The following is a 72,089-nucleotide window of genomic DNA, read 5'->3' as shown; positions in this document are numbered from 1 at the left end:
AAGTACGAAGTTAAGTATTAGTATGTTTTTTTTGTGAATGTTCTCTAATAAATGTTACCTACATACTTCAAAATAGTTTTTTACAAAATTATTAAAATTTTAAGCAAATGTTAATAAACTATTATTTAAGAAAAATTAATAAAGATTTTATACAAAAATGCTTTTAAAGCCAAAGAAAAACTGCAAGGTACATTTACGAAAAAATATAATTTAAATTAAGCTAAATAATTCATTTTAAATATTTGAAGCGGTTTGTAAACTGAATAGTAATTAAGTGTTTTTTTGTTTTAAACTGTAGATAAATATAAGTATTTTACTTTTGTCATATGAAATCTTAAATTTTGCAGGAACTTATACAAAAAGTATTATTTGGTGAGTGATTTGCTCTGTAAGTAAAATAAAAAGTTATTTAAGCTAAATTAGGCATGACTTTAAGTAAAATTACAGATGTTAAATTTGTGGTCTGAGAAATTAAATTTATAAGCATGTCATATTATTAACAGAAAATTAAATAAGAACTTAAAGTTGTTAATTTTTTTGTGAATTAACTAGTATTCCACTACAAGTTTAAGTTTTCAAAAGTATGATACTTTAAATTATTATAGTAACCATTTAAATATTTTATAATTTATTATCAGTAAAATTTTAAAATTTACAAGTACATTTTATAAGTTTTCAATGTCTATAGACCAACATAGAGATGAGTTGGAATAAATTATCATAGAATTGTTTTAAAAAAAAATTGAGCCACGATAACCCTTAAAAACATTTATTAAATTATCATAACCTGTAAACGCTTAGTAGGTTACCTACTTAGTTAGGGTTTTATAAAAAATTTAATGTTGTCCAATGTAGAAAAATCTCAACTTACAACTTATTTTACGTTTAGTATAATCTGAAAAAATAAGCATAATAACCTGGAGACTTAGAAATTTTATCTTGTTCTAAAAAATGTTAACAATTAAAATTTTTTGAATTTTTAAAGAAAACTAACTTACATTAAGTGGTTCGTACAAACTTAAAACTTGCCTAAACTAAAGATAAAGTTGAGAATTTTGTAAGTAAGTTTGGAAATGCACTGGTCTTATGCCAAACATGTAAACATGTGTTTTTAAACGTGATTTCAGTCGGCTTGTGGAATACTAAATCGGACCCTGGGGCGACCATGCTACATAGTTAATTAACAGAAGATGATAAAAAATTGACCTTGTCTGTCCTGTTAAAACGACAGTAAAACTCTTAATTCGAAACTGTAACGTTTAAATTGGTTTGATTTGCCTTGCTGTAGTTTTCAGTTTTTACAGAGTTTTACAAACGTAAATAAAGCCTTACCGAAAAACTTTTAATTTTAAGGTTACACAAAATTTGGAAAAGATTAAGTCTAGAAAATATATAAGTCTAAGTTTTAACATACTTTAGTTACGTTCAAACTTGTTTATGCTTTCGCTATTTGCCACAAACACACATAACTTTCTACAAAACTCTTAGTAGTTTATTTTACGCGTTTTTTAGTTCAAAACAAAAATAATGTAGAACTTAATATGAAACTGAATAATTTCTATTTTAAAAATTATGAATATGTAGACTTTGTAAATAATCTTACATTCTCTACTTATTTTTCTATAAATTATGAACGTTATACTGTTTAATCACTAAAAAGTCAAGAGTAGACTAAAAGTTTATGTTAGCTTTTTTGTAGAAGTTATGTTTTTAGTTTATTTTGTTATCTATATTCTAACCAACTTTTTTGTATTAGATTGCAAAGACAGTTTTGACCAGTGAAAATAACTTAAATTTTAAACATAACACTTTTTTTTGGAAAAAGGCTTCCGTGTTTTATTTACGTATACGTTAACTACAATCTGCTAGTTTTTTTTTTCAGTTTTATACTGCTCTGCGCTCATATTAACAATTTTCAGCCACAAAAATGCAAACAGAACATTTAAAAGGCAGATAAAATTTCAAGCAATAAAACTCGCCGAACACTGATAAGAGATCATAACGATCGAATTGTGCGCGCTCGAGCGTGACGTTAGCCTCATGTATTAGAGTTGCCTAGCATTTAAATATCCGTTATTGCTCGGCGAATTGTAAATAAATTCGGCTTGTTTAAATCTCTTTCACATTTGCCAGAACGAAAGTTAAAATTTAATGAAGTTCTAATTTGTTAAGTTAACACGACAAACTAGAAGTTTGTAATTACATTTGAAAACTGAACTTTTAATTAACTACATTAACATTAGCCACAGTGTATTAATTTCAAGTGGTTGTAATTAAGTTAAAGTAGTCTTTTAGTATTAACTTTTATTTTAAGTAGATTAATTATGTTACAGTTTTTAAAGTGATTAGATAATTTGAGAGCTGGGTTTTCAAAGTTAAGTTTAGATGCAGTTCAACGAATGAAAAAGAGTATATGAAATAATCTACCTTGTATTAGTAACTTAAGATTTCATAGAAGTTTATGTTAAAAAGTCAGCTTATAATAAACTATAATACTTAGAAATTTAACATCTTTGTTGGATTTACGTACAAAATATAATTTATTGTAGTTTAACAATATCATTACTAAAAAAAGTTTTTTTAGAAAAACAATTATTGAGTTTTTTAATGATTCGTAAAAAGAGAAATTTAAAGTTGATTGAAGTAAACGTTTTTTTTTTATTTACAAAAATTTTTAAATTACCTTAAACGTATAGAAAATATTAAAGTTTATTGATCAGTTTTATTTTGTTTTTTTATTCTTGAAATCTTTCTAACGCAATTTGAGTTGAAAAGTGTTTAAACCTTTTAAGTTAGTTTACTTGTTTTTTAAAATTCAGTTTTACTGTTCAGAATCAGTTTTTCAATGTCTTCTGGTCTACGTGATAACCTGTGAAACCCACGTATATAATTTAATTTATGTTTAATCGTTAATTTCATTTTTGGATCTCAATTTTTTCAATCAAATTTTGTTTTCATTTATTTTTTGGAATACTTAAAGAGCTTGCATATTCACATAGTTGACCTGCATTTAATAGTTATAACATATAAAAATTTTAAATTGCAACTTTTAGTTTGAGCAAAATTGAATTCATTTAAATAATAAAGCTTAACCGCTAGTTTAGAAAATAAAATGTAAGTTTTTAGTTTGTTAATGAACAATTTTTTTAATTCGGTTTAATTTTGTTTTAGAAATATTAATAGTCAAATTTTAGTCGAAAAAATGCGAAATAAAGGTTGAATTGAAATTTTGTTAAAATAGATATCGGTTTTGATTCAAAAAAATTTTCACGGAAAATTCTAGAATGAACAAAACTTTTCTAGAAAAGGCCTGTAAGCTATTTTTGTATTTATTAGCAAAAAGAAAGAAAAGAAAGTAAGTTTAATGTAATTTGATCATCTCAAATGTGATTGGTCGATTAACTTTTTTACATCAGTTGAAAATGATTGCGCATTAAAAACTGTTTACAACAAAAAACTAGAAGCTTGTGAAAACTTGAGTTTTTAACATTTTAATGTTTAGTATTATGCTTTATGTGCATAAAACTTAGTAATTTTTTCAGCACTTTTGATTTAGTTTTTTTGTTTGTTATGTTTCCAGTTTTTTTTATAGATTCTTTAACAAAAAAATCTAACAAAGTTAAAAAACATATTGATTTCTACTTTTTATTTATTTTGATGTTATAAGTTAATAATACTTTCAAAAAAAAGTACAATACAAACAAGGTTTTTTAATTAAAACTAGATAAATTTTATTTTGCAGAAATTTCATAACAAATAATTGGGTTTTATTTTAGTTTTATTACAAAGGTTATTTTAATTTTTAGTTGTACAATTTTTCATTGTATCTACTCACAATATATCCTGAAAAAAACACAGTAAAATCAAATGCTACTAATTTAATTGAGACTAAATTTATAATTTAAATTTTACAATTTAGTATTAACATACAAAGTGGTTTTTTATTAATATAGCTTCATAAATAGTTTTCATTTTAAATCTATTTTTTTTATGTTTTTTTTTAAGATAAACTTTATGATTGAAGTAGAATTCAAAAGAAAGCTTTTTTAAATGATTATACTGTTTAGTTGAAAGTTTGTTCAAAAACCACACTTTTAAAATTTTTTCCCAGGAAATAATAAATAAATATTATTTTTTCTTATAACCTTTATCTTAATAATGTAGTGTTTATTTGAATAAAAAAACAGTAAAAAGTTAAATACGTTTCACTATTTTGATGGCACAATAGTTTAATGAAATAATAACTACCAAAATGATATTGCTTTTATGTGATAAGTTCTTTGTAAAAAAACCAATAAATTAATCCTAAAAAAGTTTTAAACTGTTGAAGTAATATGATACGTGTTTAATTAAAAAGGTTTAGAACAGTATTTAGTACTTAATATCTTATGAAATATAAAATATAAAAGCTTAACTATTAATTCGGAAACTATGCTAATGACAATTTTAATATTAAAAAATTTTAAATTAAAAAATTTTAAAAGTTAAAACATTATAAAAGTTCAAATTACCAATAAGTTAATTTACCAAAATGACTATAATATTAAACTAAAAATTTTTCAAAGTTTTAAACACTTTTATTATCGTTTCAGGCTCATAATTCGACATAAAACTTAAAAGGTCACCCCTCGAAAGGCTTCATCAAAAGCAGAGCTTCGAAACGACGTGTTAAACACCTCTGTGCCACAAGCAGCGTTGAAACTGCGAAATCCCAAGCCGCGACGGCTCGCGAAATGTTTAGAGCGAGCGCAAATAATAGGCAGAAGAATTAGCCATCCAACGCGCGCAGCCATCATACAAGTGCCCGAATGGAAACGCGCACCACATATTACACGCGCTCACAAAAAAAAAACGACTTTGTTTCAAGCGCACACACGCGCGGCAGAAAAAGCGCGCGCAAATTTTGAGCATGCGCGCGCGTGTGCACGGCGCATGCGCGCTGGAGCGGCCTATTAGCTGTGTTTTGTGCCTGATAAAGCGACTTGTGATGAATTTGAAAAAAAAACTGCTTGCTTCTCTGCCTCGCTGTTTGCGCTCGCCGAGTTTTGAACGTTGAGCTTCTCAAAGGTTGTACAATCCGCATATCGTTGGAAAGGTCTCGGCTTCTACTGCGAGATGGTCGGGTCTGTTCGGGCGTACCAGGAACTTCAAGTGAGTTTTTGTTGCTGTTTGTTTTTACGTGTAAATCGGAAGTTATACCGAAAAATGCTAGTTTCTGAAAGTGGATTTTTTTTATATTTTATAATATTTTAATAGTGCTGTTTTTTCTGTAAAAAGAACATTTGCTAGTAAATTAATCTAAACAAGAAAAATTAAACTTAGTATAAAACTCTGCAATTTCATTAGTTTTTAGTTTTGCGATTTTGGTAGCACTGATTTGGTTTATTTGGAGTTATTATTTTTGTTATAATATTCATAACTTTTTAGAATAATTTAAAGGCATATTTTTCACGAACTAGTTTTACCTAAATTATTTGAAACAACATGTATTTGTACAACAAATTTTAAGTAGTTTTTATATAATATACAATATTTTAAACAACTTGCTGTTTATCTATGTGACTTTTAATTGGTTGTGTTTTATTTTGTGCTTAAGATATTTTATTAACACGTAAGCAGAAATTTTAACTCAAAAACTAATTTATCTTAATTTACCATATCCTTTTTACTTTAATTAAGTGTTTCGTTAGACGATAGCTTGTCAAATTATAAATGTTATATGCATAAATATATGATTTATGAGCGTTAATTTTTGTTGGGTTTCAAGTAAACTTGTCTAACAATACTGCTTACTGCTTTTTCCTGTTTTATGTTTAAAATCATGTTTGATCAATTTTATTAGTCAGTTTTTCAATTTAGAAATTTAAAAGCTTTAAAGCAGAATTTTTTTTAAAAAATATGGTATTAAAACCTTACCAAAGTGACAAGTTTCGTTAAAACTTAAAGCAGTTGGAAGCATTTGATAAAGTTAGAAAATATCCAGTAAAAACTTTTCCAGTATTTTAAAAGTTAAGGTAAAAAAAGGTAGTAACAAAGATGTATAGGATGTAAAAAACCAAAAGTAGTTTAAACCTTCTTTAAGCTAACTTAAAAGCTAGTGAATGAATACCACATACTTGTTAAAAGCTAAATTAGCTTTCTACTGTACTTTAGTTGCTTTTAAATTTTTTATATAGGGCTTGGAATGTTACATGTAAAAAATTGTTAGTGGTATATCTGTATACCCATGTTAAAAGAAATGTCTGAAATCCCATTAGAAAACTTATACAGTTTACAAAAAGAAATTAAAAGTATGTAAAGCTTATAAAAATTAGTAACAAGTAGTATAAATTAGAAAAAAAAAATCCTTGATAAAAATGAAATAAAAAGTACACAAAATATTAAAACAATAAAAAAACGGTTTAGTTTGATTAAGAAAACTATTTTGAAATAGATAAATTGAAATTGACAGAAAATTTACACCAACGAATTTAAAAGCATAAACCCAATTTAAAAACACAAGTAGAAATTTTGGAACATAAAAACAGTAAATTTTAATTTAATCTAGTGTAAAAACACTCAGATAGAAAAAAGTTGAACAACAGATTTAACTTATTTAGAAAATAAACTCAAACAGCAACTCTCTTTTAATTTGGAAACTCAAACGCTTCAGCTTAAAACTTCACTGCATGGAAAAGCAAACGAGAAACAATTTTAAGCTTGCAAAAGTGTGTTTTGAAAAGCCAAATATCGGGCTGGCTTATTTGCTTTGTGAGCTGCTAGTGTTTATTTCACGGCTGTTCCTGCTTGCTGCTGTCTTGTGATGAGCGGTTGGAAACGTGTTGAGCTAGTTGCCATCTACTGTGATTTTGTTGGGTTTTATTGCAAGTTTATGTGGAAATGATGTTTTAAACTGAGAATAAGCGTTTTCGGTATAGCAGTTTTGTTAGTAGTGTTGCGTATGTTTGAGATACAAAAACTTTGCTTGTTTTTTTATCAACTTTTAAAATCTATTTATGAGGTTTTTTTACAACATCATACCGTCTTGTATTAGTATAAATTGTTTAAGGTTTTAAGTTTGTGGATGAAATTATTAAACATTATTTTAGAGACATATTCATAATCAGTTGCAATATTTACAGTGTAATAATAGGTTAGTAAATAGTTGTAATAAAATTCTTTTATTTAATACTCTAAATTTTTTATTAGATAAATTGTAAATTTTAGTTATGATACTGGAATTTGAAACTACATGAATTTCACTGTATTTTCTACTTGTTTGAGTGTTTTTGGGATAAAAATAGTCAAGCCGTTTAAATAATGCAAATATTTGAAAAACTGTTTGTTTAGTTCTTTTGGGAAAACTACTTTACTTTACAAGTAGCTTCAATAAAGACCTACAATTTTGTTTTGTGAAAATGCTACAAAAGTTTTTGTGTTTAAAATTAGTTAGCTGTTTTTATCAAACTGGGTTCAAGCAAAAGAATAAACTTTAAAATACATAAAAAAACTAAGATATCTTGCTGCCTAAATATTTAAAAATGGAAAAGTTTAATATTTCTTTTTAAAACTGGGTTAACCTTTATAAAAGTGTTTTTCTACTTTAGTTTAAGTGTTAAGTTGCTTTTTATTTAATCAAATTACTGAACACTAAAAAATTGTGAGTTATTATACAGTCATTAAAGTTAGCACAAATGTGTTCAAAAATAGCTGTAAGATGTAAAATTGCTAAAGTTTTAGAAATTAACTTGCATATGTGATTAATTTTGGTTACTAAAGTTTATTTGTTGCCTAAATTCAGTGCTTTTATTGAAGTTTAATTGTGGTAAAAGTGATTGATTAAATTGTACTGTAAATTTTGATTGCATACTTAACTTTATAATAATCAGCAGTTCTACTACACATATTTTAGGTAAAAGTTTTAATAAATAATACTAAATATAGTTTAAGTTGGTTTTTATGAAAGTAATCGGGCTTATTTTAAACAAATGTTTTGAGTTAATGTTTATGTAAATAAATGATACAATTTAAATTGCTTTTTTTAATAGATGTTTTATAGAAAATTTAAATTAGTGTTTGTTTTAACAAATTATTCCATAGAATATAAATATGTGTTCTAATGATTCTAAAAAATATTTTTTCACAAGTTATGTATTGTGAGATATAAGAATGTTGCCAAACAGTTCTGTATTTAAATAAAAAATTAAAACTATTAAATTTGTGGTTAATATGATAAAATTAAAGTAAATGGTTTAGCATCATGCACTTCTTAAAGACTGTTAGTTGTGGATGTACTTTAGCAGTGGCTTTTTTAAACTAGGCAGAGTTGTTTTTGCTACTCTGTAAAGAATTAGCAGAAACAAATCAATACTGAGGCTTCTAAGCGTAGACAGCAATTGAAATGTAAACTTAAGAAAAGCAACTTGACCGCTGAGAAAGATAAACACTAAGTGAATGTGAGTTGGATTAGTTTTATCCTTGACCAACTAGCTTAAATAAAACAATTACTATACATGCTAAATGCGCTTATTTATTATATTACTACATGAATTTTATCTTTTAAACTTATTTGTTATGTTTTTATTATTGATAATTTTGCTATGCATTTTCATTTGTGGTTATCTTATCATTCAAAATTCAGTTGCAATTGCAGTAAAAATGTATACCAAGTACTATGGACATAAAGGATTGTAAAAAATAACTATTAAAACCAAACTTTAAAAAGCTTTAAATTCCTTTTCAAATAAAGCTAACATTTCGTTTTGAAATTATAAAGTTCTACTTGTCTTATAACTTAGTTTTAAAAAAGTTATTAAAAACTATCAAATTTCATATTCTGTTTATTTTAAATAACTTTTTGTATAGGAAAAAAATTACCATTGCTTACGAGTTTTTAATAAATGTTATTTAAAATTCCATTTAAAACTTTAAAGATAAAACAATATTGCTTTCGTTTTCTTGTTAAACATCACCTATCAGTGTTACAGTTTCAAAACTTTATATACTAAAAAATTGGCTACAAATAATTGTGTGTAATATCTTTAAGCTGAAAATTTTGTCAAAATTTCTGCTAAAAAGAACTTTGTGTTTAAATCGATAAAGTAGAAGTATTCCAACTGACCTATTTCTTCAAAGCTTTACTTGCGTACTTTTAAGGGATGATCAAACCTAAAATTTGTTTTTAATCAACATAGCTAGCTTTGAATTTATATTTTTCCATACTTAAGAGTTCAAATAGTAAAAAGTTTACTTTCCACTTTTGCATAAGAACGACTCATACAACTACTTTTTTTGCAATTAACTGCAAAACTGTAACGAAACTGTTGTTTTGCTTATTATATATTTATTTGTCTAATTCCAGACTATTTTCATTAAATTCTGAACCATACAAAACAAATTTATAAGTAAAAATGAACTAAAACCCAGTTTTACTTTTTTTTTATTAATTGTTACTAACCATTGTAATACTACTTGCTTTCCAGGTTGTTAAAAGTACACAAGCAATTTTCAAGAAACACGCTTTAATTGTTTAAGTTCAAAGAAACCAAATTACAACCTATTCAATATATATACATATATAGTATGGTGCAAAGTTACTTAAAAGTATTGCTTCAATATTTCATCTATCAGACATATTTATTGTACATATTGGTTTTAAGTTTAGACCTAAAAAACGAACTTACACTGTTTAAAGGACTAAAATCAGAAATATTGCTTGTATGAACTGTAAAACATTTGAGCTAGATTTCTTGAACTGAAAACTGCCGATGGCTGCTTAGTAGCTGTACCTCTCACACAGTTTTGCTGGTAGTATTTATTATTCATGAAGTAATTCATACAAACCTACTGCTTTCATGCTGTAAAGAGTCGTCTGCTGCGCATTGTGTATTGCCCTGTAAAATTATATCCACTAAAAAGTAGCTCTGATTTTTTTGTGCTGTTTTGAGTTTGCTTTTGAGTTTGTTTCTTCATTTTATACTTGTTGTTGTTTATTATTATGTTTATTGCTTAGGCTTTTATCTTAAAAATTGAGTTTTTTGATGACGTCGTAAATTGGTAAAACTTGTTTACCAACTAAATTGATTTAAGACCTTGATTTCGTTTTAGAGCTGATTAGATTATCTTATTTAGTTGATTTCATTTAGACAGCTAAATTTTATTTTTATGTAAAGATCGATTCAATAGGTTGATGAAATAAACTTGATGTTTTTTTTAAATTCAAGTCTACCACTAATAATTCCTTATTTTAGTTTATGACGGTTAAAAAAAAATATTTTTCAACTTGGCTTTTAGTAAAATAAAACAGCTTTAAATATAATTGAATGTAAATTTTATTAAGGTACTGTATACAAACTCAAGCTTAATAATACTTTATTGGACTTGATTAGAAGTAAAAAAAGTAAAATTTGTTTTAATATTGCTATTTCATTAAACATTATTTTTTAACCTTGTAAGATTAATATTCTACCAATTAAAAAAAAAAGTATATATATTTTAAAGACTAAGTTGAATTTCAGAACACTAAAGTGCAAAATAGGCTTTTTAGCTTTATTGTTTTTAAAAACTTCTTTTTAAATTATGTCGACTTGACAAACTACTTTTATACAATTTAAAAGTTTCTTACAAAATTTTTGCAGTAGTCAGTTTACTCTACGTTTGTTATAAAACTATTTTATTGATCAATCTCTACATAATTATTTGTTCTTTTTAATTCTCGATAAACATTTAATTTAATTAAAGCTTTTGCAGTTGTAGTTTGTGTAAAATTAAATTTTAAAGTAGAACTGTTTGTTAGAGTTACTACTAAAATGGATACTAGCTAAGAAAAATAACACTTATAAATACTGTTTTAGATATTTAATAAATTTTGTTATAAAAATTCTTTAAGTATAACAATGCATTCGTTAATTAGATATTTTAGTTAAAAAATTAATAAAGACCCAGCCATGTACTAAAACATAACAAAAGTTTTCTAAACGAATTTATTCTTTTACTTACTGTGTTAATAGCTAACGTCTAGTTCAGAGTAAATTAAATCTTATTTATTCGTATTATAATATAATCTAAACTTGTTTAAAATTTTAAGAATACAATTTTACGATTTATGCAGAAAGTTTATTTATTTTTAAATATTATTTTTAATTGATGCTTTTTACTATAAAGAAATGTTAAAACATTAACAAAGTTCATTTTGGTGTTTCTTACTTAAGCTTATAATAAGTTTATCAATATAATATATTAACTTAAATTTAAAGAAATTGTGTTAGTTTATGTGTAACATTTTACCATTGAATTTATTGTATGTATTTTGCCTATCCAAAAATTTCTTCAAAAATTTCTTTTATTTTAGTCGTCTAAATATAACTGTTTGTGAAAACATTTTTGTTGACCATAAATAAATAACAAATACTTCAATCATACCTCACTGATAACCATACATATAAAACAAGAAGGGCGAAATGTAACAAATTAGAAGCAATTTAGTTACTTATGTGTTTCTTGACACGTCGCACGTGGCTTACCTATATATGCTTGTTTTCAATGACATTAAATAAACATGGAATTTTAGTTTGAAGATCTTCAGGTATGAAAAAGTTTGTTTTAAGTAAAATAGAACGTATAAGCTTAGCTTAAAATATGTATATATTATAAACTATTTAGCTTTTGTAAATTTCTACTAAACTGTTAATGTGAATCGAAACTTTAATATATTTTATGATATTTCAAAGCTTTTTAATGGTAATCATATTAAGTGGTAAATAGTTCTTAAAACTATAAATAAACTAAAAGGTAATTTAGTTTATTTTATGTTAGAGTTTTAATTCGTTTTAGAAGTATATTTAAGAGTAGTTTTGAAAGTTAGTAAAGTTATGAGTAAAACAAACTCAATTGTTTATGGTGATAATATTTATACATACCACTATAACGTGTAAGTTAATTAAATAATTAAGAACATCTTTTTAATGATTTTGGCAGAAACCTTTATACTAGTTAACTTTTATTTGGTGATATAAAAATGTAATTTAAGTATTTTATTTGTTGAATTTTTAAAGGTAGCCCTCATCATTATACTTAAACTTGTTATTTAAATATATCAGCGATCTATATAGTTTATGCAGCTGTAGCCATAGTCTTTTTTTTTTATTACTCTGTATTTTTGAATCTTAGATTTTGACCTGTTAACAAAAATACTAAAATCACTTTTTTAACATAAATGTTCCAGTAATTTTTTGAAGTACGTTTTTGTCTCTATTTAGATATTAATTTATTTTTAGTTTATGTAAAGTTGACTTGAACGTAAAACATTATTTATCACTTGTTTGTATTTATTAAGTGTTTAGAAAAGAAAATATAGCTTTAAATTAGCAAAGTATAGTTTACCATTGAAGCCAATGTTTTTGGATAATTTGTACAAATTAGTTATCTAGTAAATAAAAGTTTAGGTGATTACGATAAGCTTTATATACTGTAAACTAATTAACACTTATCAAAGGATGTTTTTATCAACCAAAATATGTTAGAACAAAAGAGCATTTGTGATGGAATTATTATATGTTTTAGCTTGCTGTAGTTTCAGTAGAGCTTTTAGTTTTAGCAAAGTTTTTGAAACTTTGTTTTAAACAGATAAGGAAACTAGAATAAATCGTTGTTTAAGGTTTATAACAGTGTATAATATAGTTTAGCTAATATGCAGTAAACTTTAATTAGCTAAGTGTATTAGATTAATGAGGTTTATAATAATTATTTACTGTGTAATTATTAAGTATTAAACTACTGTTTAAGATTAAACGTTTATAATAAACACTTATTAATGTTCTTAACTTATCGTTTTACAAACTTTTTTAATGTAATGATGAGTTTCGACATAAAATACACATTTTTAAAATATAACTTAAAATTAAACTAAGTTGCAAATTTAAAGTGGATATAAACTACATATAGCTTTTAGTCTTTTTTTAATTTTTTGTCTTTTTAAACTTATTTAAAGTTTAAATTAAATAGAAGCAGTTTTTAATCGCTCGAGCAAAAACAAAAACTGTAGCAAATTATCATTATATCTTACACGAAATAACAAAAGTTACAATATTTACAGAATTTTTATAAATTAAAAAAAACAAAACCTAGTTGCCTTGATAGGCAATAACCTCAGTTACTTAACTGTTTACCAGTCCATACAGGTTAGTATTTATTTTGTGCATTACTTTATATACATAATTTTTGTGTAAATCATGTTGTCTCAAGGTTAAAGCTCGCTCTTTAGCTTTCGTTACTAGTGCTTAACACTTTTAAAAGTATTAAAGAATTAAAAGAAACACGTAAATGAACTTTGATATGAATAAATTCGATCGAAGACTTAAATTTAAAGATTGTTACTAAAAGAGAGAAAAAAGGTCAATTTGAAATGTAGGTGGTTTTGAGTTGAAAAAATAAAGTCAGTTGTTGGAATTTAAATTTGAAATGATTAAAAGTTAAAAAAATACCTTGAATTTGAATATCTTAAGTATGTTGTAACCTAATTTAACATCATAAGCCGTTAAATAAATAAAACACTCAAAACCATACTTTTTACTGTTTATCGATAATTTTAAAACGGATTTTTATGCTCAAAATAGTTTCAATCTGATCGTTGTATCTATTTTTTTAAACAAACAAGCAGAAAAAAATTAGAATGATCAACTTTTTAATCAATCTCACTTGATAGAACTGGTTTTGATATAACTTAATTTGTGCTAATATCCTTTAGTCTATAATCTGTATCTTTTATTAATTACTCAAACACTGTAATAAAGCTTATATACAGATTAACGTAAGTAAGCTATGATTTAGCTTTATTTATGATTAAGAGTTTGTATAAACTTTTAGGAAACATTAATCAGAAAAATTATTTTTATTTTACCAATGTATATTTACCCTTTTATAAAGGTCACTCTTAGTGTATCTAAAGAGTAAGCACGCAGTAAGTAGTTAGAATTATTAAATATTTAATTAATACTACTTGATATAAATGGTTTTAATTAAGCATAGTACATATTAAAAGCTTTACTTTATTACTTAACATAATCAAATATCTTCTTGGTAGTTTGATTAAGTAAAGCTACATGCTTAGCTTCTTTTAATGACTAAAAATTGAAATTTAAAGTAAAAACAAAGCATATAAAAATGGGCCAAATATAATTTAAACTCGCTTGTTAGAGGCAACTTTCAGCGCTGAAAATTTTAAGAAAAGGAGAGTTATTTTCAATCAAAACTGATAACAACTTCCCAAACTTCTTATCCATTCACGCTATGGCATTCCATCTTCACCTTCAAAATTTGCGCTTCTTCCGAGAAAAATGAATAATCCGCGCGTTCCCAATCAATAAAAGCCTTTTGGAAGAACACAACACGCAAGCGAGCAAAAACAGTTTCAAACGACAAAAAAAAAAAGCTGAAAAAAATTTCGTGTCACCAGCACAAGCATCATCGTTTCGCAGAAGAAGTGGCGATTTCGCACTTTCGCCCCATTTCAGTCGTTCGCAACTCATTTCATTATCTTTGATTTTCCTCGGTTTTAACTTTTGCTTATCGCCGGCTTCTTGTTCGTGTACTTGCGATACTCTGTTTAATGTCCCTCTCTCTGTGTAATTCTGCTTTTCAATCGCTTCCTTTTGAATATTACTTTTCATCGCGAACAAGACATCGACTATGTTGTTTTGACTCGATGTAAGAAAGCCAATGTTTGAATCAAACTTTTCAATATTATTCTGTTCTGCTTTAAAGAAAGTTGCTTACGAATATTTCTAGTGCCTCTTGAAAGTTAAAGTTTAATTCAAAACTATAAAGAGGTGTGAATTTTGTGTTTAGTATTTGGTACTTAATAGAAGCTTAGAAATTCAAACAACAACAGCTAAAATTGAAGGTGTTATATATATAAAACATATTTTTAGTTTATTAAACTTTAATTTCAAATGATCTGAACTGATAATAACTATGTTAAAAATTGCACATTTTATCTAAATTTTATTGCATAATTTTATCTATCAAACAAAGGCTTGTTTACTATGGATTAATTAACTAGTTGTTAGGTAAAATATTTAATTAAGCTATTAGAAATATGTTTGCCATGCTATAGTTTGGAAAACAAATTATATTTAGTTCGATAATCTGAAAGCTAAATCTTTTTATTTAAAGTGGTTTAAAGAAAAATTTTAGTTGCTTTAAACTTCAAATTGTAATTCAATTAAAACAAGTTTAGAAGTTCAATTTAATATACAACCTAGTTTTATTTAAAGCACACTTTCTGCCTGCAGTTTGGTTTAAATAAGTAGATAAATAGCTCAAATTTAGTTTTGTTTTTCACCATCATAAATTCCAAAAGTAGCCTAAAAGCTCTAAAATGCCTCAAACTTAGCATATAAAAACATTAAAAAAGCCCCAAAAATCACTGTGACAGCGCATTATAGCCAGATTGTATGTTTAAATTATATAGTTTATTAAGGATCATGTATTTAAATTTTTGTAATTCACACTGATTTGTTTTTGAAAGGTTTTTAGACCGACTTAGCATACTGTGTTGCAATTATGCTAAAAGTTTTAAAGCACGAAATTACAATTAGTTAGAGACTGTTTTCATAACATAAACGTGCATAAAACACAGGTTAAACATTATTTTTGCTAGCATTTTTGTTTGAGGGCATTTATTCCTGAGAAGTTTGCTACAAAAACAAGACCTTGCTAATTAAAATGCTTTCAATAATCATTAAACTCGTTTTACAACTGCTGAAACTTTGACAAATTCTTATGGGAAACATTTAACAAAATTAGTTGAATTAAATTAGGTAAATATGTGTCAAAAAACATGCTGTTCATTTGCTTGTTTTATTTACATTCTAAGCTTATGAACGCTTATTTAGTTTTGGTCTATAAAGTAAACAATTTTTTTTTCTGTTTTGAAGGCTCCATGCTAACTATCCGTGAAGTTATTAGTTATAGCCCGGTTAAATCTCGTTAGTCAGTAGAAACTGTCATGTTTTAATAGTAATCGCATTTAAAATTCAGGATTTCCTTTCTTCTGTTTAGGTATAAATCATAATTCTATTAATCCTCAAATAATTAGTTTGGGTTTAGAATGTTAAAAACTTTTTATTCATACTTTTTCAACTTCTGTGTTTAATAAACTAAAAAGCTGACTTGTTTACACCAAAACTAATAAATCAAAATAATTCCAAAAGTTTTATTTTTTTATTATAGATTGAATTCCTTTAAAGAACATACTGATCTATGTTCATACTTCGCTTTTTTTTTTTTGAAAAAAAAGTCAGTTTCAATTAAAAAAAAATAACTTTAGATATTTATCCTCAACTTAAAAAATTAAACTTAAAATTAAATAAGTTTTTGGGTTAAAGGAAATATTAAGACACTTCATAATTTGCCCACATAAAACACAGAAACTGCCCGTCTAAAACGTTTTTCAAACACTATTTTAATTACACCTTGAAAATTATTAAATATTCAAACTAAAAACACCTCAAAAAGCCGTGTATAGCAAAAATAAATTGTCTGAAAAAGAAAAGTAATAAATCAAAACGCTCCCACATAATTCGAAGCAATATTAATGCGTTGCCACACACACACACACATATTAAAGACGTAAAACACTTGTGTAGATGGGAAGTGGCGAATATTTAAAATACTTTTTAACGACCTTCCACACAGCAGAAGCTTAGCAGTGGTTTGTGTTCTGAGGCTGGTAATTCCGCTTTTGATTTCAGAATAAACCTCTTTGTTTTGACCGGCCACGTATGGTGAAAAGCTTTGTTGCTTTCGCAGGTTTATTAGGTTAAGTAGAGCTCTGTGAAAGGTTTTTTTGACAAGGTAATAAATTATATTTTGTGTGTAGAATAACTCTTTGCAGCTTTGCTTTTTTTAATTTCCTATTCTTAATAATCTTACAAATAGGTAGGGTTTATGTTCCTATTTTATTATTTTAATTCGGTCAGAGTTTATTTGTTTGTTTATGTATTATTAATCTGTGTAGTTTAAAAGCTCTGTATACATACCGCGTATGAATTGATCTGTTTTGCTTTCTTACAGGTTAGACGGATGAAGTAGAACTTTATAACTCTAGTTTGCGGTTGTTAAATAATGATCTATTTTAGATTTGCGTAAATTGTTGAAGATTTAATATGTTTTAACTTTTCAATTTAAAAGTTTTTCACATTAAGTAGAGCGTTGGAAAGTTTTTGTTGTTGTATGATAATGCCAAATAATTTATTACTTTATTTTATGCTTAATAAAAGTTTTTCTTCTTTTAAAAAAATATTTTTAAGTTGTCGTTAAGCTACGTATTCACAAAATATGTAGAACTTATTAAAGTTTGCTTGTTGTTTCTGGTTTTCGATTATTTATTGATTTATTAAAACTATTAAAACAGTTTTACAACTACTTTAAAGTATATCTTCTTTTTAATAGCATTTTATAACAGCACTATAAATGCACTTTCATTATGTGGTTATTTTATTTATACTTACAGTTTATTAAGAACTTGTTTTTAAAAAGTAAAAGTTTGTAAAATAAACTTTAGCTTGTTCTATATGTATACTTTTAGTTTTGTAATTTAATTCTTCATAAAAGAATATCGCTCTGAAGGTAATATATGTTGATTATATCTTTGTTTTTTAAGTTTTGTACACTATAAACAAGTCGAAACAACTTTTGGTTGAATAGTTTTGTTTATAAATTTATAGTTCAAATCTATTGAGACACACTAAACTTTTGACCTCATTCTAAATAAGAGGTATTAATTATTAAATACCACGTTTTAGTTAGGATGAAGGTTGTTTATATAGAACTTAACTTTATACGTGATTTCTGTGATAACTTAGCAGAAATAATGTCAATTACAGTCGATTTTTAATTTTTCATTAGATGAAATGTTATAAGTAGTTTTAAATTTACTACGACTAGTTTATTTTCAGAAATAAAGTTTAACATCGTTTTATTAACTGTACTAAATAAAATTAAAGAACGCCTTAAAAATTTATGTTTATCAAAAAGCTTATAAAAGTTTTTATTGAAAATATTAAGCATTTGTAGTTTAAATAAAAGTTACAAGGTTGTTTCAAACTAACATATTTTTCCTGTAAAACCCTAATAAACTTGAACATTTCAAACACTTATTCCAACATATTTAGTGCTGAAATTTAAAATTTTGTAGTGAGGTTAGCTAAATTGTTTTCCAATATACTTTAAACTTGCTGAGAGCTTAGAAGAGCCAAAATAACATTTTACTGCTTTCAGGCCTTTTTTTACTCAAAGTTAAGAATTGATTTATTTGTTTTAAGAAGTTTGCTACGATGTTTAAAGCTTTTAATTTTTCAATTTACAATGTTATTATATAGTTGTAAGAAATTATACTACTGCTAAAATAGCTTAAAAAAACATTGCTCAAGATTATGTAATAAATAAAAAGTATAATCTTTTACACCTGACACACACTCAGTTTTATTAAACATTTAATTTAATATTTTAAACGTTTTAATTATTTAAAAGTTGTTTTAAAAATTCCCATTTATTATTTACATTTTATTATACTATTAGTTATTTCTACAATTTCAAAGATTCAAATTTAACCAAAATTTTAAATTTGAGAATCAAGTTAAATTTCAACCTTAACTAACTTTCAAAACATTTTAAATACGTAAGTAACTTACAGTGATACAATTTCTTCAACCTTACCTTTAAACTTTCGTTAGCAATCCACTTGAAACGTATTTATAAACCGGCTCACGCAAAAAGCAACTTTTCAAACAACCTCAAGCAACTTTGCTTCGGCTTTGCAACTTCAAAACTCTCAAAATAAATTTCTCATAAAACTTACATTGGGTCATTCGATTCAATTCCGTGCGTCATGAAGTGAACTGCTTAACTTTTTTTAGCTGCTAATTCTACAAAACTTACAAAGGTTTATCTGATTTGGTAGAACGTAAGTTGTTTGCAAGTAAAATTTGTTTTGTTTTCATAAAAGTTTGAAGGTTTTTTTGCTAAAGTATCTACAAAATGTTTAAGAAAAATATTTTTAAACATAAGAGTGTTTTGTTTATTAGTTTGTTAAGTTTTGTAATATTTTCTTTTTAGACTTGTGTTACTAAACTTTTTTTAAAGCGCTTCGTTTTAAGTTTAAAAACATTAAAAATTATAAAAGTCAACTCTTATTGGACTTAATATAACCCTTTATAATAAATTTTTGTTGCAATATGCTTAAACTTTCTTTGACTGGCCTCATTCAAACCTACTTACATTTAGTACAAAGTTACATTTCATGCGTTCTTAAGCAACTCAAACATCAAGAGCTCAGATACTAGCTCTCAAATTAAACCATCTTACAAGCATCAGGTCACTAGACTCTAATTCATGCGTCATGATGCAAAGCAAGAGTGGCTCTTTTTCAAGCTTGCTTAAACTGCTCTGCTTTGCCTTATGTAACTTTTTCTGCTTATCCCTTCCAATGCTGGCTGTGCTTTGGTGCTGTTTATTTGCTTTGAACAAATTCTCTTCAAACTTGAATTAGAACGTTTTCAAAGGGAGGCTTGAACGCAGCTCAAGTAGAAAGATATTTAGTGTTGAATTACAAGTGAAAATTTGCGCTTTGTGTTAGAGCCGTGTCTCTCTTATAATTATTAACCGAAAGTGTTAGTTTTTGTTTGAACAAAGGAAGTTGTTAAAAAAGTTGAAATTTGGTTTTATTTTGTATTTAAGCAGTAGCTAGTAAAATAAGTTACAAATATGTTGTGTTTATGATATTGATGAATATAAAGCACAACTGTGTTAAAAGTTTTACACAATGAATAATTAAAAAGTTTTAAAATCAAATGTTCTTATCAAAAGAGGCAGCTCATAAAATAGTTTAATGCCTTTAGATTTATGCTTGTTGTTTATTGAAAGAAAAATGCTTGCTTCTGAATAAGCTTTGTTTGATTAGCGTTTGTACAGTGTTTTCCAAAGTATTTAAGCGAAATTTGTTTTTATATCTTTTATAAACCGTTGCTAATGAATGGCTACCAGGCAAATGTTTGCTTAAAACTTGTTCAGTTTGCATAACTTTATTTGTACATTATTGTTAGGGAGCAATTTTAGACAAGTGCTTTTTTGCGCAGTGTTTTCTATCTGTTGCTGCCACAAAAGCACCTTGCTATCTTACATAAACTTGTTTTTATCAGGTAGTAAAACCGTTTTCTTATCATAATTTTCTAATAGCTTATAAACTAAAGCCTTTTTCTTGTAACAGAAAGTTGTACTATTAAGCATGTTTTAAAGTTGTGATTTAACTTTTAAAAGTTTTTGTGTGCTTTATTTCGAAAATAAGCTCGAACTTTTTAGCTTTAATCAGTGTTGCTTGCATTTTACAAGAATTAGCCTTTAAATGCAGTGCATTTTATTTACACAAAATAGCTTATGAACCTACTAGAAGCATATTAAAAGCTTATGTGCATTGATAGAAGTGAAACAGCTTGGTTTGAACGTTTTACAAATGTTAATGTTACCTCTAAAGTTTCTTAGTTGACTTGAAAGCAAGCTTTAATTATAACAAAATTATGAGTTTAACCAATGTTTTTATATTAGCTTTACTGCCATTGGTAGCTTTGAGATATAACTAGCATTTTATTAGAATTATAGCTTGAAGGGTTAGCAGTTAGAGTTAAAATAATTATGGAAAACTAAAAACTGTATCACTTAATTTACATATATCCAATTTCTCCTAAACTATTTAGGGTTTAAAGATTTAGTCATGCCTTCCTAAAAGATTTTTTAACGTTACAACCAAGGATTGAATAAAGGTTAAATGTTACTGCAGATTATTTTTATATCTTAACTTAATTTATATGAACAAGTAAAACTTAAAAGTTTCTTAATGGAACAACTCAAAAAATGATGTTTTTTAAATATTTTAAACGGTCTCTTTACTTTTAGTTGGAATTCAAGTAACTTATGTACTTTACAATTGCTTAACTTGTGTATTTATTATTTACAATTTGATTAAAGTAGTTTTGTAAGCAAATTAAAACTTAGTTAGTTTTCTTAATTTAAACAAACCTAATTCACAAGATCAATTTTCATTAAAACTTTGTTTCAAACGACAGACTATAGTTTAAAGCAAGTTTGAATTCACTTTATACATTTAAACCATACATTATCATTTTTAACCAATATTCCATAAAACGACTTTAGTTTGAAATAAAATTAAGCCTAACAGTTCGTACATTTTTACAAAACACCTCCACAGCTTTGTAGTAAAAAACTAGAATCAGATAATTGCAACTTTAACGAAATCCCATCAAGCAATAGCCAGCAGCTAGCATTAGAGCGCCTAGTGTAACAGAGCATCATGGAAAATAACTGCACAAAAGTAGCATGAAAAGTGCCAGTCGTTGCTTCTTGTTTGCCACGCTGTAGGTGGCTCATTTATTTGCTTAATTGCTCGAAAGATATTTCATTATGCTGCTGCTTGAGAGGGCGACTCTGTTCAACAAGGCTGTTTGAACTACTTGAGATAGTTGTTAGTTTTATAACTTTTTTTCTTCCTTTTTTTCTTTTTTGGTTAATAATAAGCAATTGTTTTTTTAAATGTATACTGTTCTGTGTTATTTAAACTAATACTGTTGTAGTAGAAACAGGAAAACAAACTTTCAAAAACTTGATTTAGAGTCAGTGATGTTTTTTGTTAAAAGGTATATATCTTATGATTAAACTAGGTGAAAACTTGACTTTTCAAAACATATGGATAATTTCGGTTCTGAAGTAATTTTTTCACTAAAAGCACTTGGTGTTTCTGAGTAAGCTTGAAGCCTAAATTAAAACATTAGCAAGAGGGAAAGACTGAAGCAATATCAGTCATACACATATCGGTTAGCTTCATATCAAGCTTTCAACCTTCAACCAGAAACTTTTCCGTTCACACAGGGCGAAGTTTTCAAAAAGCTTATGAAACAACATGAAAGCCACACAAACAATTCGAAACGCCTGTGCTACAAGTTGAAGTAAAAAAACGAGAAATCATCTCGTTCGCCGATGCACCGCAGTATTGTTTTGTTCAAAAGGAAAAAGTTTTGATTAGCTGATATGTGCGCCCTGCTTGTGTGCGCGCTGGCGATTGCTCGCTGAGATTTTGTTTTATTTGTGCCCTTCTGTTGTCTTGTGATCATTAAAGCTTTGTTGCAGCTTGCGTCTGCCTTGCACGTTTTGTTTAGAAAAAATTTGTGTTTTTAAAAGTTTTCAGATAGTTTAGGCTTCGGATGATAGACTTTCATTTAAACTTTTGTTATTTTTTTTAAGCTTCCAGAATTTAACTTAGCTAAATTTCTTTTTATTTCTGCTTAGATTTCTAAAAAAAAGGTGGTTTAAATTGTTTAATCCGCTGTCTTTTATGATTGTTTTTTTTTGTGGATTAAATTTGCTTTACAAATTTACTTTTCCTAAACCAGCTTTGAGTTTCAAACAGTTAAGCTTCTAATGAAAATTGAAAATGAATTTGCTTGAAGTCAAAAAATACACAGCTGATATTATTTAACTTGATCATGACTTGTGCTGCAGCTTCTAGTGTTTTTCAATAGAAAAGCCGGAAATCTTGTTCTGTGCTTTATAACTTGTCAAAAATAAGCGCGTCTTTATAAGTTAGTATAAAGAATAAGTTGCTTGTAAATTTCAGAACTAATTTGCATTTAGTTGTGTTTGTTTTCGAGATGGAAGCTTTGAATGTAAGCCTAAACAGTTAAGTTTTTGGTTTGAAGTATATACAATTTTTGTGTGACTATTAATATAAATTTAAACTGTTATTGTTTAAGCTCTGATTTGTACTTACAATCTAAGATGGAAAGTTAATGTCGTTAGTTTTTGTTTAAACACTCAGGGCTATTAAATTAAAACTATTAAAAAAAAATATTGATAAGCATTGTAAGTTTGCAATAAAAGTTAAAGCTTTTATACTAAGGAATGTAAACGAAATAAGAACAATTTTTTAATTTTAGCTTAATTTTCAAACTTAATTTTAGAAACATTTTATCTATTTTTTTTAAAAGCTTGTATTTTAAATCTTATTTTGTATAACAAAGTTAAATAAAACCACAAAAAAAAGCAATTCTTTGAGTGCTTATATGACTAAAAACTCTTGTTAAGCACAAAAACTTATGCCATAAATTTGTTGGTTTTTAACAAGTAAGTATACTTCTAGATAAGTCATAAAATAAATATGCTTTATATTGATAAAGGGAGTTGAAATATCTGTCTGAAAGAAATGTTGTTTTTGTTCTAGACAGCTGTTTTTATTTTCAAAGTAATACGGAGAAATGTACAAGAAGATTAAACTGAGATTTACCTTTTCGTCGGAAAACAAAATATGTAAAGATTACCACAGTTCCTTGTGTATTTTAAAAATAACTAAAACTATAAAGTTTGTTTTTTTGTTCAATACACGTTCTTGTTTAAGATTATAAAAAATCATTTCTAATCATTTAAATGTTCAAAAACAAGATAAAATATATCAACTCTAAGGTTTTCAAAAGTAAATGTCATTTAAGCTATTTACTATTTGCTTTTCATTACTCAATTTTGAAAATGTAGCTATATTTTGATTAACTTAATACTAAAATTACTTTTATTGTTAAAATTGGAGTTTGTAAAATATCCGTATATATTAAAGATAGTTAAGCAAACTTTAATGGTTAATTTTCTCCATGTGAATAGTAGCAAAACTAAATACTTTTATTTTACATAATTCAGGTCGGTCTTAGTGCTTTTAGACTTTAATTTGCAACATCAAACTAGCCTGCTTTCAAGTTCCACTTTTACTGTTTCACTTCAAAAATATATGTCCCTGTTGAGCACCAAATAATATTTCAAAACTGTTTCCAATCACCACCTTGGTGTTCGCACTGAAAAGCCCGACTAAACGCGGCGTCTGCGAGCGAAATCGGCCGAGAGGCAGCGGAGAAAACTGAAAGGCATTATTCGCAAGGCTTCAGCGTTTCACAAAACTTGTGTGATCAGAGCGCAAAAAAAAAATAAAGCTCTGCCGTTTCTGATGACACCTCGCTACGTCACGCGCTCTCTCGAATTTTCACCTCTCTCGCTTTCGAACGCGCTTCCCTGCTGTATGTACACGAATCTTTCTGCTTGCCCGTAATTCAAGGTGCTTTTCAAAGTTTTTTTTACAGTTTTATTTTTTTCTGGATTGGAAGCTTGTGCGAAAGAATTTGGAATGATTTCCGCAGGAATGCTTGTGGCAGTGTAGGTACAATTGATTTCGAAATGTGCGGTCAACCTTGCCTTGATATGGCAGTTTCAAGTTTAAGTTGTGTTAGTTTTTGATTAAGAAGTTTTAATGGAAGTTTTGAAGTATTAATAGTTATATTTTATATATAAACTAAAATATACTAAAGTAATTTTAGTTTTATATTGTTTTAAACGTTAAAGGCTTCACAAACATTTTGTTTTTGTAACTCACTCACTTAAGTTTTATTTTAATTATCAAAATTCAAATACATTTGTTGTTTTTTTTTGTGACTTCAATAACAACTTGTTGCAGTTCTAAAACAAGAAGTTTAACAAAGATTAAACACAGTTAATTAGTTTATTTGTTTTGCAACTTTGTTATATTGCTTGTCCTTATAGAAACTGAAAAGCTAAAGTATGAACTTTTTTTGCTGACTAGTTAAAAAGTAGTTGAAAGTAATACCAAGGTAGTTTAATGACTATCAAAGTTTAATAGTTTTTATTTCAGTCTACATTCTCTAGACATCTAATTTTATGTTTGGAATGAGGTAAATTAAGCTTAGTTTAATTCAGTTTAAGTATTAAAGGTTATTAATTTAATTTTGTACAGCTTTTATCTTAAGCAGTTTCACAATGGTTGAAAGTTAACTAACTTTTCACAAGCTTTAAATATTAATTTAATTATTAAAGTTGGCAAATATTGTTACATAAATACCTAATTCTATTTAACTATGTTATATTGCTTAATCTGTATTTTAACTTAAAAAATCAAAGTTTTTCTAACTAGTTTTGGTTTTAAACCAATTGTATCAGTTAAAATTTATATTTAAATACTTTCACTTTTAAGTTATATTTAAAACTTAAAGCAGCACGTTTAGGATTTAAACTTATTTTATTGTTAAACATATTATTTACCAAAACTTCAAAAGCATATATCATCAGCATATAAAAGTTAGCCAGTGAATTTTGTGCTGCTAGGCAGAAAGGAAAGCACTGAAACCGGAGAAAGAGAGAATTAAGAGTGTGGCAGAAATTGTTTTTGTATTTGCTTTTCAAACACATCAGTTAATACACACACACACACACAACATACAGCAGGCAGATTTTATGTTTCAAAAGACTTTGCACTTTAATTGTGTTTAGAGCGGAAATTGTGCGGAGAAAGCTGCCTGGTAGAAAGCTGAGTTGTAGAAAAATAATCATGTTTTGCTTTAGTGTTGTTTTGTTGGTTTTGTAATCGTTTTTGTTAGTTTTTGTTTAAAGATAAAAATTTTTTAATACTTATAAAGTTAGTTCTGTTCTAATCAAACATTCTTGTAGCAGTTTATATGCAAATCTTGTAGCTTTAGCTTTATTTTCAGCTTTTTGCATTTAAGTTTGAAATGTTATAGGAAACACCTTTTGTCAGGATGTGAGTTTTTCAGTTGCAAATAAAATTTAAGTTTTAATTTGACTCATTTTAAAATAATCAGCCAAGTTCATAATTCACAGTCAATTCTAAACTGATATTTTATGATAGCTTTTCTGTTTCAAAATTGTAATACACAACTACTTTTGTATTTCCTTATCCATTGTAAATGTTTATTTGTTTTATTTTAATTCTAGCTTATTAAAATTTTAACTTAATTTGGATTAAACTTTAAAGACAAGTACTAATAGTTAATTTTGAATACTTTTTTAGCTTACGAAATTAAATACTTTAGCTTTGCTTAGCAAATATTTTGTAAGTTAATTTATAGTTTAAGGTCCAAGCAAAGTGATTGCAAAAGCAAAATAAATACTTTATTTAAATGGTTTTTTGTTCCTTAAACCGATTAAACTAATAATATCAGGCATTAAAAATAGTTTAAATAAAAGTTTAAGTAATAAAATTTACTTATAATGTTAGTTAAAGCAATCTTAAAACTGACATTATATAAAGTTTAAATAAAGTAAATGAATTTATGTTTGACTAATTTAATTTTCCAAATGCTCTCTCTTCTTAAACTTTATACACCAAAAATTATAAAAATAGTTGTTTGAAGACAAAATTAAGGAGTATACTGGATAAATAGTTCAAGCTAAAAACACTTAAGAAGTTAAACAATTCGTAATTTTATACACAGGCACTCAAAACTATACGCTTCGTTAACTTCGGATTAAATTTTTTAAACAAAGCATAATTAGTTTTATGTGAAATATACACCACCAATTTATTTTGCTTCAGTTGATATACATACTTAGTTTTGTTTATACTAATTTTGATTGTTGTAAATCTTAGTTTTTTGGCTTCAATCTAATTAATCATTATAAATATAATTAGCTTCTGTTTATGTTTGTCTCAACTTAATTATCAGTTTAACTACTTTTTCCTTTTCATTATTATCATGTAGCGCTGTGGCTATCAGGTTTTGTTTATAGTTATTTATATAAAATTTCAGAAGTTATTATTTAGTTTTTGATTTGGAAACTTTCAATAAACTATATTGGTTTTAAAGCTTTTGGATTAGTGTTTACTGTATCAGATACGAATTGGATTAATTTACAGAGACTTCTAAGGTTAGTATTTTTACACATTTATTCATTTCATGAAATTGTGCTTCACAATTTATCTAATTTAAGCTATTTTATTAAACGGAGAACTTATTTATTTAAAACTGTTTCTTTAAATTCGTTTGTGTACAAAACTTAACAGGATTTAATTATGCTGTCTGGAACTCTTAAGAATCTATTAAATAATTTTAGAAAGCTTGTCTGTTTGACTTTGTATAAAATTAGTTTGCTGTTTTTAAGTTCTTGTTGCTATTTTATAGCAAACATCTAAAGTTGATTAAATTTTGCTGAAAGCTTTAAACTAAAAGAAAAACATACGCATAAATTAACAAATCTACAACTAGTTAATTTTGTAGAACTTATTCAAATTACATATAAACATGTTACCAATTATATAACGTAGAATAAGAAACTTTCTTATTTTCATACTTGATAAAGTATCTTCAAAATTGTATCAAAAGTCTACAAATTCCATAAAAATGTAAACGATAAGTTTTAAATTCATTATACACAGATAAAGCTACGTATTTTTTAAGAACCTTGCTATCAATAACTAATGGAAAAGTTTTAAGCCTAGATAAGAAAGTATTCAACACTTGAGTTTTTAAAAACATGATTTGAATGAAGTTTTTTTTTTTTTAAACGTCTAAAAAACTTACAAAACAAAGTTGAACATACGTTCACTGTTTGTTTAGTTACGAATATAAATGTTTATATAATTTAATTAGCGCTTTAATTTGTGTAAAACAAGCTTTTCATTTAGTAATACAAAGTTTTAACTATATACAAAAAACAAAAATAAAATTAACTAGTTTTTCCAATTCCGTTTAATTTAGTTAGAAGTTATTAAATATTGTAATATCAAGCTCAGAAACCTTATGTATTACAAAATAACGTCATTTTAAAATGTTTCAGAATTAAATTATTCAAGTATAATGAAAGTTTATAAACCTAGAAACTTAGGTTGTTTAAGCTTTTTAACGCTATCTAGATTTGCAAAAAAAGCTTTATTAAAGCCAGTGTAGTAGGTATACTTCATGGCTTGTGTTAACAGACCTACAGTTATTCAAAAACTCAAGCTAATTTAGGGAAGTATTGAAAACTCATTAAAACCGCAATAAATCTCAAAAAAAGTTGCAAGCCAGTCTGTTTGAGGAGTCTTTTTATCAGTCTGGTAATCACCAAAGCTAACAAAAAAGCACGACCCTTTGCGAAAGATAGGAAACGCAAAACAGACGTCTTGTGGCAAAAGGAACAGAATAAAAGACGAACCTTTTAAATTCAGAGTGTCAAAGTGGAAAGGACGGCCCTAACATGCTAAATGTAGCGTGACAGTTCGCTTTGCAGTGAAAATTTCAAAGCGAGGCTCGATTAAAAATTTACTTGTAGTTCGCTTTGGAAGCACACAAAGCACAGAGCATCGTGATGAGTGCGCTCGGTGTGACGTAATAATCGAATGTAACAGAAAAACTTAAAATTATAAACACGCTTGCGCACACACGCGCGCGCTGTGGAAGGATGGTTTGTGTTTTCGTGAAATTTCTGTTTAATTTGCTGCTTCAGCTTCGCCTTGTGCTGTTTTGTTTTCAGTTGCTTGCTTGTAGACAAGTTTTGTATTTGGGTTTGAAACACATCAAGACTTAAAGGCGTAAGAGTCTAGCTCTGTATAAGCAATAGTTTAGCTGAAAGAATATGAGTTTTTTTACGAAAAATTTGTTTTATATTACCTTTAAATGGAAAATAGTCAGTTTGGAAACCTTATTAGATTGAAAAATTATCGTTTAGAGCTTTTTATAGGTGAAAAATCCAGTTTATAAGTTTGTAAAATTTGTTTAGTTTAAAAGGTATGTTTAAACTGAAAAAATTAAAGTAAAACATAAAGTTTCATATCAGATGGAAAGTTAATAGTTTTTAACCAAATTTTACATTATTATGTCTGAGGCTCTTTATGAAAGCTAGAAAGCCCTCTAAGTTTTAAACAAATTTTATTCTTTAAATTAAAACCATGTGTTTTATTTTTCAAAGTAAAGTTTTTTTATTGTCGAATACCTTTTTCCAGTAAGAATAAAATGTTCATATATATTTTTGTTCAAAAAGTTCTAAGCTTTATTTAATGTTATAAATATCTTCTTAAAACTATGTTTACTCAAAAAAACTTAATTTTTATTACGACTGAGAAGCTTTTAACCTTAGTTCTAGATAAATTACTACTAGAAAGAAATAAAAAAGATTTTTTTCAGCCGTTCATAAAATGTATTAAACTTTAAGTACTTACAAGTTTATTATATTAAAGTTCGTAAAACTGGGACCACTTGGCTTTATTTTAAAATTCAAAATACTGTAGGAAAGGAGCATAGAAAAAAAGTAATTTATGTTTTGAAAGTGGAAGATTTCAGTGTCAAATAAAACCTTATTTTCTAAAGTTCTTAATGTTTTCAAAATTACCACCCTTAAACTAAACTGTATGTTGTTTTGTTTGAACAAAAGGTCAAACTGCACAAGTACCTGAAATTAAAGCTACTTTATTTAAATAGGAATTTGTGTGCTTAATCTAAAGCCATAGTCGTTTATAATAGTTCCGTATGAACTAGTTTTGTTATAAGTATTTGATATACCTTACCTACTATAGAATGTGATATATAGAGTTTATATTATTAAAAAAGTGTACAATTTGCTAAATTTTATAAAATAGTTAGTAACTATTGTGTATGAAGAATGCTAAAAGGCGTTTTAACTTTTGTAGCTTTAACATTTACAACGAATATAAACATATTTTAGGTAAATGTTTATATTGCATTGAATTTTATACATAAAATTCAAGATTGAAATTTATCAACACTTGTTTTTGTTTGTTATTAATTTTACCCAAAAACTGTTTATTAAAATAACATTCTAAAATAAGTTTAGAGAACTTTTAATTCACATAAATGTCAGTTATGACTTTAGAAACACTCATTAATAGCAAGTACATTGAAATAGACTTTTAGGCTAACAAAAAATAAAAACAATTAACTTTTAAAAAGTGAAATGTTATAAATTTTTACCTCTAACTTTAAAATCAACCCTTTTGTTAAATATGAGCTTAATCTAACTTTTAAACAGTTAGTTCTTTGTGTTCGATTAAATCATTTGATTTTAATTGAGATTGATAAAAGTACAATAATCTCAAAAATGTTAAAACTCTTTTAAATTGTACAGATTTATAATTTAATACAGACAACATTTTCTATATTTAATTGTAGGTCAACATACACGCACAACTTTCTATTGCAAAAACAGTTTAGCTTTGTTTTTAAGGAGTAAGAAACAAAATTCACAACTACTAGTAATATAAGCTTGATTTTGCCAACTACAAAACGTTTTGTTTTAATTTTCACTTCCGTTTTATCAGTGCTTATGTGTAATAACTTCAACCAGCTTTGACAGTCAAAATAAAATTGCAAGAATTATTTAGCTTTTAGCTTTGGTTTTACTTGATAATAGTTTTCAAACACACCTAAGGTTTAATGTTTAAATAATACAAACTAGTACTAAAATGTTTGGGTTAAATTAGAAGTATGTAGTCGTTGCTTATAAAAAAAATTAAACTAGTTTTTGCTTATAACATTGGTTTGGTCATAGTATTTTAACTGCAGAGTATTCTTAACAATGAAGCTTAATTTTAATCTCATTAGTGATAGAAACAGTCTTTGTGTGTAATACCATAATAATTTTATAACTTATATTTAATTACTAGTTGTAAGAAGCTAAACGTATTTGTTATTCACGTATATGAGTTATTTTCTATTGTCTTATTCATGTAAGTAGTATAGAATTTAAAACAATAAATTGCTTAATTATTTAAAGCAGTTTATAGTCAGAAGTGTGATTAGGTAAACGTTTTGTTTTTTATATTTTTTGAAGATAGTTGGAAATTTTTCCTTGCTAAAATTTTGATGTAGAAATTTTTTTAGGTATATTTCTTATACTTAGTTTAAAAAAGTAAATAAAGTTTAGCATTCAGTTATTTATCTTTAGAGTAATAAGTTGCTTAAAATACTATAATTTTGTTTGTTTTTATAAACCTATACATACAATATGAGTTGTTTATACGAATAATTGCTAACTTATACAGAACAAACATATCAATTAAAGCTGAATTATCTTCTTTTAATTGTAGCAATTTGCCTTGAATTCTTACTAAACATTAGTTGTTCCAGTTGTTCATGTTTAGACTTTTTTCAACTCACTTAATCTTATCAATGTTTGAAAGCAACCTGGTCGTATGTATTATTTGGCTTTTATTCAGCATGTTTTTAGTTTTTGTATTTATGAGTAAGTAATGAACACAAACTTGCAAAAGAATAACAGAACCTTTGTTCTTTATATGTTAATTATGTTTTCAAAACATACAAAAAACACACTATTCACTGTTTTAAAGTCATCAATTTTTTGTTTAGAGCTTGTTTTTACAATTTGTATGCTTTCAAACTCAGTTTTGTGAAGCTTAATATTTTACTCAGTATGTCTAAAGTCACTCTGAATTGAAAGCAATTGAATTTAAGTGATTATATACATGATGATTAGTGGAAATCAAACAAGAAATTTTTAAAACTAAGTCACAACTCTGTAATAAATACTTGTGCTTTAGTTATTAAGTTTAGAAAGTTTGTAAAAACTAATAAAGCTCTAAGATCTAAAATATGCTTTTGCGTTTCAAGTTTATGTATTTAAATAACATGTTTAGTACATTTTGATTTAAGTGTATCACAAGTTTATAAAAATATAGTTTTAGATAAAGTTAAAATGTTTGTTTTTAGTTTTTTTAATTATCAATAAATTTAAATTCTTTTTTTAAATATATTTGATAGTTTTGTTCATTAAAACAACAAAATCAAATTTAAAGTAGACTTTAACTGTTTGTAAAAAGTATACTTTATTCAAACCAGTCACAAAAGTAAATACAACAAAAGAGACGACCAACCAAGAGCCACAAGCAAATTAAAGCAGGCAATAATAAAAGCTTACAACTTGCGAAAGCCATCATAAGCAACTTAAACCAGCGTGGCAATATATTAGCTTTGTATTCATCACCAGCACACCATATATGGCGTTCATTTCGAGCAGTATAATTTCACCAGCTTTTTTGTTTCTGAGTACAATGTGCTCACAAGTTTGAATGCGTTGTTCTGTCAGTGAATTTGTTATAATTTTGTTTGCACTGTTAGTTAAAACGTTGCTGAGAAAAGGGAGCTTCAAAACCACTTCTGTTTAAACTTGTGCTTAGCCTATGAAAGTTTGATTAAATTCTGTATTATTAAGTAGAAAATGTATTAATTTAATAATGAGTTACACTTAAAAGATACTTACAGTGTTTAACTTTTTTTAATGAATATATTTTCAAAATTTACTTTTTATCTTCTTTTTATGCATTTTAAACTAAACTTTTGCTGTAATTTTCTAGTTTGCTCTGTTTTGTCATTCATATAAAGAAGCAAAAAAACTTTGTTTTTCTTGGCATAAAGTAAAGCTATTTTTGTTGTTTACAAAGCACAAAAAAAAATACTTTTATGTGATTTTCATCAAATTAAAACTGTTCTGTTCGTAAAACTTTTTCAAATGTTAAAAGGTTTCACGTCATTCAAGCTACGAAATTGTCTATTTATAGAAGTGCTTGTCATTTACGTTATAATTCGATGTTTAAGAAAATAAATACGTAGAAAAGTGTTTTATGAGAAAAAAAACTATAACAACACATCTTATTACAAGTTTTACGTATTAAATTTTTGTATATCTCAAACACAGCTATGACTTTCGCAATTTTATTATCTGATTGAAGTAGAATAAGTGGAATATTTTTTGTGTGTTTTATACAGCTTTTATCTTTTAAAAGTGGTTTTTTAATGTATCTTTTAGTCTTATTTGGCGTGGAGATTTTGAAAATAATGTTGCTACTTAAACATATTGATCTAAATTTCAATTCTACTTTAGGTTAATAAAGTAAAATGTGTATGTTGTATTGTAGATAAGTAACAAACTTGAGTTTAATTCAGATTGCATTTTACAGTTTAGTTACATTATAACAAATACAAAGTGTAAGAGTATAAGTAGTTTAAAAACCTTAAATGTATTGATTATTTTTAAATTATAGTTTAAACACTTTAAAAACTTAATTTATTTGCACCAAAAATTAAGTTTTATTTGTCTACTCATTAAATTTGGTTACATTTCCTTTAATTATCTACTTTTTTGTGTCCTAAAACATACAAACTTCATCTACATAAAATGTTTTTCAAATCATAAATTCCTTACTCCAATATTTCTAAGTATCGATTTACAGACGAAGTCTGTAAACCTCTTGTGGGAAATCAAGTGAGGAATTTCAAGATATTCAGTTCCAATTAATATGATGAACATAGTATCAAAACATTTAAAAATATGACAGTTTTGGTGTATATATTTAAACAAATTGGAAGTTGATTGCAGTAAAACTTTAGTTTTATTTTATAAGCTCACTTTATAGTTTAAGACAGTTTTTACACGAAAAACAGACTGCTTAAAGTATGTAAATGTATGTACATTTGTTTTTATTTATTTTTAAAAGAATAAAAAACAATTACATTAAAATGCAGTAAAAACTTTCAGTTAGAAATAATGTAAATTTGAATAAAAAAAAAGTGAAAATAAATTATGCTTATGTACAATCGTTTATTTCAGATTTTTGTAAACTTAATTTTTAAATACAACAATCAAATAAAATCCCCACGATCGAAACCAAATGGACCAAAAGAACCACAAGGACGCCTCGAAAAAGGGGGCCGGAGGGGAAAACCCCGAGTTGCAACTTCTGATGGCGATGCAGGCCATGGCGGCCCAGCAGCAGCAGAACCCGCTGATGAACATGGCTCAGTTCGGGGGAAGTTCCCTGTTTGGAAACAACGGAGCGGGGACTTCCGGGAGCAACGGGGGAGGTGGGATGGACGCCAGGAGCATGATGGGAGGTTTGTTTGTTTAACTTTTATTTTAAATATTTATGTTATTTTCTAATTATATATTGTTTATGTACGTTTTATTTATAGATTTTAAGAAAGTTTCAAAAAAAATTAAAGATTGATAAGTTATTAATAAAAGGAAAATTTATAGTCTACTTTTATTCAAAAATTTTAATATTTACTTTTTTTTACTCATTATTTTTAAAATAGTTGATTCTTTTATACATGATCAATTATCAGAGTTCAAAATTGCTTTTATCTCATTGGTTCAATACTGGGCCTGAATAGTTTTTTAACCAATCACTAAACAGCATGTTTTGTTTATCTATAAGTCTCAAGCAGACAAGGCAAATTGATTTTTGTTATAATAACAAATGAAAACCTGTTTTTAGGCCGATCAAAACAGCAAAAAATATCAAGGTTAATACGTGTAGTCGTGATAAGTAGACATTAAGTTTATTTGCAAAACACTAAAATAAAGTATAAATTTTAGTAAATGACTGTATTCATAAATTGCAAAACAATTTAACTATTAAATTTTTAGCTACTTATCATTTAGTATTGACTAGTTTTATCGGACAAGATTATAATTTCATTCGAAATAGTCTAATTCCAATTAGATGAACTAAAATAGACATTAAGATACAGAAATTTAGCTATATACTTATTTGTAGCTTATAAAGTTAAAACATTTTGATAGAGCTTAGTTATATATACATTTTTATAAATAAGCAATTTTTTTTATTAAAGTTATATAATAATATACTTATTTCGGATAAACTCATTGTGATTGTTGATTTAATTTATTCTGACATTCTTTTATTTTTAGCTGTCGTCAAATAGCTACCAATGTCAAGTTTAAATTTTTTAGTTAAAATAACTTTAACATAGTATAAATACTGTTATTCAGAAAATATCTATGGTATGAAATTACTTAGCTATGTTTAAAAGTTTATATTTTTACCTAATTGTTCAAAAAAAAAACCTCATTATGATAAAATAGAAAAAGTTTTTTTTTTACTGAAAAAGTTTAGAAAAACTGTAAAAGAGTATCAAAATTATTGTTATCAAAACATTTATGGTTACTTTCCATCTATGCTTGAAAACTATTATTTAGACAAATTTGAACTGCTTTATTATTATTAGCAGGAAAATGTAGTTTTGATGTTGCACATTTGCTTGAAAGTTTGTTTTAAAATATCGCTTTCCAGCACTTGAAATACTTGCACGAAACGCTATATTTGGTTGAAAGAAATTGTATCAAGTTATAATTGCAAAATAACAACGTATACTAAGCTCGCTGAAGAGCCATCGATTATTTCATACTTGACTGATTTCTTCATTCACTATCCACTTTTTGATTAAATTAAACTTGACCAGAGTTGTTTAATTGTTTTGCTAAAAAATCCCTTTCTTGGACATTGCACAGAACAATTCTGGTCTATTTGTTTTTTAGTTTTAGTCACGCATGAGAGATCTACTTTTAGTTTTAGTCACACTGCAGTGTACGGCATATGAAAGGCTGAAGTTGAATTTATTGATTTTTTGTAATTCTTACCATGTTTCAAGTACAAACCGCTGGCTTTTTCTGTGCAAAGTCTTCTCTGTGCGCGTGTTTTCGTTGAGTTGTTTTCCATGCGAGCTTGTAAACTTTTGTGTGCTCATCGAGAAAATATTTTTAAACTGTTTGCAAGCTGAAAATGATGCTGATTTTTATTTTCCACCTTCTATCTTTTTAAATAAAGAAGGGTTAAGTATTCAAAGCCTATAACAAAATTAGGGGTAAAGGTTAGAAATTTTTATGATTGAAATTATAACCAGTTATTTGAACTTGTTTAATAGCTCCTTTAAAATGTTGATATACAAGTCAAGTTTTAAATCACATACCTGATCAAATTGTTTATCTTGTTGTATCTTGGTTTGAATGTTTTAAAACATATATCTTTTAAAAACTCAAAATCTTAATTTCTTTACTTAACTTTATTAACTTAAATAAGATACTTAAACCTAAGTTGACATCTGAAATTGTTTGAAGTCTTTCATATATACAAAAAAGCATTGCTTAAATTATAAACTCTTCAATATAATTGTATTCTCATTAACTACTTTATAATACAAAGAATACGTTTTCAAAGTTTATCTGAGTAAAAGAACTTAATGATACAATTAAAAAAAACATTAAAATTAGAATATTGTTTTAAACTAACAACATTTATATTAACTACTTTATAATACAAGGAAAAAAGCTTTGTTAGTTTAAAATAATATTCTAACTTTAATGTGTTTTTTTAATTGTATCATTAAGTTCTTTTACTCAGATAAACTTTGAAAACGTCTTGTGGTGAAATAAGATACCCATAAAACGAATAAATGTTTAGCTACATGTCATAAATACCTTACAATATTTTCATAAATAAATACAGAAAATTATTTTGTTTCAGTCTAATTTTATATTGACATCAGTTATTGTTTTATATGTTAAAACTATTAGGTACACTTTAAAAATAAAACATTACATTCTTATTAAAACTATCTGTAAAAAAAGAAAGTATATGCACTAAAAATCATTAAGGTAGTAGCACCTATTCAGAACAAAAAAATTACTTAAACCCACCAGTACAAAAGTACTTATTAAGCTTATCAATAAATTTATACTTATCTAAAATCTCAAGTATGTGAGTTTAGCTATTGATAAAGTTATACTTTATATAGCAGAAGTTTATTCTAATAAGGTGTTGAAACTAAGTTTTAAAACCAGTTTAATTTGTAGCACTTTGTCAAAGTATTACTGTTTCAAAAAAATATCACTAAACTTTAACTGCACACCAATTAGATGGGATAAAATTTCGTTCACTGTACGTTGCCCATTAAACTCAAGTTAAACGCGTTTGACTTTGTATAAAAATACAATGTAATAAACACAAAGCTGTCAGAAATGATAATCGTTCGATCACAGACAAACTGCTGGGTTTTCAACTACGTGGTTAATATAATGTTTTTGTAAGTTGCCTAATTGCTGTTTAACACCTAACTGTTGTTTACACACATGCACATTTTGATAAATCGTTGAAAATTAATCTGTGGATACCGATTTATTTACGAGCCTTGTACTTTGTTACCACAGAAAATTATCTTGATTACATTAACACGTCACTTTGTGTTATTTCTTGTTTGTTTTGATATCAAAAACAAGTTTGTTGGCGAATGTCTTTATCATCTATAAAACTAATCAACGCTTTAAAATTAAACGTGTTTGATCAATTATTATTTTTGTCAACTTTAAATGAAATTTGATGACTCAGGGTGTATTATTCTTTATTTGAAGTTCTCTGAAAATACTCTCAAGTTGTGCTACTTTTACACGATTAAAGGTATGCTGTTCTGGAATTAAAATTGTCTGGAATTTACATTGATTGTCTCCTACTAAACTTTCCCACGAGCCTTAGATATTAAAAAGCTTTTTCATTGCCCATAGCACTTTGCCATGCACCAGTTTCTTATGAAATTTCAAAAACAACTTGAGCAAGTAGTGGGAAATATGTAATTGGCACAAGTCACATATGGCGTGCGGTTTTATATGGAAATGCTCGAATTAGTTTTCATTTGATGGCTGTGTGTAATGAGCAGAAATAGTTTTGTTTTCAGATTGCGAAATATGTCTTCTAAGTACATTATTCTTCAACCATCAAATTAAAGCACTCATATAAGTAACAGATTGAAAGAAAATAAAGCTACTATAAAACTTATTCTAGCATTTTAAGTTATTGTTTTGATTTTTAACTGTTTGTTTTGTACAAAACTTTTAGTGGTACAAAATCTACCTACCCGTTACTGTGTAATATATACTGTGTAACTGACAGTTTAGTTTAGTAGTTTCTTATGCGGCCATCCCAGATATTAAAACCTGGTAAATTAAAGCCTGTGGACTAACAGAAAGTCTCTCAACGCTCGAATGACTTTCATACGCTTGTGGTCTATCATGGGAATTAATGAAAGTTGCTAAATATAGATTATTTTCATTAAAACGTTTCATACAAGTGTCTTGTGATTTACAACAACATAATTCATAAGCTGCTTTAATAACGTAAATAGTTAAATATACATAAATTACGAGGTCGTCAAAAGTTTGAACTTTTAAAAGTTTTTGGTTGTAATTTGTTTAGAGTTTGTGGCCGGTCATAAACGCGTAATGGTTATTGTTATTTTTTAGAACTTGGTTTACCTTGAAGTTTGCTAAGTTCATTGGAATACCATAGAAAAATGTTCTGTAATAAACAAACTCTAAAAAAAGTAGTTTTAAAAATAAATTTGGTAAAGTGTTTTTTTTTTTTAAGTTTAAACTTTGAGATAAAATTTTACAGAAATTAATTTTGTAAGAAAAACATAGACATGTAGTTTCAAACATTTATTGTATTTAACAAACAACAAAGTATGTTTTAAACTAACTAAAATCAAGCTCTAGAGAAATATCCTATCACTATTTTTAAACAACGGCAGAAAACTTCAAACAAACTAGTTTTTACGAGTATTATAATCCTAATGCATCGATCAATCCTGTGTTTTTTAAGTTAAACTTTTGAGAGTTATTGATTAGATGTAATGGTATGTTTCAACGTGGTCTGACTTTGCTCAATCATTTGAAAATTGTCTCTATCATGTTATAAATGTTTAAAACTAGCTTGCTTCTTTGAAAAGGTCCAAATTTTACTGTAGTTTTTAAGTTTTTAGTTTTAATATACTATTTAATATTATGTTTAATATTCTATTTAATATTCCATACTAAAATACTTTTTTGTTTTGTCTGTCAGTTTAAATGTAATAGAATAGCTAAATATGTTTTTGTTTATTTATACTGCATTAAAATTAAATAGTTAAACAAAATATTTTGATAAAACCTAGAAGTGTTTAACAAAACTTGTAAAATTTTTAATTCCAATCATGGTGCTATAACCTATATTAACTTAAATATATTTTTATAATGATATGTACTTTTTGAAGCAAAATAAGCACTCAACCTGCTTCAAAAAAGCATCTATTATAAATCATAAAATATTTTACTTTAAGTTAAATACATTAAGTAAACACAAACTTTATTCTTCAGGATTATAATTGTTTATTAAATAGTTTTAAAGTTTTAAACTAATTCTTGTTGAATAATAACTGTTATCACAAAGTTAAGAAAAATTTATCTTAAAAGCTTTTCTTCAAATTTAAACCGAACCTTAGATTGAATTTAAAGTCAACTTTTTTAATCAAAAAATGTTTTCATTATATATTTTCACAGGAGCCGGCTGGAACCCATCTCAGTTCGACTTAGCGGCCATGCAACAAGCCGCTCTCATACAGGGGGGATACCCCAACATGAACAACATGGCGGCAGGAATGGGCAGGAACAATTTCAACATGATGAATCCTGCAAGTTAGTTGTGACAAAATTGTTATTTATTGTTAATTTAAATTGTGAATTTTTTGTAAGTATAATTAGCTATAAAACACCATATTGGTATAGCTATTCTTTTTTGATCATACTGCTTTGTATAACAACTGTTATAAATAAACATATTAGATAACACTTTGTTTTATAAATTAGGTAACTTAGTACGTCAGACGGTCGTGTATTGCCATAATGGTTAAATGCTACGCCAATTTATATAGTCAATTATAAACATATTACTGGTTAAAATCATTTGTATCTAAAATTAATAAAATAAATCAGCATGTAAATTACCTTTGACGCAACAATGTTACACAATATACACAATATTAAATTAAAAGACTCTAATTGTTTGTTAATATTTGTATTGTAAAAATAAAAAATCCATTAGCATGTTCATTACCTTTGACGCAATGATGTTATCAAATATGTTGAATTCAAAAAGTCTACTTTTGGTTAACATGATTTCTGTAGATTAAAATAATAACTTACATCACCAAATTTTCCTTAGCACAATAACGTTATACAATATGTTAAATTTAAAAACTCGTCTTTGTTTAGTTTTGTACTCTGTAACAAATTGCTTTTGTTTATATAGGTTATTTATCAATATATTTTAAAATTTTAGACTGAATACTTTACATATAAATTTTAACTGTATCCATTCTAAATACCTAATTTCTATGTCTTTAAGAAATTAACAGTTGCATGAAAGTACAAATTTTTCTTTGAAACTATAGTTAGCTATAATAAAAATTCTTCGTTTTTTACTGTTATCAGCTGAAATTTATTTTGTTGTAAAAACTCATTTTTGAAACAATTGCCAATAGGCTTCATAAAAAGTGCTATTTTAAAGGTTTATAACTTTTAAATACTTTTAGATAGCTATGTCATTTCATATAACAGATCAAGGAATGTTTAAAAAATAAAAATAATAAGTTTATTATTCTGTTACAACAGTATTTGACAAAACATTTTTTTTAGTAAACTTTTTATGAGAATTTTAAACAACCTCTCATATTGAACAATTTGAACTTTAGCTAAGTTCATCTTAAATTTATATTTAATCTTTAAGACAACAGAAAAGTGTTCACATTAACTTAAACAGCTTGTTTAAATGCTAACTGAATTCGCACACGTACCAAGCATATAATTTCTTTTCAAACACCAACACAATATGTTCGGTTGCATTATGACGTATGAATGACGTGCGTAGAGCATAAAGAGTTTGTTGCAGGGTTTTCATGTATATTTGAGCGTTGATAGTCGACTTTTCACGATTTTATTTCTGCTATTTTTTGAAATAGTTCCATTTAAACAGTTGGAAGTACAGTTTTAACTTAGCTGATTATTGACCTTCCAAAAACAGTTTACCTGATTGATTAAGAAGATATATGAATGTATATCCAAAAATTATTTTTACTTGTTCGAAAATAAATAACTATCAAATGTATATGATAAATTAAACAAACTACTTGCTTTAGAACACTTATCTAAACAATCAAACTTTTTGTGTCTAACTATGACAAAAGTACAGTTCTTTTTTTTAGTAAGTGTGTTAGAACTCAAGTTTTTTTCCTTGATATTTACTTAAAGCTATATATTTTCATACTAAAACGATTGTAAAAAGAACTTTAAAAGATTAACTAACTTTATTTAAAAAAAAATTATAACAAATGAATTTTATGTTATTTTTTACCAATCTTATTTCTATATTTTTTTAAATTCTTCTAGTTGGAAGTAACGAATGGATTGCAATGCAGCAGCTGATGAGCCAACATGCAACAGGAAACAACAACCAACAGCAGAGACCCCCTAGCAACAGGCCTCCTAGTAACCAGTTCCCATCCTTCCCTAACAACACAAACACGCCTTCTCCTAGCAACCATCACCGGAAAACCCCCAAAGTGAAAGAAAACGGTTGGTATTATCAGTTTGTATTATTCAAGTTGTCTACAGTTATAAGCTAGAAGTTGAGTTAAATGTGAAATAACTTTGATACAAGTTAGCTACATGCTTTAAACTTATATTTATGTTAAAAAAAACATGAAAACTCTAAGTTATTTTAGAAATTAAATATATAGTTTTCAAACTAGTTTACTGTAGTTTAAGTTTGTAAACTAAATCTTAGATTGGAATTTAATACAACAATGTTATAACTAATGTTGAAATTAACAGCAATATTGAGCAGTTATATGGCTACATATACTACAAAAGTAGCAACTAATAACAACTGTTATGTTCAACTGTTTTATTTGTTTTAGATTTTTGAATTAATAGTATTTCAATAAAGGAAGTAAGTAATTAAACTCTTGGCAAAGTTGTTGTTGATGTAAGTAAGTGTCTGAAAGTTTCAATGCTAAACAAACGTAATTTTGTAAACACACAAACTTTGTTCTTGGTTATAAAACTTTCTAAATCAAATATGAACTTTTTATTATTTTTACATTTATGAGTATTGTGTAGGTTTAGGTTTATTCTGATTGAGAAAAGTTTAGTGGTAGAAAATGTCAAGTTAGACTTTAAATAAAATAAATTTTTCAGCAGAATGTTTGTAAATATTTATTCAGTGACAAACAAAACATTATAATTCGTAAATACTGTTACAAATAGTCTTTTATTACTTTTTGTTGGTTACTAATGAAAAAACAAGCCTTTTTTAACTTGACTACTGATTTTTGTTACAAGTTACAAATAAAACCGTAGCTTAAATGACATAATGAGTAAGTTTTGAATAACTTTTGTAGCTCGTAAAATTTAAGAACACGTTTACAAATTTTTCACATAAAATATATCATTTGTGTTTGTTATAAAAACCGCAAGCATATGATTGCAATAAAAATGAAGTTTTTCAAAAGTACGTTACAGTTTTCTTCTGCTTAAACCATAATAAATTTTGTATGAAAAGTTAGAAAAAACTAGTAATAACTAGCCAGTAGGTTTGTTTTAGAATATTTCTTTTCTGTTTTTTTTAATAGTTTGTACTTAAAGTTATACTGAACAATTTATTTTTAAAAGTATATTTTTAGTAACAAAACAACTATTTTTATAAAGGTAAAATGTATAATCAAGATCGGCTGTTAGAAAATACCTCTTTTCAATATGTTAACTTTTAGGTGAAACCATTTAAGTATTTTCTTTCAGTTTTCACTAAAAATAAATATAAATAACAAAAACTTGTGTATAGCAAAAGTCTTATGTTTTCATAACGAGCTAGATTTAGTTTTTCTGTATAAATTTATTCATCCCACGCAAAAATTTGATAAATTCAAACTTTATTTCATAACACATCTTAATGAATTTCCTTATTCATGAAGCAGTTCTTAAACTCATTAAAAAAAAGTGAAATTTATGCATTTGTTTCTTTAAGTTAGGGTTTTTATATCTCAGTCAGTTGTTTAAATTTACAGCCTTTAGACACTGTTTTAAATTCAAAAAATTAAAGTTGTTTATTTTTTAACTGACATTTGAATTTCAACAGCTGGTTTTACTAATCTTATTTAATATTTTTTTAATTTAATTTAACGAGACTTGGAAAAGAAATTAAGTATATCAAACTGAATGCTAGTCCTATTAATGCTGTTTTTTAGTCTAATAATGTTATTAAAGTTCTAACAACAATGCAAGTTTTAATACCATGTCATGAATATTTTACTTATTGAATATAAACTGTTTGTTTTTTAATATAATGGATTATCTACAAAACATATAAAATAATTTAATGAAAAGAGAAATTTCAATACGATTTCTGCTTTTAATTGTCTTGAATTATAGCTTATTTTACAGTATTTAAATATAAAAATAAATTTGTATACTTCAAAAATTATTTAGTTTATCCCTTTTTATGGCTCCAAAAAAGTTTATGATAACACCGAAAACTTTTTATAAAATTTGAATTTTTAGTTAGATTTAAATAGTTGCTCTTTAAGTCATGAACCGGAATAAAAAAAATTTTCCATTTTAGATTAATAAAGCAGTGAATAAAAAAAAAACATATAAACACGTTATTGCAATAAACATAATTGTTCTGAAAACTACATTTGCAAACAGCTTTTTCAAAATGGTTTATATAATTACTCTACAACAACCTACAGTTTTTTTTTTTAAACACTTTGCTGTTTCTGTTGTGAAATTTGCCAATGGCTAACAGCTGCTGTTTTGCGGATTGATTCACGGCTTAATACTTTTCCGACTTGTTTTGTTTTAAAATTGTATCAGAAAAACAAATTAAATCATGTTTGTTCGTCATTACCACCTAGATGAAAACTTTTCCATGTTTTCCAACCTTGTGTTCCTGCTAATTTTCTTTCACCTCTTTTAATTTAACCCTTGAAGCTCTTGAAAGCTGACAGAAAAATTTCACCAAATTAAAACTCATCAATTTTCTTTTTGCAGCACTGAACAACTTGAGCCAGCAGCCAGGAAGCTCAAGAGCAACTCCAAGCGGAGAAAATAACAGACAAAAAGAAGTACGTAATTAATTTATTTAAATTTTAATTTGTAATTTGTTTAGGTTGTTCGTTGTAATTTTTTATTCTTTTAGTAAATTATAGGTTTTCTGCAGTAGATGCAGCTTTTAATATAAACTTTTACAATTTATCGTTTATGATACAATTAAATTTAAGAGCTAAAAGTTTTAAATTGGAGTAAAAAAACACAATTTGTGTTTTGACTTATAAACTAAGTATAAAGCTAATAACTTTCTTACAGTATTCATGTATATGTTATGTTTAGTTACGTTTATGTATTTGTACCGAAGCAAGTATTAATAAAAAATAATACCTGAAAAGGACCACGTCAGATTATCGTTTTAATAAGATGAACTCTATTAAAAAAAAATCTGAATTAACATAATTAACCGTTGTATTTTTGTACTACCAAGTATGAACAGTTGTGTTATCAAGCTCTGCTTCAACAACAAAACCCGCTTGCACAGAAACCCGCCAAAAGCCAGACGCCATTGCAGCAGCTGAACGATTTGCAGATCCAGCAGCAACTGCAGCAGCTTCAGCAGATTGCAGCAGCCGGAGGGATGTACGGCGGCAATTCCAACCCTATGCTGAACCCATTTCTGATGAACATGGGGGTAAGTACTTAGTTTTGTATGGATAAAAAAAAATCAATTTTTAGTTAATCTAACTTTAATGTTTTACAACAATTTGCGTTTCCATATATGACTTTAGGTAAAACGAGGTAACAATGATTTTTATTTAAAAACAAAGTAAACATAACTACCAGTAAATAAGTAGTATGTATTTCAAAGTAAACTTTCAACTAAATTCAAAACAATCAACAGTTCCCTTTTGCCGGCATGGGAGCCGGTTTCCCCGGAATGCCGGGATCAGGAATGCCTGGCAACCTGAGCAACCCGCAGCAACCGTCCACCAGCAAGCAGCAGATTACGTCACAATCAGACAAGATGATGTCATCGTCCTCGACCCCGCAAAAGAAGAAGAACGGGGAGAAGAGCATCTTCGACCAATTTGCGTCACAGCAACCTAATGTGACGTCACAACAGCAAATGGAGCAGGAGCTGCTCATGAACTACATGATGGCGACCGGAGCGCTCCCGGGGATGCCCCAGAACCCTGCGGGCGGGATGAACCCCATGCTTCCGGGAATGAACCCGCAGATCGCGCAGATGGCGGAGGAGATCGTCAAGATGCAGCAGATCCAGGAGGCCCAGCAGCAGCAGCAGATGCAGAAGCAGAAGAAGCCGAAAAAGAAGTCGAGGGAGTCCCCCGCGGTGAAAGCGGGCAACTCCTCGAGGCCGTCGTCGTCGCAGTGGCAGCAGCAGCAGCAGAAGGGTTCGTCGATGAGGGAATCCCCGTTGCTGAAGAAGGAGAAGCTGCCGTCGGGGGCTTCCACGAGCAAAATTCCGCAGAAACAGGTAAAAACTTTAATAAACTATTTCAAAGCATATTCAATAAGAAAACATATTTTGAATAATAAAAAAACAATGTTGAAGTGAAAAAAAAATTAATAAACTTTTGATGCTCAAAAATCTTGTATTTTTTTAAAAAGACCTTCATTTAACATAAAATAGCTACATGCAGGTACACAATATATAAAACATAATAGTAATCAGAAAAACTCATTTATTATTTAAAACATCTGAGACACATGCGTGTACCTGTTATTTAATTTACAAATTATCAATTGCCAACATTAAACTTTAGCTTTTTCAGTTTTTTTAATTTTGAAAGTTATATGCATGCTCATGTGTTAAATAATATGTTTGGTATATATTCGTAGACTTATTTAAACCATCTACTAGTTAGCGAACAAAACTAGCAACTGCCGTTTTTTTACCAACTGTAAAAAAACAATGTAGTTGGCTCAGACTTACAAAAAAGAAACACTTCTAAAACAATTCATCAACAGCTAACGGTTATCGTGACAGCAAGTTTATACATCTTAAAACTTTCTCAAACACAAATTTACAAATACCAGTTCACAATTATCTCAAGTAATTGTAGATACATTTAACTACTGCAACACCATTTGACGATCGTTGTGATTTTCTAATTTTTATACTCCTCACAAAAACGCACGCAGGTACCATCCGAGGACGAGCAGATGATGATGTTCATGGAGATGATGAAGATCTGCGCGCAGCAACTCAACCCGGGAAAGAACATCACGGAGGAGAATTTCCAGCAGGAACTCGAAACAATGTTCAATAATCCTCAGGTGAAAGAAAGTAGACAAAAATATAAAAAATTTATTAGAAACAATAGATAACTTAGCAAGTAAGTTAAGGACTAATTAAAGTCACGCACAGTATTTTTAATGCTCACGGAAAAAATCTTCAATAAAAATTAAGAAGTCATCAAATATAAACCATTATACTGGTCGAAGCTTTGCTTATAATGTTATTATCATTACAAAACATTTTTTCTTATGATAATAAAACAACGTGTAAATTTATTGACTGATGAAAAAAAATCGTTATAAAACCTGTAAACATAAAAATTTAATTCGTGCTTTAAATAACTGATAGTTAAGTTTTTTCAAAGTTTACTAACACAAATATCATTATGCAACTTACTAACAAACACTTTTTGTACAAATGTAGAGGGCAATAGATCAATTAAAGAATACTCCACCAATAAACAAAGAACATGCTCAAGTTTGGGATTAAGTTATAAAAAATATTCAAAAAATATATAATAAAAATGTATAGTTTGTTTTATAACGAAACAAAACTTTTATAAGTAAACACACAAAGCAAATAAAGTTTGCTCTGTAAATAAACAAATACTTTATAAATAAGCAGCTTATTTTTAAATTACAATTTGCTTCAATTTAATACAGCTTTATTAGAAACAGCAGTTCTGATACTTAAACTTTCAAACTTACTTTTTATTTTTTCTACTTCTATTTCAGCATAAAAGATTGAAGTTAAACAAAAAAAAACACAAATGATATTTTACATTGAACCGTAAAATAATTAAGCTTTAACTTAATTTTAATTTATACTTAATTAAAGCTTAATCTTTCTGTTCTATAACCAAACTAATACACAGATGATGGCAGAAATGATGAAGATAATTGAACAATCCGGATTCGTCAACCAACCACCGACACTTGATGGTGCTAAAGAGCAGAAAACAGAAAGCGGACAGTTCGACAAATGGACTGTGCCGAAACAGAAAAACAACTACGCTAATGTTTGTTTGATAATTTATATTATTATAAAATAAAAGTGAATATTTTTGTAAGTTAATTGAACTTAAAACAAATTTTAAGTGTATTCAGAGAACAAATTCCAATGTTGAATAGTACATCTTCAAAATTTATTTTTATACTTATATGTAGTGTATTCCCTAACTCATTAGGTTTTATTATATTATGTTTTGTTAAAACACACTATTTTTTACAGGGTACTCAAGAACAAAAGCCACAATGCTGTAAGTATTAAAATAAATTTATTATTTGTTGTCATAATATTTTAAATTTTTAGAAATTATATTTTTACAGCCAAAACGCCAGATTTCAAACCAAACAAATCATCAGCTAAAGAAGAAGGCTCCAGCAAAAGTACGTTTATTTCTTTTAATACTATCTATTTATTTATATGCAGACATTTTTTACTCTGTAAACTACATTTTAGTATTTAATACCAATAGTATGCTCTATTTTGTTAATTTATCTATCTTTTCTTACAGTGTCGCAATTTAGGAGTGAGCATCATGAATTATTCTTACCGATCTACCAAGGCTGGACTAGAGTGGTAATTACTATTTGTATATGTAATAAAGGAAAAAAAAAATTGATATAATGCTATAACACATGAGTAATTTAAATGCAGAAGTTAATTAATTTAGTTTGATCTATATTTTTGTGTTTATTAATATAACTTTTAATATTTTTTAAGATATTAATTTACCTAGTTTCCATCTTGTTTATTTTATAAACAAAAAACTAAATATATAAGCTTCATTCAAAACTCTCAAAATTAATTTAACGAGGCGTAAATTCATGAATTCTATAAGTTTAAATTTTGTTAATAAAAAGAAATCAAAGAACAAATAATTTTTATAAAATTACACTATAAGTGTTGTTACCTAGTTTTAAAATCATAATAACTTATAATTTCTTCAAAAATTTTTACTTACTAGTTTAGTACTTAATTCTATTAAAACATTAATTGAAAACGCAAATTGATAAACATAATTTAAAACATTTTCAAACTCAGATTCAAATGGAAGGCATACTGGAAGCGCAACCCAGCCCCTCATTGGTAGTTTATAAAACCCCCGATGGTAAAACTCTTAAGAACCAACAAGAAATTGCAGAGGTTAATATAGTTCATTTTTCTAATTTTTTTTTCAAAAATTGCTTCAACCGGACAACGAATAGTTTGATGATTTTTTTTTCATGGATTATTTATAGAACTGGGAAAAATTTTTGAAGCATCAGAAAATTACAAAAAAATTAACAAATTATTAAAAAACAAGATAAAGTTAAACCTAGTATGAACGCATTAAAGATTTATTATCTTAAAATTTAATCAACTAAGTTTTTAAAGTAGCTTTTAATGCGACTAAAAAGACAAAATGTTGCAGTAAGGTTAACATATTTATATAACATTCAAACAAAGTTCTAATATTATTGTTTTAAACCAACAGTACTTGAAGCAAAACCCTAGCAAGCTCGCACTCAGCAATTTCTCTTTCAGCGGCGAACTGCCAATAGGAAACCTGGTACAGAAAGACCAGCATGGCAACGAGGTTTGTGATTGGATAATAAATACTTGCTCATGATTGGTTCATTTCAAAAGTAGTTTTGTAGAACGTGCTTTGCTTTCTTTGCTTGCAATTTATTTGTTTTTTTGCAATGTAATTACTTTTTGTTTTGATAACACTTTTAAGTTTGAAGTAATTTTATTGTAACTTTATTTTAACGCATATCTGCAAAAGTTTAACAAGTTTACTAACATTTTTTTTAGTTTTAAAAAGTTGTGATTCTTGTTGCCTACAATTTAATGCTAGCAACCTATTTTAAAATAAACTTAAAAAACATATATGTATCACACTTTTTCATTTATTGTTTGTTAACATCATACTTTATGTAGTGTTTTATGTATAGTTCAAAAATCTTTAGCTATCATTAAACTCGACATAATTTACTAACAAATGTTTGTTTTTTGACGAAGCTTACTAACAAATTTATTTTGAGTAGCTTAATAAAAACCTTATTTTTGAGTAGTTTACTAACAAAGCTTATTTTTCAGTTGTTTACTAACAAAGTTGTTTGAGTAGCTTATTAACAAACTTTTTGTAAAAATGTAGATATTTAAATTCCGTTTGATGCATCAGCCTGAAGGAGTTAGCAATAAGGTAGTTAAAAATTAATTATTAAAAAATAAATAAAAAAGTTTAAAAAAATACTTTACCGATGCTTAAATGATCTATGCTTGCTTCTTTTATTTGTGTGCTTTAATATTGATTTAAATTAGTTTTTTTGCAATCAAATTTTGTAAATGTTTAATTTCATCTTTTTATTAATTAACCTTTTAAATTTTTACTTAATTAAGTATTTAGTTTTTTAGTTTTAATATACTTTAATAAATTAAAAAAAAGAAAAACTTTTTTTTTCTGTATTTTACTAGCACCAAACTTGTTTTGTTTTAAATGTTCAAATTAGCTAAAATCTAAAAACATTTAACTTGTTTTTAATAAGCTCTACTTGCAACCGACCATCTTGTTTTACATAGCAAAAAAACGTATACCTTCTCTCGAGCATGACATTCATTAGATGTTTTTTCAAATCAAATTCAAGCTCATGAATTTATTTATTTTTAATTTTTTTTCATACACCAACAGTCAACGCTGATGGGTTGGCAAGACCTGCAGAAGCTGCTGGAGGCAGACAACGGGATGAGTGATCCCAACAACAAGGACGACCAAAAGAACAACATGGAGCTCAAGAAAGGTTGGGAGTTTGTTTTTATTTTTATTAGATTTCAAAAGGATTGGAAAACTTGTAGAAGGATGCTTGTTTTTCTTAAGCTAATAACGTTTCAGGTACAGCTGTGATAAAAAGTTTTTTTTTTTTTTTATTAATTTTTTTATATATAATGATAAGAATCAAACTTTAGACATTTTCCTACCCACCAACCTAAAACAAAAAATAATAATTCTGAACAATAAACCACGATAGTATTTTTTTTAATAGACAGAAAGTTTACCAATTAATCATATTTTCGTTGATCTAATACCTAGTACTAACAACAGCCCAGGAGCAAAAGGAGAAGGAGGAGCAGGAAAAGTTTCTGCAGATGCAGCAAGAGCAGATGCAGCAAGAGCAGATCCTGTTTCAGAAGATGAGGGAAGAGCATTTGAAAGAGGTGAGTGTTACGTCATAGTAGTGTGATGCCATACATTGTTACGCCATAGTAGTGTGAAGTCATAGTTTTCGTTTTGTCACGTGTTATGTTGCTCAGTGGACTTTTAAAAACTAACTTTTTTTTTTCGGACAACTTTGTCTGTTTTTTATAAAACTTGTAAAACGATATTTCAAAACATAACTTTTTAAATTCTTTTACAATAGCAAATAAGGAATAAAAATGCTCATAAGTCTAAAAAGTTTTTTAGCAATTAATAAACTAACTTTTTTCCTTTCATATGTACAAGCTTTATTTTTATAATTTTTATTTTGTTGCTCTACTTTTTTATTTAACAAAGTGTTTTGTATTAAAAGTACCAGATGCAGCTTATGAACCGACAATATCAACAAAAGTTTCTGGAGGTGGTCAATTTGTTTATCGAAAAAAATTCAAAAAAGACTTTCGTATTATATTTCGTTACTTTTTGCTAAAATGCGTATTTTGTGTACCGTGGTGTTTATTAGTTTATTTTAAAATGTTTGAAACCAGTACAAAAAAAAGTGTAAAGTTTTAAGTTTGCTGCTGTTTACAGATAATGTTAAAAAATGTCGATTTTTTATTAAAATTTTGTATCGAATTTGTTTGTTATTTTTTGACATTAATTTATAGTAAATTTTCTTACAAAAGTATATGAAGTACTAAATAGAAATAAACCTTAAATAATGTTATTGTACAAATCATTTATCACTGTAATTAATTTTATAAAAGCTGATTTTTGCATGAGTTTTGCAAGTTTTTTATCAACAAAGCGTTTGAAATTATTATCATTAAAAATATTTAATTTAGGAGCAAAGAAGGAGAGAATTGGCGATGCAAATCAGACAGCAAGAAGCTGATAGAAAGCAAAGAGTTAGTTACAAAAATTTACATAAAAATAACTTACTTATAATTTTTTTCTGTGGCAAATTTTTACTTTAATGTACAAAATCAGTTTAAAATGCCTGTGATTGTACTGACAAGCAACTAAACAGAAAGTTAGTAAAATTCACATTTTAAAACAGTTTTTGTAATTAAAAATGTAAAAGTTAAAAAAAATCAAAATCTTCACAACTTTTTTACTTTTTTCTGAGGACTAGAAAAGTATAAATAATCTGGATTTTTTTGTGAAATTTTAATACAAAACATCAACAGGAGAAAGATGAAAGGAGGATGCAGCTGATCGAGCAGAAGCAGATGGAGTTAAGGAGGAAGGCGGAGGAGAGAGACAGGAAAAGGGAACAGATGAGGGTGGAGAAGCTCATGCAGAAGGAGAAGAAACAGGTGAGAGGGGGAACAGGGGAAATAAAATAAAAAACAAAAAATATTTAGTTTTGAATATTACATAAGTTATTAAGTTTGCGCGTAGTATTATAAAGTTACTAAAAATTATGGTGAAATATAAATGTCCATAATAAATTTTGTGTTAGAAATATAAAACAATAAAATAAAAGGTATCGAAAAATAGATAGTTTTACTAATTATCTTAGCAAAGTTTTAAAATAAAGTTGAATTCAAATACGTATACGTTTGAATGCCACATTATTTGTACTAAATAAGTAGTACATGTTTATTTGTAACTACAGAAAGAAAGAGAGCTGCAACTAGCGATCGCCGCGCAGAAAAAGATCACCTACGAGGATCTCACGCTGAAGCACAACAATTCTCTCCCAGAGATCAAACCCGTGCAAGGTGGGATTTTGTTAAAAGTTTTGTAATTATTTCCAAGTTTACTTCGTTGTGAATGCACTTAGGCGTAAATTTTAACTTGTAGTGAGCTTGTAAGGGCTTTCTTTGTTTCTGGAACAGCTACATTTCGGCTGATACAACAAAAATGAATGTTTCAACACTTATGAATGATTTTTTTCAAAATAAACAAAATAATTAATGTTTTTTTTGTACTCTAGGAACATGGTTGTCCAAAGAAGACTACAACGCCAAGGAGGAGCTGAACGGGTTGCAAACGGCAGACATTCTCATGGTTCTTGAGTTCCTACATAATTTCAAAGATGCCCTCAAGACCCCTAATGGTTAATTATCGAATATTTAATTTGTTTGATAATTTAAACATAACAAAATTCAAATTTGCTTATAACTCCAAGCTAATCTTACTGGAAATTTTACTAATTTAATTATTGTTAATAATATTTATATAAACCTCGAAAACTAACAACCACAGCAATTTTTAGGAAGAAAACAAAACTTATGACAATTAATATAAACTTGTAATACAGTTGTCAAACTGTTATTTCTTTATCAGAACAATCACTAATTATTTCTATACTTATCAGAACAACCTCTAATTATTTATATACTTATCAGAACAACCTCTAATTATTTATATACTTGTCAGAACAACCACTAGTGATCCCCACATTCGACGAATTGAAACTTGCGGTGTTGAACCACCCCAAGTACGTCCACTGTATGGTCCAATTGACCATTTGCCTGCTTTATAATGGTCTTTGCGACCCAGGAGTGCCAGTCCCCGGTCCTTGGGTTGGTTTTGTTAATATTTTATTTTTAGTTTTTTTTTTCATAATTATTTTGAAAATTATTCAAATTTGCTAAATATATAAGTTTAAGAAAACCTGACTTATCTAAGTTCAGATTTTAAAAAATTTAAAAAGGAAAAAAAGAGGATACTGTACTTTTATTAGTGTCCTTGCCAAAGACTTTACCATTTTTTCTATGTAAAAAGTAACTAACATTTAAAAAAAATAACTTGTTTAGTGTCATATATATTTGATTATCTTTAAACAGTTCACATGCGCCAACGGTTCAAAAGTAACAGAAGTCAACGTCGAAGAAGAAAACTATTCCGAAATTCTCAGATTGTTTTTGTGGGCCAGGCACGGCAGAAAAACAGATGTAATTTTAATTGAATTGTTTGTGTTTTCAAACGAGTTGTTATTATACTAATTACTTTTGTCTAAAGTAATTATGACGTTTACAAAGCTCTTCTCTTATCTTTTTTTTTTTTGCAACAATTTATAGTATTGTTTTTACAATCTTATCATCAAAAAACCGACAAAAGTTTGATTGGAAAACGAAAACTTTTAACGACAAAGCATTATTTTATGCATAATAAGCTTTTTCACAAAGCTCCATGTAAAAGTTTAAAATTATTATAAACATAAAACAATTAGGAAACATGATTCACAAAATAACCAGTTTTAAAACCACTTTTTAAAATGAATAGCAGGTTTGTTATACAACTTTCTTTTTAATCACAAAGTTATATAAACTTTTATACAAATTTTGCTTTTAAGCTTTCGTTTTCAAGTTATTTATCACAAAGTTATCAACATAAAAACTGACAAAATTTTTTTGGTTATCAACACTTAAAAGTAATTGGTATGTTTATTTGTATATTTCCTTACATTTACATCACAACATGTACTAATAACTATAAAGCCATAAAAGGTTATTATAATCACATTTCAAATTAAAATGTGAAGAACTAAATCCAGTTTAAAATGAGATCTGGTTTATAAATGGCAAAAAACAACCTAAACAAAAAGTTGTCAAACTAAGGTCGAAGGCTTGGTAAAGCTCTATCAAGTTACAAACAATTATTTAATTTTATTATTTTAGTGGTTTGCAATAATCTATAGTTTTTAAACTGTAAAAAACGAATTACAACAAAGTTTTTTAAATCAAGGCCTAAAGCTCTTTGAAACCTTAAATGATTCTTTAACTTTACTGTCTACTCATGCTCGATTTTTTCAACAGGTCTGCGAAGAGCTGGAGACGAAGTCCTTCGCCGCGCTGAGCACCGACAACAAGGCGATGACCCTGGGCTTCCTGGTGGACGAGCTGGTCAGCAGCACCCCCATCGTCAGGAAGATCGACCACAGCCTGACCGGGCTGGCCAACCTGAGGAGGGACAAGTGGGTCGTCGAGGGCAAGATCAGGCAGTTAGTTTTGGCGGGAAAATTGAAATAGTTGAATAGTTTTGGCGGGAGATTTTTTTGCGATTTCAAATAGTTGAATAGTTTTTGCTGAAAATTTTACTTTAGAGTAACTAGTTTTAGTCAGACAGTTTTAAGTGTTTGTCGTTTTTTTTTCAGTAATTTGTGCGTGTTTTGGTATTGAACAATTTTCACTTTATATCAACAATTTTTAAAATACCGACCACTTGTGTACTTAATTATGTGTTCAGTTTAGTTTAGTTACCAACGCATCAAGCACGGTTTGACAATTTCGTGTTTGCAACAACACGAAGACTGTGATTGAAATTTATTGTTTAAACTTAAAATTTTAATAACTTTATCATAAGTACTCACTATAGATAATGAAATAAATAATAATAAAATAAATAATGAACAAATAAAAGAAGCTATCTACAGACAAACTTGCTCCATCAATAAGTTTTTTCAAAACTTATTCCTAAAAGTCTCAAAAAATATTTTCTTTTAGAAGTTAGTTAAAATTTCTTTTAACTTTTCATAATTTTTTTCTTCTTCAGAGCTCGCGTGGACGCGGCAAACGAGCACACGCAGGAAAGCCACCAAGTGGTGAACAACATGGCGGGCAGCAGGCCTCCGCAACCGAAGAAGGCCGAAGAGAAGTCGGCCGACGAGAAGGACGGTCGGGAGGCGACCGAGGAAGGGCAGCAGCAGAAGGGGGAGGCCAAAGGGGAGGCGAAGCAGAAGGAACCGCAACAAGCGCAACAGGTGAACAGGGATAAAAAAATATTATAAATAAAAAGAACTAAAATGTAAACTTTACTTGTTAAAACGATTAAAGCAGATATTTATTTTGCATGAAAGTAGTTGTACTTACAATACTAGTGTAGTAGAGCGCATGATGAAAAGAAGCTAAAAGTATTTGAATAATTTTAAAATATTTAAACAGTTTTACAATGAAGAAGTTTTTAAGTTTTTCTCAAAGTTTTTATTTTACAAAAAGATTTTAAATAAAAAATTACTAACTTTTACGGTAAAAAATGTTCAAAATAAGATTTAATTAAGTTAAGAAAAAAAAGATTTACACGAGGCTGATTTATTTTGTAATAACTAACAATGAGGTGATTATTTAGATTGCCAGTTCAGAAACTAAACCAAAAATTAACCAGGCGACAAAAGAACTGCTGCAGAATTTGTCCAAGGTAATTGAAAAACATGTGTAAAAATTGTGCAAAAAAGAAAATCTCAATAAAATAAATTTATGTTTTTAAATTTATATGTTTGTTATTGAATTTTTCTGATAGAAAAACTAAAAAAAATTTAACAATGTGTTGACTTGTGTTATTTAGGTTTATTCTTTTCTTAATTACTTTTATAACTTTTTGCACAACTGCTTTATGCATAGTTTTACTTTTGTTGATAGTTTAACAATTTACCTAACGTAGAAAAAGCAATAAAGTAGCAAAATAATAATTTATGAACGCAATTGATAATTTTTACCAAAAATAACAACTTTTGAATAATATATTTTTTATATGGCTGTTTATTACTTACATTTACACTTTTAAATTGTTTTACAACTGAGCTAGACTTTCTTTTATTAATTTACAGTAAAGTCTAGTTAAAAATGTTATTTTTCTTAGTTTGTATTTTGTAAACTAAGAGTTAAAACAAACATAATTAAGTTCAAACAAACATAAGATAAATAAACATTCAGTTCAGTTTATATTTTTTAAAAAAGAAGTTACCTTAATGCGGTTAAGTAAAGTTATCATAAATAATTTACACCTTTACATTTTTAAAATTGAAAAATGTACAAAAATAAAACATTATAAAGCAAAATTAATTGTTCAATATAATCTTTTATCATAACTGACAGTGAAAAGCTTAAAAAGTTTATTTTGCGTAACAGACACTTAAATGACTAAATAAAAAGTACACTTTTGCTGACTTGATGTTTAGCAAACCAGTTTTTCAGTTCAATGCTCATAAAACATTTTAAACAAAAAAAAAAACTATTTGTACTTACAAAACCTTTCAAAGTCAATTGTCCTAAACTTACACTTAAAATTTGCTATGAATACATTGTTAAGAATACTATGTTACAAACGAAGATCATTTCATCGTAAATACAATTGTTTAATTTTTTTGTCACTTAAAAGTTTAAAAATACAAGTAAAAATTAACTTATTAAACCACGCAACACTTTTTGTTTACACTGATAGTTTGTGACTTCACAAATGTATAACGTTAATATATGCATATAACTTTAAACACCAAACGTTTATTGTAACAAAAAAACATTAAGGTTTAGGATTTTTTTAGTTAATAAATTAAAACAGCATTGAAAGTTTTTTTTTTTTAATAAGCCTTTGTCTAACTAAGAATGTACAGTTATTAACTGAGTTAGTTTTTACAATAAAAAGTGATAAGCTAAGTTTTATTTTAAATATAAACAAAATCTAGCTTTTGTAAATTTCGTTTTTCAATTGTTTGCAAGTTAAAATGTTAATCTTATCCATTGAACAATATAAAACCACAATTTTTATAAACTTTATACTAAATAAAATAAAAAATCCATAATATTTAGCATTAATTCCAACACAAAAATAGCTAAACAATAAGTGTTTTGAAGCCTAAGTAGTCTGTAAATTGTTTTAGTTTATTTCAATGGCATACAAATACGCTATACACACACTGAAAACTGAATAACTTGAAACACAACTTTTTTTACAACAATTAATATTAAAAAAAAATTTTTAACAATATTTGCAATAACATAAGTGTATCGAAAAGAAGCTTTTTTTTTCTTCTTTCTTTCTCCGTTTACATCCAACATACAAACAGGAACAGCAACTAAAGTTCAAACACATAAAATTTATAATTTACAACTTTAACATGCAATTATTATTAAAATAAGTTTAATTTTTTTTTTCTTATTTAAATAAATCCAACATACATTCAGGAGCACCACTCGTTTACGGACAAGTTGTTCGTGTCCACCAAGCCGCTCAGGTCCCTGGACTGCGGTCTGGACAGGTACAAGCGGAGGTACTGGCTGCTTTCCAACCTCGGAGGGGTAAGCTGAAATTAAATTTTGTTACATTTTATTATGTTAACTAGTTTGCTTGTTGTTTCATACGGGGTTATACTATTGTGTACTAGTTGGAGTCTAAAATTATGTATAAGTCCACTTTTAACAAAGTAGAATTTTTTTTTATCAAACACAAATTTTTATAACCACTTGAGTGTTTGAAAATTTGCCAAGTTTTGCTGAACACAAACTCAGCAAAGAAACCCCACAGCATAGTGTTGTCTCTACTTCCAAGTTTATCACTGATTACAAACTTGCTTTCTTTTAAAAGTCCCCAAACTGATAAAAACTGATATTTCAACCACCAGGTCTACGTGGAAGGCCTCGAGAGCGTTCTCGATTGCGACGAGCGAGACGCCGACGACATGAGAGCTCCGGAGACCAGCGACGAGGAAGAAGAAGAGGAGAAGGCGAACGGGGATGAGATGGAGGTGGAAGAGGCGCCCGGGAAGACGGGAGTCAACGGAACTGGAGAAGTCGAAAAACCCGTCAGTAACGGCGACTCTGCAGTCGAGGTTCGTGTTGTTTGTTGTTGAAAAATGATTTTTTTGCTGCTGAAACTTTATACCTGTTGTTTCGGTTCAAATTATTTTTGCTAATGACACACCTTGTTAGTTTGATTGTAATATGTATTTGTCGTACAGATACCGGGAGATAGCAGTAATTCTCCAAACAACTACGAATCAAATATTCAGCCGAAAATTAATGGTGGAGGCAACTTTTCCGAACCTACTGTGAACGGAGAACCTAAAATGTAAGTGTTTGATCTTAAAGAAATATTTATAACGTGTTTATTTTTAAAACCGTAGTAAAGAGCTAGCGTTAAAACTTCCATCGAGACCACTTTCTGTTTAACAATTAAAAATGTTAATTAAGCATTGTATAATTAGTTACAAAGAAGGTAACAAAATTCTGTCTTAAAGTTAAAGCTCTACTAAGATCTGGTTTGTACACATTTACTGTAAATATTAAAAAGTAATTATAATGATTTACTTTCAAGCAAACTTTTGTGATAAGCAATAAAAAGTGTTAACAAACATTCACTTCTCAGCAACGGCCACAGCGAGGAGAGACCGGCGACAAACGGGGCGGTCGACCTCACAACCCCCCAACAACCCCTCAGCAACAAAAACAACTGTGACGTCACGAAACCGAGCGCTGACGTCACCAAACCAACGTGCGACGTCACGAAATGCGACGTGAGAGAAGTGACGATGACGCCGGAATCGACGGCCACGTGCGAGTCGGGCTCCCACCACCTGGTGGTGCACCAGAGGTTCCTGGGCACCCCGACCCCGGAACAGCTGCAGCAGGGCTTCGAGCTGGAGAACCTGCTGCCCGAGAGAGTGAAGTACCCCAAAGGTGAATAAGGATAAATGTTATTTTTATTAAAAAAAAATTACATTTGCAAATTATATTACAAAAAATAATAATAATAAAAATTTAAATTAAAAAATTAAAATCATTATGTTTTAAAAACCAAGTGTTAAAACATGCGATAAGGATATTCGTACATATATTTTTCTACAAGACTTTAGCTTTATATACATGATAGATATTTCGATTTTTTTTTAAATTTTGGCATGTGTCATTCAAAACAACTTGAAACTTCAACTGTTACCTTAATCGAAGTTATAGGGTTAAAAAAGTACTTTTTAAAATCAGTTCCATTTTTCTAATGTCAGAAAAGAAGTACAGTACCTTTTACTTATATAAACTTTGACATGCATTTTTTTCAAGGAACAAAAAGCTTAAATTGCTATTTGAATACTATTTCAAATTACTTTCGTTTTAAAATCTAAAACTAAACCCGATTTATTTTTTTACAGAAAAGAAATACGGCTGGTGGCGAATCGACAACGAGAAGAAGTTCGATGACGTCATGGTCAGTTTGCACACTAGGGGCGACAGAGAGAAAGAGCTGCACGGAAAACTGACTAAATACAAGAAATACCTGGCTGAATCGCTTGATACCAGGGAGGAATGTAAAGTTGCTGAAGAAGGTAATTTTAGTTAGATTATCCTTTAGGTTAATTATAACTATTAATTAAGTATTTATTTTTGTACTTACTTATTCTTGCTTAATTTTTTAATAACAGTTCAATTGTTTATATGATATTTGTACAACATTTGAAGATAAATAAATATTTTTAAACTCAAACTAAGTGACTAATTGTATGTAAGGTCAGAAACCAGCTAACTGTTTTAGAAGTTGAAACAACTATTTTTTGCTTCAGACCAGCAACAAAGAAAAGAAATGTTTGAGGATCTGAAAACGACGTTGTACAATTCTGAGATGAAAGTCTTGAAGAGAGTGGAAGACATCCTCGACAGATGCATCGCGCAAGGAATACTCAACAGTGTTAGTAGAAAAAATAGTTGTTACTTTTTAGTGGTCTGAGAAAATATGGAAAATCTTAAGCGACTAAACTAAACTAATTTGGCAATTTATTTGAAAAGTTGTGTCGCCCCTTTACTAGTGTAAATATATTACTGTTTCACAGTTAATCACTACAATTAAAAACATTAAGTGTCGAAGTTGCCAAAAAGAGTTTGCTAATGAACTATAACACTTATGACCAGTCAAAAAAATTAAAGTTAAAATAATAAAAAACAACAAGCAACTAACTTTAACCTAGAACTCAGAAACTTAAAGCTAAAATATTTTTTCTTTTAAACAGACGTGGTCGTCCCACCCCAAGATGTCGCTGCGCGAAGACCTCTTTAACACGTCACAGCAACAACGCAACCATGACGACGACGATGATGACGTCATCACGGTTTTGGGCGAGGCGTCTTCCCTCCTCCAGAAGATCGAGCAGAACGTGCCCAGGGCGTTCCTGAAACCCCCTCTTGTGAGAAAGGGGGGAGCGAGCGAGTTTAACAACCTCCCCTCCCTCTCCGAATCCGGGTTTGTATATTAAACAAACATTTGTGAAAAATTTACTTTGTGAAAGTTTAAAATAAATAAGGTTCTACTTTTTGAGTTGAAAGCGTAAGTAAGTTGTTCTTTGTATTTGTTGGTTTGATGATTTTTTAAAACTATAAAACATTTGTTAAGTTGTTTGGAAAAAATGACTTGTTTGCGTTTCGGATTTTTGGAGTGTTAATACTTTCAACTTATAAAGCTTTTTATAAGCAGTTGTAAAAAAAAACAAGCATCAAGTTTCAATACTTTGTTTCACATTTCAACAACTGAACCTGTTTCTAGCTTTTAAATGCTTTATTTTATCTCAATCTACAGAGCTGGAGATGTGGCTGCCGGATTGAGAACGTGGAGGAACGCGGTGGGAAGCGCATCGAGCGCAGCTCAGTTAGCCATGGCCATACAAGTTTTCAATAACTCAGTGTCATGGTGTAAAATACCTGAAGTTAGTTTTATTTGATTATATTTTTTTAATACAAGTTTTAAGTAACTCAGCATCATGGTTTAAAACTCCTGAACTTGATAGAAGTTCAGCTAAGGAAATCCTTTACAGCATTAGGCAAAGTCAAACTAATAAAACACAAAACTTTAACTTTTACTGGTTAAGTGCTTAATACATGTAATTAAATTTTTCCAAATTATAAACCTAACCACTATAAACGATATTAAAAATTGCTTGGAGAGTATGCGTACTTATAACCGTGGTTTATTTTATACAATTTGTAAGCACAACAAAATCAAACACCATATACTCTGCTTTAGGCGTGTTGTTTTATTTATTTCTTCTTACAGCAGATTCTGCGTACGCCGACCAGAAAAGCAAACAACCAGTCCTCACCCAAACCCTCCAAGAAGAGGCCGGCTCCGGAGAAAAGGGCCACCTTACCCCCTCCTCCCAGCAAGAAGAGGAAGTGCCAGGAGGCTCCGAAGACCCCGCAGAAGAATAGGGAGGTCGAAGAAGAAGGCGAGATGATCGTCGATGAGACTGAAGCTCAGTTAGTATTTTTTTCAACATTTTAATTTTTATTTTACGACTTAATTATGCATTGTTAACTTAAAAATAAGTAACTTTAATAGCTTGTAATGATCTATACGTTAATAATTCATAAGTTGTTAGATAAGATTATATATCAAGCTATTTCAAATAAAACAGTATTATTAAACTTAGAGATTAATATTATACGCAGTTATTTTAAGGAATACTAAATTGATAAAAAGTAACTCAAAATAAAATAATTAACTTTACAAATACAGAAGCAAAGAAACACAAGCGCTTACTGAAAGCAACGCGTACGTCAATGACGTCACCGTAGATAGTGACGTCACAAAGCCCTCCACTCCAAAGTCGAGACCAAAACCTAAAAAGAAGAGGCCCACTCCCGTTAGCATTTGTATACCTTGATATTTGTTTAACTAATTTGAAATAATTTTTGAAAACCATAAAATGTTTACACATTTTATATGTTGCGTTTATTAAAATATTGCATTTTCCACTACTTGATCATTCAAAGTTTTTGTATACTCAAGGCATCAAAAGCTTATGACGCATGTGTTTAGTTATACAATGTAAAACTGATATTGAGTACACTGTTATATATTGATTAAGTAACAACTTTATAGACACTTAACTTTTCACAAAAGGTTGTTAGAAACGTACAAAGAAAACTACGCACTTTAAATCACAAAAACAAACAACCAAACGCAGAGAGCGTCTTTTAAAGTTACACATGCAAAAAAAGCTATCAAATTCAAACAAACAACCCAACAGAGAGCGCGCCCGGCACCCAAGAAGAAGCCCGCCAACGCGAAGGGCAAGAAACCATCGAACCGTGGCGGTAGCAGGTGCAAGAACCCGGTTAAACTGATGTGCCGGGAGGTGCTGGAGGAGATTAGCGAGCACGAGGAGGCGTATTTCTTCCTCCACCCCGTCGACCTCAACCAGATCCCGTCGTACAAGGCCATCATCAAGAAGCCCATGGACTTCGAGACCATCAGGAAGAGGCTGAACAAGAACAGGTTGGATTTGTTGGTGCATAAGTATATTTGTTGATTTGATTTCAGGTAAAAAACGCTGTACTTTTTAGGTTGTTTGGTTGTAAAGTGTTTCTGCGAAACTAAATTGTTAAAATTGTCCGCTTAAAAAAACAATTACTATTTTTCATCATCATTACTGGAACTTATGTTTTGAAAAGTATTGGTTTATACTGTTTATTCTATCTATACTTTTTATACAGGTTAAATACTATGACTTTCAAAGCTAATAAAATATGTAACTAAATGTGTACAAAGTTTAACAATAAATTTAACTGTTTGTATTTATATTCTTTTTTTTTTCTAACAGATACAAGGGAGTGGAGCAGTTTGCGGCTGACGTGAGGCTCGTTTTCGAAAACTGCAAGGTTTTCAACGTCGACGACTCCGAGGTTGGAAGAGCCGGCATAAGTGTGTCTGAATTCTTTGAAAAAAGGTGATTTATACAAATAACTATATTATTCAAAATTTACATGTCTTCATTTTATATTTAGTTTAGTTAAAGATAAGGTTTAGTTTCTTTTTGTTTAATTAAATTTCAAATCTGCGTTTATACACAAAAAAACTATAACCTCGTAAAAATTATTTAATTTTCATTTCAGATTTGTTACGTCACAGTACTTTTAATACTTTAGGTGGCAACTCGCGCTCGACAACAACCCGGAACTGCAGCCCTCCTCCCCCACCGAACCCAAGTCCGTGGACACCGTTACTAAGGAAGACTCGGACTCGGTTGCCAGGGAAGACGACTCGGTTGCCAACGACGGGGAGCTGACGGATCAGGGGTCCGCGGTGAACTCCCCCCAGGAGGACGAAAGCTCCTCGAGGGACGAGGAAGGGAGCAACAATGAGGAAGAGGAGGACAACGGTGAAACTACGCCCAAAATGGAGATCGACGAGAGTTACGATTGAGGGGTTTTCCCTTAAGTGAGTTTTACTGTTTGAACCCTGTCATTTTGATGTAATGAGCTTAGTTTTTTTTATTTTGTTTGTTAAACTTTTGTTTAGCTTCAGACAAAACTCTTATTTTACCATGACTTAGCAAAAATTTAAAAAGAAACATCTGATATATTAACGCTTTAAATGATCTTACTTGATCGTATAAAGCCAAGTGCTATAATTCAGTATTTTACTTTTTAAAGATTCTACAAAAGAGCTGCACGCCCTCTAAGATTCAAGGACACATTATGGATAGAAATTCTTGCAAATAAAAAGTGGAAGGATGTAATGCTGTTTTGCCTTTTTGAAAATTTACGTTTAATTTTATTTTATATTTTCCCGCGCTTTTTTGTTGTGGCACGCGCTAACAAAAACATCATCATTCATGAAAACTTTCCGTTGGGCGAAACTGTTCTTCTGCTCTCTTTTTGCTCGGTTGTACGAGTTTTAGTTTTACTCATCGTGCTAAAAAGTTGTTCGACCAAAAAAAAAATTGAAAGACCACTTATTGAAGAGTTTGATATTAATTAATTTTTTTCTAACATTTTTAAATTTTAGAAATGTTTTTAAAGCTGCAATGCTGTGTGTTCTAGTTGTACAAGTTTATATAGGCAAATTCCGGTCGATTACGTTAATTTCGGGCGATATTTTTGCTGTATATGATAGGTTGTTACGTCATAATTAAAATAAGACCAAAGTGGTCATTCCAATTTAGTATTATTTCCACTTACTTGTTGCTGTTTATGGTTTTTTTATTTCTTTTAAGTTCGCTTATTGATACCTTGAATAAACTTATTTGAGTTGGTATTAAAAGAATCTCGCTGCTTGTATACTTTATTTATTTTGTTTTAAAAGTTTTATTTAAAATATTATTTCGAACTTTAAGCTTTGTAATAATTGTACTAGATTGCAATGCAAGTAAGATTGTATTAATTAACTTAAATAGTTTAGGATAGAAATATTCTAATAAAGTACAGGTAATTGTTATTAAGTTAGTTAGTTATATCCTTATTTTAGTTTGATACTTTTAATAATAGTCCTAGTTTTTTTTTTACTAGAACCTATATGTTTTGTATTGCAATACATACTTCAGAAAGATCCAAAAAAAGTTAAGTCAAATGTCTCACAAATTAGTCGAAATCGCTCATCGATTTAAAAAACAACTTTTTAGTAATTTAAGTGCATATTTAAAGATTTTCTATATTAAATATCTCTTATCTTTTAAATACTTTATTAGTAAAAACTTAACCACTATTGATTAGGTGAAGGTAAATCTTTTGTACTGTTAAATATTTCAGTATGGGCTTAGATACCTGTTGTAAAAAAAATTGCGTAGTATTTATAGTTTATAAAAAACGAAAAACTTCACTACAACTTGATTTCTTTGTCTATAATGTTTTCTACTTAAATTTAATGAATTCACTTTTAGTGTACAATTTATATAAAGTAAATGAAAACAATGCTTTATTAATACTTAGCATAGTTGTTTTAATTAATTTTTTACTTAATTTTATTTATAACAAGTAAATATAATTTTAGTATGTAAACTAAAAACTATAATATTAAAAACTGAAGTCAAGAGAATAAATAGTTTCGAAAAGTCAATAAAAAATATTTATCCCGACAATCATACTTGTCATTGTTCAGATTATGTTTAGTTAAAAAGTATTCTTTTTTTCATAAATACACTCTAAACTTTCTGCATTTTTATTTAGTTCAAATAAAAGTGTATCCATTAAAGTGCAAACCCATTCTTTATACATTTTAGCAACCAAAATAATTCAACACATACAAAGCTCTTCAGTTCAGCTGTTTACTATACTTTTTTCTAAAAAAAACTAGGGAATTGTATAAAGTTGAGACTGGTGGGATATTAAAGATTTTTAGCTAATATATACTACTCACATACTTATGGTATGCTTTTAACTGATATGCTTGTTTTACTCAATTATTATTATTTTATTGATCAAAGCACTGTGTTATAATTCTTTAAATAAGTTTTTTAAATGTTTTACGTACCTAGTTAATCTTTCAAGGTTTTATATGAACTAATTTTATTTTCAAATTAAAAAATATCGCTGAATTAAAACATTTTGCTGAGTTCTAAAAACTAAACTACAATCAAAAAGAAAATGGGTTAAATTTTGCATATCACTAGTGTTTTTCAGTAATTTAAAATGTATTATTATTTAACAGGTTAAGTACGCTTTAATCTAAGAAAAAAAATACTTAAACAGTTAGTTAGATTTTAAAATTTTATCAACAAATTAAAAAAAATCTCTTTTCAAAGTAAACTAGCAATTTCATTATAAACAAACTCCTCTCGTTTTGTTGTTTAATTATTTTTTTTAAATGATCTCTTTAAATTTATATTTTTGAAATTAGTATAAATAAATTTTCCTTTAAAATTTTTATACAATAAAACAACTGTAACATCATAGTTTATGATAAAAAGTCAAAGAAGTTAAACGTAATAAAAGCCTTCACTATTGTTAATATTTTTCTACTTTTTTTTTGTTTTACAGTACACTTTAATGACTTTATAACTGTATTAAAAATATTACCTTTTGTTTTAAATTTTTTTGCTTATCGCATTTGAGAAAGGACTAATATTAGTTTTCAGACTTTTACTTATATTTTGACTTATAGCAAAAACTAGATAACAATCAGATTAAAGGTTTATTCCAATTTATATACAAACAAATGCTAGATGATTTGGTAAGTTAAAACAAATGTAAAGCTAAAACAAACCTAAAAATCGAATCCTCTTAAGTCCTGAACTTTTGTTAGCTTATTAGAAAAAACATTGATTAAAACTTTTAAAGGAATCATTACACGAGAAAAAATAATTTACCACATTGTTTCAATCTTTCCGGCAAATAATAAAATACTTTGTAATAGTTTACAATACATAGTAAATAACAAGTACTTATTTGTGGTTTGTAGGCTCTTTTTGTTAAACTTTAATAAAATAGTTTTAGAATTACAAGCCTTTAAACATCTTAACAAAACTAAGTTTGTAATGGTTATTCTTTAAAGTGACATAAGTTACGAAAAGTTAAATAAAAATTAAACTTTTTTATGTAGAACAGAAATTCATTAAAGTTATCAATTTTTGAACTAAAACTTACTACTTATTAACTTTTACTGAGTCTTATATTATCTTAGCTTTTACACACTAACAAATGTTTGTGTGCATGAGAAAGACTCCTGAAATGCATAGAACTAGATATGTAAAATAAACTGAGACAATCCGAAAGTTAACAGGGTTAAAAAAGTAAAAACAAAATAAAGTAACTTAAGTATTTCCGAACAACAGTTAGATACACGTTAAAAAAAGCTAATTATAATTTTAATAAACAGGTTTGAATTTATAGTTTGATCTTTTGATTACGTTAATTGCAAACTAATCATAAATAAAATCTTTTTAAATAACGATTAATCTTTAAATATACAAATAATAATAACGATTTTATCTTTTCTTAATTAAAATTTTCTTCATCTCGACCAGGAATGACATAATTTTCAAAAACAACTTCCATGTAATATTTCGTGTTCACTGTTTTTAAAGAAATTAGTTTCTCACATTCTATTTACAATCGTTTAAAAAGTCTTTTTTATTTAAAACGACTTTGATAAAGACAAAAAAAATCACGAAGAACAACACACAACCAAGGGAAGATTTGAGATACTTAAAACTATAATATTATATTTACAGAATATACGTAAGAAACTACTTAAACAGTGTTATTTAAATCATCTTAGAAAAATCTACAAAGTACTAAAAAAGTAATTTTTATTTTACCATTTTCCTTGTAATACATTATGCGTGGTGTTTAAACCTAACTTACAACATCAAAGTTTGGATCTCCTTTAAAAAAAACTTCGATACAACGAAAAAATTTGACAAAAGCTTGCTTTTTAATTTATTATACAAACATATACCCATTTTATTCATACAAATATCAACAAAAATCATGGCAACAAAAGCATATATATTTATAAAGTCAGATATAAAAAAGCAAACAGCATTATATTTTAAAAGCATTTAAGTTTTAACACGAGCGATTTAAATTAGAATTGAATCATAGATTGCTTCACAACATTAAAGATCAAAGAAACCTTGTCTGGAAAAAGGCAGAACTTTTTCGAAAACGCCTTCAGACTTTTGCTTGATTATTTCCACCGACTCCACTGAGAACAAATGCACTTCGGCATACTTCACAACCCTGAAACGGTCCACTTCGACGAAAACCCTCACGTCTATGACGTCAGTGACGCCCATGCTCTCAAGTTTCTTTATGACGTCATCCTTGGTGTCTTGCTTCAACCCACCGATGAAAAGAGAGTACTTGTTTCCATGGAAATCGTGCTTCAGAGACGGGTCGAGCTTGCTTTCAAAACAGTCCAGCTTCTGTTGTTCCTCACTACTCATCATGCGATAGTTGTACTAAAAATTTAACTAGAACAAAAACTAAAAAATTAACTGTTTCATTCAAATATTAGATGTTATCAAAATAAAATGTTAAATTATACTGAAAAAAGTTTATAAGACATCTAAAATATTGTTAGCGAGTGCTTTAGTAAATATCTAGGTTGTTGTTGTTCTAAGCAACATAGTTTAACTAAAGTTTATAATTTAACTAACAACTTTGTTTTAATGTTAATAAAGTTTGAAAATAACATAAATTTTGTTTTATCAAGAACTTTATGACTTTTTGAAACCTAAATTAAAGCTGTGATCAAAAATTATTGTTGGTCTATCTTTGAGTACTCAATACTTTTTTAAACTATTTGTTCTCAGTTACAACTTTTATATCTAATTTCTACTAATTTATATTTTCTCTACAATAAAAGTTATGATGTATTACTTTACTTACTGATTAATACTCACCAACAAAATGAATATTACAGCTTTAAAACTTTGTTAATTACAGCCAAAAAGTTAAAAAATACTTTACAGTATAAGCTTGAAAAACTTTAAAATTGTTTGTTACTTTAGATTTAAGTAGTTAAATTATTAAAGGAGTAAAAATTGATTGTTTGATATATATGGAATCAGGTACAATATTATTTTAAACTTTTAGTAATTTGCTTTGTCTTTAAATTTATATTAATCGAAAAAAATTTGAACCATAACAAAATAGTTGAAAATTTTAACTAAAATTAAAATCTAAAAATTGCATGTTTGAAATATTTTTAAGAACAACGTTTGTACTTTTATATAAGTTTTAATCGTTTTTTTTTATTTTTACACGAAACAGTGTACAAAACTATAATGAGGTGAAGAAATTAAGTATAAAAAAAAATATTTTTCCTTTAGCATGTTTACTGTTTACTTATCTTTGTTAAGTTTTAGGAATTTACAATGTTTTATTTTCTCAAAAAGTTAATTTTTTGTTAGCTTTTAAACCTACTACAGTAGAAACAAAACTCGTTTAACAAGTATTATGTAAATTTTTTTATAAAATTTCAAACATTTAGTTAAAAAAATAAATTTATAAAAGTGAGTAAAATAATTTTTTTGCCTTGTTAACCCGACTGGTAATCAATTTGTTTTTTGTAAAACTTAATTAGTAAATAAGTTAATAGGAAAATATAGCTAACTAAACAAAATTTTAATCAACGGATACATACGAAGACTTTGTAAATAATCGTTTCGATTTGTTAGATTAATACCTAATGTTTAATTTTCAGTTAATTAAAAAAAGTGTTAGATGTTAATAACCTTTTTAACTTTAAGGTGTTATTCATTTAAAAATATGTAAGCGATGTAAAATACTAAATTAAATCTAAGTGAGAATTTTTATCATTCTACAAATTTATAAATTCTATGAGACAAAACTTATACTTGACGGATTTTTAATAGTACTGATTTATCGAACGACAAAAAAAGGGTTTTTAAAATTGTTCAAAGGACCTGGTGTACGATAAAACCTTTCGGTTACCAAGTTGTACACCACGGATACAATTAAATGTCTTGTCCAAAACCTTAACCATTTTGTTTTCTTTAGCTAACAAATGCCTAAACCTTGTTAAGTTTTTGTATACTGAGTAATTATTTTCAAATAAAAGTTTATAAAGCATTAGCTATATATACATTAAAAAAAAAGTTTTACTTTTATTTACGGTATAGTTGTATCATTTTAAATTAAAATGTAAACTGTTTATTTATTTAACTGAAAAATATTGTTAAGATTTAGAAGTCTTTCTTTTTTTGTCATTAGCTTGTTTTGTGTTTGTCAGTTTATTAGACAATAATTTATAACTAAAAGACTGTAATTTAAGTTCTTAAAAATCTTTACTTAACTTTGCTACAATAGTACAAAACTATTCAATTAGAACATAATTTACTCAAGAAAAAAAAGTTATGTAAATATAAACATAAATTTAGTAGTTACCATTATTTAAGATCAAATTTCTATGTTACTATTTTTCGCTACAAATTCAAGTTTTGTTTATTTTATATTTTTAACTTTATTGTTTGTAACAGCAATGCAGGATACATTACTTTTCAAGTTGACAAGTCAGATATACCAGAAAATTAATTTGCAGACTACAACTTTTCAAAAGCGAAGTAGTTTAAAAAAATCATAAAATTAATTGAAATTGAAAAAGACTCTCCAAATAAAAACTTTATCTTCTGATAAGCACTACTATGTATTGATACCAAATTAAGTGCTTGTATTAAAGTATTTATTATAAATATTATTTTTATTGGTCTTAGATATGTAATATTTAAGATAAAAATACATATTGGGCCTAAAGGTCAGCTTAGCGGACCGTACGTTACAGGCCTATGCTTTATGATTTAAAAAGACTTAGCCAAGTACTTACCAAAGCTACCAAAATAAATTAGCCACAAATGAAAGAAACTTTGTTGATGTAAAAATATTTTAAATACATTCAAAGTTGTTGGTGACATATTTGAAATAATTGTACCTACTTTAAGGTAGAAAAACATCAGAAGTACTCACTCTCCCCTCTTCAACGATAAACGTTTTCTGAAGTTAATACTTAAACTTTGATTTAATAAGGTTTTCTTTTTGTTTTTCAGTTAAGCTATTTTTATAGAAACAATGACTGACACTTAAAAAATGCTTTAGTAATGGTTTTTTTTTATTTTAACAATTATTAGAGTTTTTTTTTTATAAATGTCTTTAGAGCCTGCTAGTGTGATAGCAGGCCAAACTTAAAAAAGAAAAATATTCGCTGGGCCGCAGTCGAATTTTCATTTTTTCTCTTCGTAGCAGACCCAAAGTATTTAGTGTAAGTTTCGAACTTCCGTAAATTTAACTTCAAAACTTTTTTCTGTGGTCTATACTTTAAAACTTAGATATCTATTTACAAGTTTCCCGTAAATTTTGCCTTAGTCATTTTTTGCTTAATACTGCAGGTTATACCTTTTATGGGTATTTTATTCTATTAAAAGTAACATACTGGTTGGCCACACTTTTACGACTTTTATGAACTGCATGAAGCCCGCGGGCCGCAGTTTGCCGACCCCTGTTTCAGTATGAACTAAACTAAAATTTATGATAAATTTAAGACTATTGAATTTAAAAGGTTTTCGATATTTGTTGTTCTAAACTAGTATATTTTAATATTATCTTTAAGTTTTAGTTGACAAGGTAAACATTTTATCCTTTTAACGGTATTTTGATGTTTGAAAAAGTTTATTTATAATAAAGCACTGTACGAAAAAAACTGTTTAGTTCCATAATTTAGCCTGTTAATGTTATTTTCATAATCAAACAGTCCTATTTGTACAAGTACAATTAAAGCGAGTTTGTTAAGTCACAACCAGTTTTGATTAACATGTTAAGAATAACAGTTAGTAAATTCGGTGTTGTTTTTTTTTTCTAGCATAGTTATATAAAAGTATTAAACACATTATTTCTGGTAGGACATTTAATTGTTTTTCAACTCAACATTTAAAAGTGTACAAAACCTTTAAATATTCAATGAGATATTAAAAGATCAATTGAAACTCTAAAGTTTGGTTAACTGATAAAAATATTTTATTATAAATTATCATAAAGTTTTTCTGATAAAAAACATTTTTTGTTTTTGTCTTATAACTTTTTACAAAACATTCTTAACTAGAGAAAACTAAACAGTACTTTTTAGCTGACCTGTTATTAGATATGTAGATTTAAAAAAAGACTGTAACAAATAAAAAAAATTATTAAAAACAATATTAAGTAAGGAAAATATTTTGCATTAAAAAACATTTAAGCTTAGTTTAACTTTTTGCTGATTACATAATACTGAATCTCTGACAAATTCATCATACATAAATCAAACTTCAGGACTTGCTTTACAAATACTAAGTTTTAAATAACCGCTTTATTTAGGTTTATTCCATAATTATTAAAAAATAAATAGTGTTTATTGAACACTTACAAAAACACTCAAAAAGTTTGGTCTAAGGATCTGGTGTACGAAAATACCTTACGGTTATCGAGTCGTACACCAAATGTTTTTACAATTTCTTACGAGCTAAAAAAGATAAACATTTTAATTTTATCTTTTAAATATAAAGAAACAATCAATTAAATGAAGGGTAAGAAACGTAATTTAACTAAGTTATGTGTTTACTAAAAAGTTTTATTCATAAGACTGAAAAACTTGTCTAATATAATAAAATACAGTCTAAGCCTAAAACTTAAAAGAATAAAAATAGAAGTATAGAACACTTTTAGAATTAACAAATTAACTTTATCTTAGTTTATAAACGACATAAACAATACTAATAGCAGACATGAAATACTTGAAATATAGATCACAATTTTTTAAAGAAGGTAAAATTGTAAAAAGCTGAAATACATAGACGTTGGATTTTACCAGTATTTTATGCTGAAAGTATTTTTTTTTGATATCTGATTCAAATACTTCTTAAAGTTTGTATTTAGGTCAAAAAAAATATTTTACAATTTTTAAAAGATGTGAATTTAACCATGAACTCAAATTTTATCAATAGTAATGTAAGAATAAGTGTTGTAATTTTTACACACTATGCAATTAATGAGAAAAAAAATACAATAACAACCAAAATTTTTCTTCTACAATTTTTTTTGTATACTATTATAAGCCTATAAAGGAGTAAATAGCATTTGCAAACATAAAAAAAACTTTCGAGGTTTCCTTAGAAAA

General features: G+C 27.6%; 1 protein-coding gene across 2 annotated transcripts; it reads left to right on the top strand.

Annotated features, from left to right (window-relative positions):
* Positions 1–33,458: 33,458 nt before the first annotated feature.
* Positions 33,459–63,734, top strand: LOC145835227 (bromodomain adjacent to zinc finger domain protein 2B-like). Of its 2 annotated transcripts, none has more exons than XM_082942788.1 (38): positions 33,459–33,737; positions 39,013–39,147; positions 40,897–41,082; positions 43,558–43,631; positions 44,099–44,248; positions 44,459–45,052; positions 45,721–45,855; positions 46,692–46,835; positions 47,048–47,075; positions 47,146–47,205; positions 47,334–47,398; positions 47,864–47,965; positions 48,297–48,398; positions 49,494–49,602; positions 49,905–50,017; positions 50,843–50,905; positions 51,188–51,316; positions 51,619–51,724; positions 51,940–52,062; positions 52,386–52,531; positions 52,796–52,903; positions 53,768–53,952; positions 54,504–54,711; positions 55,077–55,145; positions 56,909–57,022; positions 57,346–57,552; positions 57,682–57,791; positions 58,089–58,399; positions 58,867–59,040; positions 59,275–59,399; positions 59,719–59,948; positions 60,282–60,408; positions 60,759–60,958; positions 61,218–61,344; positions 61,732–61,979; positions 62,305–62,430; positions 62,630–62,921; positions 63,137–63,734. In XM_082942788.1, exons 1-37 carry the CDS (start codon positions 33,515–33,517, stop codon positions 62,904–62,906), a joined length of 5,733 nt encoding a protein of 1,910 aa, XP_082798914.1. In that variant the 5' UTR covers positions 33,459–33,514; the 3' UTR covers positions 62,907–62,921; positions 63,137–63,734. The 2 variants fall into 2 exon arrangements, with proteins under 2 accessions (XP_082798914.1, XP_082798913.1); XM_082942787.1 differs by having other exon boundaries at positions 60,756–60,958.
* Positions 63,735–72,089: the final 8,355 nt, after the last annotated feature.

The sequence above is a fragment of the Thalia democratica genome, chromosome 4, assembly GCF_965202585.1.
Source record: "Thalia democratica chromosome 4, ktThaDemo2.hap1.1, whole genome shotgun sequence".
Lineage (NCBI taxonomy): Eukaryota > Metazoa > Chordata > Thaliacea > Salpida > Salpidae > Thalia > Thalia democratica.
This window is presented reverse-complemented; position numbering and strand designations above follow the sequence as displayed.

Bases quoted from the DNA above. Each gene is read 5' to 3' on its own strand.
- LOC145835227 (XM_082942787.1), top strand. From the start codon at position 33,515: ATGGACCAAAAGAACCACAAGGACGCCTCGAAAAAGGGGGCCGGAGGG. The intron at 39,148-40,896 runs GTTAGTTGTGAC...AAATTCTTCTAG, and splicing joins CAACATGATGAATCCTGCAA to TTGGAAGTAACGAATGGATT. The intron at 50,018-50,842 runs GTGAGTGTTACG...TATTTAATTTAG, and splicing joins GGGAAGAGCATTTGAAAGAG to GAGCAAAGAAGGAGAGAATT.